Source organism: Geotrypetes seraphini, chromosome 1 (genome assembly GCF_902459505.1).
Source record: "Geotrypetes seraphini chromosome 1, aGeoSer1.1, whole genome shotgun sequence".
Lineage (NCBI taxonomy): Eukaryota > Metazoa > Chordata > Amphibia > Gymnophiona > Dermophiidae > Geotrypetes > Geotrypetes seraphini.
In genome coordinates this window covers 530,822,280-530,894,368 of record NC_047084.1, presented here as the reverse complement: position 1 = coordinate 530,894,368, position 72,089 = coordinate 530,822,280, and the positions used below count along the sequence as shown (strand labels likewise).

General features: G+C 41.3%; 1 protein-coding gene across 1 annotated transcript; it reads right to left on the bottom strand.

Annotated features, from left to right (window-relative positions):
- Window positions 1–13,294: 13,294 nt before the first annotated feature.
- LOC117352556 lies at window positions 13,295–48,728 on the bottom strand. The gene is made up of 2 exons (XM_033929041.1): window positions 45,199–48,728; window positions 13,295–13,403 (listed from the first exon to the last, which is right to left on the bottom strand). Exon 1 carries the CDS (start codon window positions 48,385–48,387, stop codon window positions 45,823–45,825), a length of 2,565 nt encoding a protein of 854 aa, XP_033784932.1. The 5' UTR covers window positions 48,388–48,728; the 3' UTR covers window positions 13,295–13,403; window positions 45,199–45,822.
- Window positions 48,729–72,089: the final 23,361 nt, after the last annotated feature.

The following is a 72,089-nucleotide window of genomic DNA, read 5'->3' as shown; positions in this document are numbered from 1 at the left end:
TTGTATGGTTGTTACTGAGGTGACAGTGCATAGAGTCATCTGCCTTGACCTCTTTGAAAAAAACCCAGAATAGGAATGATAATTAACATTTTCTCAGCGTACAGTGTGCTTTGTGTTTTTAAAAAAATTTTATTGTTGGTAGATCATTTTGACTTGGTCATTTTAAAAGTAGCTCGCAAGCCCCAAAAGTGTGGGCACCCCTGAGCTACAGCACTGAAGCTGCGTGTGGCTACCGTAAAGGTCATTTCTGACGCAACCGGAAGTTGCATCAGAGATGACCTTTACGGCAGCCATATGCAACTACAATGCTCTGGCTGCTATAAGAAGGCAGTTTAGACATTGCCGGCCACAGGGCAGGGAGGTTTGTTGGACCGGGCCTCTTGTCCAGGGGTGGGGGAGAAGAAAGCACCACGAAGGTAAGGGGCAGGGAGGGAGAAAGGGAAGAAAGGTGGGGTGGAGAAAAAAACAGGGTAAAACAGAAGGAGGGAGAAGGACGCTGAAAGCACATGGGGAAGACAGAGGGGGGAGAAGGACACTGAAAGCACATGGGGAAGACAGAGGGGGGGAAAAGGACACTGAAAGGACATGAGGAAGACAGAAGGGGGAGAAGATGCTTCAGGGAAATGGGGAAGAGAGAGTGGGGGGAAGACGCTGGCAGGGAAGAAGACAGAGATGCCAGACTATGGGGGGAGCGGAAGGAAGAAGATGGGTGCCAGACCAATTTGGAAGGGGGGAGAAAGGGAGAGGCACAGTAACAGAGCAAATGGAAGATGCAGAGAGAAGAGAGACAGTGGATGGAAGGAAGAGAGTAACAAGAAGATGAGGAAAGCAGAAACCAGAGAAGACAAAGGTAGAACAAAAATTATTTATTTATTTATTGCTTTAGGAGACATGTGTCACTGTTTATGCGGTGTTGCATTGTATGCAGAGTCTAGCTTCTTGCTGGTTCAATTTAACCTTTGTCTATATATTTCTATTTTATCCCCCTTTTACAAAACTGTGGAGCGTTTTTAGCGCTAGCCCGTGGTGGTAGCAGCTCTGATGCTCAGAATTTTATGAGCGTCAGAGCTGTTACCACCGTGGCTAAAATCCACACTACAGTTTTTTAAAAAGGGGAGGGGTTAGTTTGTGATGACATATTCCATACTAGGCGAAGGTGTTTTCTGTGTTCTGTGTGTTCGAAAGACATGGTTTTCTGTTAGTATTGACGGTGTAGGATTGATCTGTACTAGTCTGGCATGTTTAGTTTTACAGTGGGTGTATTGATGTACTGCTCACTGCAATATGTAAGATGCTGCCTTTTCCTAGGTGTGACGTGTGGCTTGTTACTAAAAATCATGTTTTTCGTACAGATGGAGGGGGGTGCCAAAAAATGATGGGCCCCGGGTGTCACACCGTTTTGGTGAGATGGGAGGGCCCTGTCTGAGGCTTTTTCCTTCACTTTTAGATTGAGTTAAGCCTATGCTGTTCTTGCTTTACTTTATTGGACATCTTCATATTTATTATTGAAAGTGTTTATCATATCATAAGATATGCTAGGCAGCCCAGGAGCATCAGGCCACAGCTTTGTTCGGCACCAATGCTCCTGGGTCACAGGAATAATGTTGCTTGTGAGGTGGCTCCTATATTCTTTATAAGATGGTATTCATCAACCTGCAATACTGGGATACCGCAGGCTGCCGAATCCCGTGGAGCATCAATGTGCAGTAAAGGATAGACCCTTATTGCACCTTGATGAATCCACTCCCTTAGTGCCTTTTTAAGTAATGCAAACATTAGCGCACAACCTAAAATTGAATAATACCTAACATGCTGCCGCAGAAATTGACATGAGTGTGTTGGAACATGCCTGGTTTTTAAAGATGCTAAGCCTATATTCTAATGAGGCTTAGTAAAAGTGTCCCTAAATTTTTTAAGACATTCTAACAAATTGAATGTGTACTAATGAATGCACATGCCTTTACTCTTACTATGAGTATTTATAAAAGTCACATGGAAATTTTCTATAAAACTGCTATATTATTTCATTGTGTGATTAAAGAAAAGCAAACACGATTAACAATTCACTGAGGAAAGCTGTCTTGAAGCATCAAAATCTTTCTAATCTTTTATTCCCTTATAACCTCATACTTGAAAGGTCCCTAAGTTACATTTGGCATCCCTCGTGATACACTTGGAAATAAGCTCTAGCTAAAATAAAAGTCCAATATTGTTTTCTCTTTCTCTTGTGAACAATGTCAAAATAAAAGCTAAAGAAGCTCACATGATATATAAAGACCTAGGCCCAAGAATATATATTTGGAGTGCAGTGGGGGATGGGTGGGATGGCAGGGCAGCAAGATATAAGGTGGAAGCAAAGAAAATGGATCTCAGAAACTTGATGGCTAAATCTGAGCAAATATCTTACATTTTGTACCAAGAACTCTCTATCTTTTTGTGTGAAAATCACCCGATTTTAGAATTTTGTGCTCAGTGCATCATTCTTTAATGGCCATTTGAAATAAAAACCGTCCAAGGGGAAAACGGACAGAAAAAGACCTGAATTGTCCATCCAGTCTGCCCTGTAATCACAATTTCATGATTGAATAAAAATGTCTTTCTTTTTCTTTGTTATTTCTGAGCCAATCCTGTCTGTTCATTCCACACTTTTTTGAATTCCATCACAAATTTCCTCTCCACCACCTCCATCAGGAGGGCATTCACCACCCTCTCCATGAAAAAGAATTTCCTAACATTACTCCTAAGTCTACCACCCCTCAACCTCAATTTATGTCATCTAGTTTTACCAATTTCCCTTCTCTGGAAAAGATTTGGTCCTATAATAATACTTTTCAAATATTTAAATATCTGTATCGTATCACACCTATCCTTCCTCTCCTTCATAGTATACATATTGAGGTATTCTAGTCTCTTCTTGTACTTCTTTTGGTACAAATCTCCTGCCATTTTTGTCACTTTTCTCCAGACCACTTCAAATCTTTTTATATTCTTGACTAGATACGGCCTCCAAAACTGAACACAATACTCCAAGTGGGGCCTCACCAATGACCTGTACCGTGACATCAACACCTCTTTTCTTTTGCTGGTTACTCTATAGAGCCTAGCATCCTCCTGGTTATAGCCACTACCTTGTCACACTGCCTTGTTGCCTTCAGATCCTTAGGCACTATCACCCCAAGGTCCTTTTCTCCATCTTTGCATATCATATTAATCTTTCACTTACTTATGAACAGTTGTAGCTAATACTCTACTCAGTATTCTCATTCATGTTTATTTTGCTCCCTGTAATTATTCATTTTAGTTTTATTTTTTATGTATGGTTATATTGTACCTTGCAATTATTTATTTATTAATTTAGGTCCTCTTTAACTAAGTTGCAGCTACCTCATGAGACTCAGCAGTCTCACAGGTTGCCATAGGAACTCATGGCAGCCATTTTCAACAGTGAGTCTGCATGGGGCTGGAGCGTAGGAGCATTTAATCTGCCTCGATACAACTCTGGACCACAAATGCATCAAAGGTAGGCTGTGGATGGGTCCGGGGGGAGGAGGGAAGTGGGGTGAAGCAGAGCAAGCTGGAACAGGCCGTGGGAGAGATCACTCCTGTTCCAACTCAGCGCTGGACCACCAGTGCTTAAGACAGGCCTGTGGGAAGCCTGCAGTCAGTCTGGAAGGGGGGCGGGATAGTGCAGAGCAGGAGAGGACTTAAATATAAACCAAGATCCCCATTTCTGGGCCCAAAAATCTCAGTTTATATTTGAGTATATATGGTATATTTATGTTTAGATATGGATATGTCACCCGATAGTATTTTGTTTATTTATATACTCATAATTGGTTTTATTTATTTGTTATACTATACCTTGTAATCATTCATTCATCTATTCATTAGCTTATTTATTTATCTAAGGATCTATGATATTTTTATGTTTAAAATTAGATATACCCCCTCTTTTACTAAGGTGCGCTAATCAAATTTGCGCACGCTAACGCATCCATGGACTAATCCGTTAGCACACCTTAGTATCCTGTTCATGGTTTTAATTTATCAACATATGATTTTTATCAATGGTTTTATTTACATATGTTATCATCTCAGTTTACTGCAGTCTGTCCTGTTTTAGTTTTTCTGTTTTTTTGTCAAGGTACATGTTGACTTCTGATGTGGACCGCTGTGCCAAAACACGGCTGTTTTGAGTCATCATTATTTGTCTTTGTGAAAAAGACTGGTTCTATAGCCACAATTTCACCATTTACTGAAGGTCTTTTGAACTTTTTAGCCTCGCTTTAAGTGATCTTTTGTACTAAAACATTAATCACAAGCCAGCTTATATTCCTCCAAATGGCGTCAGCCCTCATACACGCACACAAACACGCCATCAGCTTCAGCAGCATCCACACCATTTTAATATTATAGCTGGCCTTTCTTCCATCTCTAGTTCAGCCAAACAGCCAGAATTCCCCTTTTGTTTATCTACATGGTGCACTACCACCTCCCATCCCATGGAGGAACACTTTAACTTCAGGGGTTACAGAAGACTTAAATTATGGTCTTTTTGTCCCCCAGTGCCTATTCCCAGCCCCAATTGGTTGAATAAAAGACTGCATCAAGATCATTGGTCTTCTTGGTTTTGCTTCTCTGCTTTTCCTGTAGAAATCTTTGGTAGATGTTTTGGTTGTTTTGTTTTCTGCATAAAAATGGCCATAGCAAGACCTATGGTGCCCTTACTTGTGCAAAAGTTCATACGTCTGCTATGGAGACAAATAAGGAAGAAACCACTGCTTGCCCTTGGATCAGTAACATGGAATGTTCCTACTATATGGGTTTCTGCCATGTACTTGTGACCTGGTTTGGTCTCTGAGGCAGGATACTGGACTAGATAGACCATTGATCTGGCTATTCTTATGTTCTTATGTAACAACAAAAGCAATTGGAGGCTGAGAAAATATGGTAAAAAGTAAGTGGGTACTACTAGCCTATTTAATAACAATTTCCAGTTACATCATGATATGTTGCCTATACATGTTACATATTATAAACACCAGAAGGAGATACTCTTTAGAACAATGTGAGTGTGGGTTAAGAACGAGTTACGTTTTTAAAGCTGTTCTTAAGTCATATTTGTATGTAAATCAGAACTTATACATTTTAAGATTCTTGCTGCTTACCTCTGCTCATAGCTGACAAAAAGGCCAACTATCCCTAATAGTGTTCCCTCTAAAGCAGGGGTCTCAAAGTCCCTCCTCGAGGGCCGCAATCCAGTCGGGTTTTCAGGATTTCCCCAATGAATATGCATGAGATCTATGTGCACACATGGCATTCAATGCCTAGTCATTGGGGAAATCCTGAAAACCCTACTGGATTGTGGCCCTCGAGGAGCGACTTTGAGATCCCTGCTCTAAAGTAATTAATGTATTTCCTCTAATTGTACAATTATTCTTTTTTGTAAACCACATTGAACTTAATGGTATTGCAGTATAGAAATGGATTTTTATGATATGTCACACAACCACACACTGTTCTTAATGTGGCCATGTATCATTCCTGAACCTACTGTAGGAGAAGTATAGGAGTCTATGCCATTGGAAATAGTGCTTGATGAAATCAAATGAAGCCACAGCTGCATTCTTAAGTATGAGTTGTAATTAAGACAGGTGTCTGTAACTTGGAAACTGCCCGTACAACGTTAAAAAAGAATAAAAAGCACAGACCCAGTAGTTTTCACTTGTGAGCACCAATGCATGGAAGTGGAAATTTTACAAATTTTGGTATTTTGTGTCCATCTGTACCTGCCTTATTTTATATACTTAAATGTGCAATGCCACCAATTAAGTAGTGAGGCTATAAAGTTTAACTTGGTTTCAAATTTTAGAAGAGGAAATAAAATACATTGGGTTAAGGGAAGCAATTCTCTTAATCCCTTTGTTAAATCCCTGTCCAAAACTAGCTCTTTTTTTTTTTTTTTAAACCTATGCATGCTTTTGAACTGGTGCAAAACCTGATATAGAAAAATTTCACCATTCATATGTTTTCACTCTGTTAAATGGGGAATACACTTTAGATTTTAGTCCTGCCCAAGCTATGCCCAAACCACATCTCTTTGAAATGTGTCTTTCCAGACTAAAAAGCAGCTTTCTGAAACTGGTTCTTATGTGTATGTGATATACACTTTACAGTATAAATATCACTGTTAAACATATGGATAAGTTTCTAAAATAATGCATTTCATATACTAACCATGATTGCATTTAAATAAAGAAAGCAATGCTAACAATTTGAGCTCTAGTATCAACATTGGATAGATCTTTTGTACTGGTCTCAAAAATTAAAATCACTTTTTTAAGTCAAAATTTAAACAATTTTTTTTCCTTCAAATTGAATAAATCAGTTCAAATATTTCCATCTTCAACAGCTCACTGAGAAGTTATTATAAATCCATTTACATTTCCCAAATATTGAACAGCTGTAAATCCTTTGCATAATGTTCTATTGTCTACTTGCTCTCCAGAGGACCCAGTCTAATCCTCTCATGCAGAACTGGCATGGGCAATGAATGGCTAGTTCCTCACAGAATTGTTTTGCTAAAGAAGAAAATAATCCTTAACCCCAGGACATTTGCAAATATTTTCTACGTTTGCTTAGATAAATACCAAAGTTCAAATTAATTAAACTAAGCAGCAAAAAAAGTATAAATTACTTATCTATTTTTTAAAGGATTTGGAAGTTTAGCTGTTGTCAATTTTCAAAGGCATTTACAGCACAATTCTAGGTACACACATATTTCATTAGAATAGTGAAATATACACACATTTATGTACACATACACTTGTGTGTCTCCAAATTCTACCTAAGTGCTATTGTGTAAACACGTTTGTAGCTTACATACACTGGCATTTACAAAGTCAGCAAGGTAAAAAGGCCACATAGTTAATCTGCGTGGCCACTAACAGTGGGCGGCATCAAAGCCCATAATATAAAGTTTAAAAGGGGCTAGAATAGGGAGAGGGGAAGAAGAGTGAGTGGTGGTTAGCAACAAGGAGGATAATTTGATTGGAGGGTGGTAAGAGCAGGGGATTGGGGGGGGAAAGAAAAAAGGGTGGAGCTGGTGATGGGGAAAGAAAGTAAGAAATTGGCAGGCTAAATCACAGGTGAAAGAACTAGGGTGGAGGAAAAAGGGATTTGAGTTTCCCTCCCTGCCCCCCCCCCTTTTTTCAGATCTCGGGTGTGAGGAGGGAACGAGGGGGTGAGGTAGGGAATTTGTGTATGTGTTGGGGGGGGGGTCGGCCGCAGCTAGTTTCTTGGGGGGCCTAAGGGCAGAGGCAGATAGAATTGGAAGTACTATGCTGGGGAATAGTAAATATGTCCTCGTTGCGACACTGTCACGAGGTGAGGTGGCTTGACGACACCGTAAGTCACCGGGAGATAAGGAAAGTTTGGGATAAGGGAGCTAGCTAGTGTCGATACCAAATAGCTCTTTGAGGGAAATCATAAATGATTAAGTGTGAAGTTTGATGATGTTTGCAAAAGTTTTGAAAATTAATGTTTGGAAATAATATGAAATAAAGCTGAGGCCAATATTTGCCCAACTGAGAATGTCCTGGTGATTATTGGAAAAGGGTGATGTATTTCACAATGGCTGATGTATGAGTCCCAATGTTAATGCTCTGACACTCGTAGAATTCAGGTTGGTGCCATTTGGTGCCTCAACTTATGTGTCAGTAGGCGCCATGCTGAATTCCTCACGTAACTTCAATTAGAGTTCAATTAACTTTCTAAATTGACATTTAATGATGTTTTCAATTAAAATGCCAATCAAAAAATTTGCAGTTGCATGCAGAATTCAGCTAGGTGCTGCTAGGTGGCACATTGTTTATAGAATCAGTTCCCAACTGTATAATCCCTTATAGAATAAGCTCCTACTAAAAGCCCTCTGGTGACGGTTATAGAATTGCCTTTGTAAGGGTTATTCTATATGTAGGTGCTAATATTTATGCCTGAAAAGCTCTCTAACCCTACTTGTCCTATATGTGTGTTTGATTAGATTGTAAGCTCTATTGAGCAGGGACTGTCTATTGAATGTTTTAGGGCCCCATTTACAAAGCCGTGCTAGTGGTTTTAGCGCACACACCGGCTTAGCGCGCGCTAGCTGAAAATCTACTGCCTGCTCAAAAGGAAGCGGCAGCGACTAGTGCACGCAACAGTTTAGCCCTTTCTGTGTAAGGCTATGCAGTTTGAACCTGTCAGCTTAGGAAGAGTTTTTTCCTTTAAGGCTGAGCATTTCTCAGCACCCTGTTAATAATTGTAGAATTCTTTTGAATATGTTATAATATTAATTCAGAAATCAAATGTACTGTTCTAAACTTTTAAACATGGAAACATGGAGGGATTTATTTTCCTTTGTCAAAACTTTTAAGACCACCTCTTTGGTGAATTGTCATTCGTTGGTATACTGATGATGTCACTAAGCCAAAAGTTATATAATAGAATGACCAGAGATAGGGGTTCGAGACCGTTAGGAGAAGGCCAGTATTTTGGCACCTCTAACGATCTCCCATTAGCGCAATCGGTAAGCAATGATGCTGTACTTTTGATCTAATAATGGAAAAATAGAAACAATAATTCAATAAATCTTGGTTATAATTTTTAAAACCTTGCGCTGGTGTCATTTTGCATGTATAATTATTTTCAAACCTGAAGCTTTCACAAATGGCGTCAATGACCCTTGCTCAGCGCTATTCCGTGCGTTAAGGCCCTAGCGTGGCTTTGTAAAAGGAGCCCTTAATGTGCAGCGCTGCTTACATCTAGCAATGCTATTGAAATGATAAGTAGTGGTAATAGTATTGATGCACCAGCTACATATTAGAGGTCTGCACGGGAACAGGAATCGCAGGAATCCCGCGGGTCCCGCGGGAATCCCCCCCTAACCCATGGGACTCCCACGGGGCCCCCCCTCTGGCCCACGGGATTCCCATAGGGACCCCCCTCTAGCCAACGGGACTCCCATGGGGATGGAAGGCTTTGGAAGCAGGGTTCGTCCATATAATATAATGGACACGTCACCCTTAGTAAAAGAGGGAGTTTATAAGTTAATTACCTGAACAGAAAACAAAAAAAGGGTTCCACCAAAGAGATTCCACAAGGAAAACAGCAGCAAACACACAAAAGAAACTGTGGAATTGATGATCCGGTCAGAAGTAATTGCTGCTTTTTATGGGGACGGGCGGGGATGGAGGTAATTCCTTGCGGGGATGGGTGGGATTTCTGTCCCCGTGCAACTCTCTACATATATAAATGTTGAGAATGCTGGCATATAAGTCCATAAATGCACACCTACATGCATATATGCCTGATATGCATCTATCCTGTAAATGAACTTATATTCAATAGAAAGCAGAAGGAAAGCAAATATTCCATTACCCAAATAAACCTTTCTGTGATTCTCAACCAAAATTTTTTATATCAATGACCCCAGATTAACTTGTCATAGCATGTATTTTACAGATTGGCATACACATGGGTGGAATCTGAGCAGTGCTGAAAAGTTCTCAGCCCAACCAAGAAGGGAATGATGTAGAGCAGGGGTGTCAAAGTCCCTCCTCGAGGGCCGGAATCCAGTCGGGTTTTCTGGATTTCCCTAATGAATATGCATTGAAAGCAGTGCATGCAAATAGATCTCATGCAGATTCATTGGGGAAATCCTGAAAACCCGACTGGATTCTGGCCCTCGAGGACTGACTTTGACACCTGTGATGTAGAGCTATGAAACATATAAGATATTCCACATATTCGCCCCTAAGTTCGACACACTTGGCACATCGGCTTTGAAGATTCTCAAACTCTTCCAAAAAAATACTCTGATGTCTGGTCACTGAAATACTATTTTGCTGCTGCAATCACATCCAAATCATTTGAAAATCGTTGCCCTTTCAAACTCTTTTTAAGGTTTGGAAACAGAAAACATTTAGATGGAGCAAGAGCTGGTGAGCAGGGTGGATGGTCAATACAATAAGACGCCAACTGTATCAAAATATCCATTGTTTTGCCAAGCTTATGAGTAGGTGCAGTTTTGCAAAAAAGAGTTCCGACGCCTATGCCTTGACCTAAAAGTTATGATGCATAACCAGCATGAAGCATAATTCTACAAGTTGCACAGAACTTTTATAGAATCTTGGGATCTACAGACCTGGATCTTCATTGTTTTCCTTGAAGGAAACTTCCTTTCCTTAGCATCAATGCATTTTTGGCTGTGCAAACATTTCACATTGCAGATGTGCAGTCTTGCCAGAATTGACGCGTTTCTTGCCAATCCTAAATTGGCATGTTTGGAAATTTCCTAGAGCTGTGCCTGGATTTATATTTAAAAGTTTCATAAACTTAAATTTAGGAGCATGAAAAGGTAGTTGGCAACAGGGGAAGATCTAGGGCTCCTTTCACTAAGGTGCGCTAGCGTTTTTAGCGCACGCAGCAGATTAGCCTGCGCTAAGCCCGCCTACGCGGCTAGAACTAACATCAGCTCAATGCTGGCATTAACTTCTAGTGCACGTGGCACTGTAGCGTGCGCTACTCCGCCCTAACGCCCTAACGCAGCTTAATAAAAGGAGCCTCTAGGGTAGTGAAAAAGGTTATGAGCTTAGCACTGATTTTCATCAGTTGACTCATAAATCTAGGCACATGAATGTAGAGCTAACTCTTGTAAACTCCTAAATTACGATCAGTTCTCCGCTGAAAACTGGTCTCCTAAGCTTGGCTGGAAATAGAGAACAAATATAGGAGCATAACTTAGAAATTTAAATTTAGGAGCTCTAAGACTTTGAGGTCCTTTTCTAAGGTGCGCTAACTGATTTAGCGCACGCTAAATGCTAAGGCGCCCAAAGAATATAATGGATGCCTTAGCATTTAGCATGTGCTAAATTGGTTAGCATGCTTTAGTAAAAGGACCCCTTTGATCTTAGATTCTGTCCATTTGCATGTGATCCTAAAGCAGGGGTAGGGAACTCCGATCCTCGAGAGCTGTATTCCAGTTGGGTTTTCAGGATTTCCCCAATGAATCTGCATGAGATCTATTTGCATGCACTGCTTTCAATGCATATTCATTGGGGAAATCCTGAAAACCCGACTGGAATACGGCTCTCGAGGACCGGAATTCCCTACCCCTGTCTTAAAGTATGTACCTAAAATGTATAGTATATCTCATATTCACGTACCTTGTGCATGAATATAGGAGGCGTGGTTTATTAAATAAAGCTGAGCTAAGAACTATGACTGAATATTCAGACTGCAAATTCCTTTTGAGAATTTAAGTACTGCTAGTACTCTTCACTGTCATTTCAACAGACACTGAAGACATGAAATAGATCATAAGCCAGTAATCAAGAAGGAAAAGGGCAAAGGAAATTAAACAGCATTCAAAAGTTACAAGATATTTATTAATTCTGGGCAATTTATCCAGTGCCCAGATGAAAAACTTCCACGATCTTCACTGTTTGGGCTTTCTATATTTTCCCTTGAGGATTGAGGGGTGGGGGAAGGTGGTATCAGAGGGTGGAAATTTCACTGGACATGCTCACGATTCCCACAGTAGCTATTGTGCTAATGCATCTTCCCAGCGCCAAAACTCTGCTGTAAAAGTTATTAATAATGCAAGAAAATTTGATCACATCACTCCTCTCCTGTGATGGCTACCCATCGAGCATCGAATTACATATAAAATAATGCTGTTGACATATAAAACCATAGTTGCAGGTCAGCCGGAATTTATCAACAAGCTCCTGATTCCTCATTCCACTCAACGTTCGCTTTGATCCTCTAATCAAAACTTGCTCTCCATACCATCACTACGGCACATTAATACCATGAGAACAAATATATTCTCCGTTACTGCTCCCTCACTCTGGAACGCGGCACCAAGTCATTTAAGAGAGGCTAGTCTCTAGATATCTTTAAATCCAATTTAAAAAACATTTATTTTTAAAGACGCATTTGAAACTTGACTGTCCTTTTAAGGATGCATTAAGACATCATAAGGTCTGGCTCTTAAGCTGCCCTTCCTGGTTCCCCTCCTTTTTGTATGACCCTTACGTGTTTCTTGCTATCCAAATAATGTAGTTTTTTCCCCTTTTCCTCTCGTGCCAAATAGTCTTTGTTTTTATTCTGTCTATGTCTTATGTCTTTATGTCCGTTGAGTCAGTTTTATTGGTCCGTTTTTAATATATTGATTGCTTGAAACTTGCTTTTTTAATTGTATACAACCGCTTTGAATTTGGATAAGGCGGGATATCAAATTTTAATAAACCTTGAAACCATGTACTATTGATTGTGTCATAACTCATTACAGCATATATTCTGTATGCTAAATGAGGAAAAACTATTCTCTGTTTTCATATTCATTAACTTACCCCCTCTTTTACTAAGGCGCGATAAATATTAGTGTACACTAATCACACGCTAAATACTAATGCATGCATGTTATTCTATGAATGTGTTAGCGGTTAGCAAACGTGTTGATTTAGCATGAGCTTAACGCGCGCTAAAACGCTTAGCGCATCTTAGTAAAAGTGGGCCTTAGTACACTCATAGTAACATAATTTTTGTGATATTTGGCCCTACTCACTGCATTTCACAATATTTAGATCCATGTGTCATAGGCATTTAAAAGAAAAACTGGCAGGATTAAGATTTGATTTGGAAAAGTAGTCTGTCCTTTTTTTTTTTTTTTTTTAAACTAACTGAGCTATTGATTCTGTATCAATCTTTCATTTGGCATTAGGAATACTATCATGAACTCAGGAGTTTAAGCTGTGAGTAGGAGAAATGCTTTGGTTTTTGGTGGTGTCCTTTCCTGTCTCCCTATAAAATAAATAAATTGTTCTGTGATCTTCACAACCAAGCATAAGGTCAAAGAGGCCAGTGAGTTGTTTTGGGTTTTTTTAAATGAAATTAGCTGATTCTTAAAAGGCACACACACTTCAGTCTATTGTTGTTTAAATTCATATTGACAAGCAATGGAGATTTTTCCTTCACTTCAGAAAGAGAGTGCAAAATAAATTGTCAATCCTCTCTGATCCATTTCAGTAGATTAAATCTGAGTGGATGGTGAGGAACAGAATAGCTAAATAGAGGAAGACCTTTAATGTGCTTCCTGTGACCCTGGGCAAGTCACTTAGGGCTAGATTCACTTACCTCTACTGCAATCCGCTTCGAATCCGTGCATGCAAATGAGGTAAAACGCATGCAAAATAGGCAGGGACGCGATTCACAACACAATCAATCTGATCTGATTGGGCTGGCCGATCAACTGAAGAAGCAATTGCTGGGGACCAAAATGACTCTCCAGCCCTGCTCTCTGCACGCCCTGCTCTCTTCTCCTGCCCGCTCTGCCCCATGCTCGTCTCCTGCCTGCCGCCCTGATGAAAAAAGCAAAAAATAAAAAAAACAGTCACAGCCCCAAAAACCTCCTGCAGCCCCGACTCTCCCGGACTCTCCCACTGCCCCAAACGCCTGCCTGCCTGCCCCAAACAACAGTCTGCTTCGATCGCCTGCCTGCCTCGACTCCCACCCTTCCCCACAGTGCAAGCACGTGATTTTAACTCGCGGGCTTTTAAGCGGGTTAAAACCACGGTCTTCTAATGTTAAAAAAGAAGAAAAAAAAAAAATCTAAGCCTGGAGGCTACTCTTGATATCTTGGTATAAGCTTGCTAGTAAGTTTTAAGAAAATAACATTTTTTATTCTATTGACCTTAATAATTTGGAATCCTAAAACAAATTAAATGGGTGATTGACAAACACAAAGAGAACAAAAAAAAAAAGTTTCTCACACATTTCAATTAAATAAAAATGACAGGATATTGAGGAAATTCTTGTCAATTAATGCCCTGCATTAAGTTGAAGACTCTAGCCATGATCTAGTCAGCGCATTAAAAAACGAGAAGTACTTTAATTTCGAAGATATTATGATTAGCATAAACTCTCCAGGTTAGAAAAAATATATATTATGTTGATTTTTTTTTTTTAAGTTCAATATATTTTATTAATAATTTCAAATATAAACAAGTCATGACTCAAACAGTTCACAGAAATGATTGGCAAAACAGATTAATTACAATAATCAGTATACAAATAATGTTGACACTAAGGGCTCCTTTTACTAAGATACGCTAGCATTTTTAGCGCACGCAGGATTTTAGCGTGTGCTAAACCTGCATTACGCGGCTAGAACTAACGCCAGCTCAATGCTGGCGGTAGCGTCTAGCGCGTGCGGCATTCTAGCGCATGCTATTCCTCGTGTTAATGCCCTAACGCAGCTTAGTAAAAGGAGCCCTAAGATTAAACATACCTAAACATAAGAAAACTACCAGCATGGATGTACATTACCCCCCCCCCCACACACACACACACACAAAAATATATATTAATTTTAAATGTGATATGTCGTTATATTTTGTGAGGGGATTCCAAACTTTTTAAAAAATATGCAAACATCCCTTTCTTTCCGCAAACACTCTCTCGTACTTAGCAGTTAGACTTACTAAATTCCACCATTCCAAGTATTCAACTCTTGAAAAGTGTTTCCAGTGAGCAAGAATTATTTTAATTGTTAAGTTAAACAAAATTTGTACAAGTTTGGCCTGTTCATCTGTGATTGAAGTCGGCCCAACACAATGATATTTATGGTCAACCATTCTTTACCAGAGTGGCCTTTTCTTTTTCAAGTTCTACAGTGGTTTGGATTTTCACAATGTATAGTGTTTTTTTAATAATTTCAGTGGCTTCAAAAGTCGTTTTGTCAGACCGGTTTCAGGATGCTTATAGGTAACAATGATTTCCTAGCCATTAATGGTTGCTACTAAACAGTAAACTAATCAGAAACAAAGAGATTCCTGTCTCAACATTCCAGTTCCTCTACTCTTTGGTAATTGATTTTGTTACATAAGGCATAAAAGATAAAGTTGTTAGATTCTGTCACATAAGTGCTGTTCAGCATTAATGGTTTCAAGTTTATTAAAATTTTGATAAAATGCAAATCAGTGTTTTACAGTTTGTATTAAGAAGGGGGAAACAATGAATAAATAAGTACCTACTAGACCAGGGGTGCCCAAATGGTCGATCACGATTGACCAGTAGATTGCAAAGGCAATGCGAGTCGATCACATTCCCTTTGCGATATTGTTCTTCCTGCCTCCAAGCACATACAAGCGCCGGGCCCACAAGCCTTCACCTCTGACATCAGAATTGACGTCAGAGGTGAAGGCTTCTGGGTCCGGTGCTTTTACATGCCAGGCCTGGCTCAGGGAAGCAAGGAGAAATCGGCATGGTGGCTGGGGGGGGGGTGGGCAGGGGGAGAGAAAGAATCAGGGAAGTGGAGAAATCAGTACAAAGGCTTGGGGGGACAGGGGAAAAGAGAAAGACAGGCAGGCAGGCAAAGGGGAGAGAGAAAGAAAGAGAAACAGAAAGAAAAGGGGGGGGGGCAGAAAGAAAGAAATATTGGATTTACAGTCAGAAGAAGGAAGTGCAACCAGAGACTCATGAAATCACCAGACAAAAAGGTAGGAAAAATAATTTCATTTTCAATTTAGTGATCAAAATGTGTCCGTTTTGAGAATTTATATCTACTGTCTATATTTTCCACTATGGCCCCTTTTTACTAAACCATGATAGTGGTTTTTAGCGCAGGGAGCCTATGAGCATCGGGAGCTGCGATGGGCATTCAGTGCAGCTCCCTGCGCTAAAAACCGCTATCGAGGTTTAGTAAAAGGAGAGGGGGTATATTTGTCTATTTTTGTATAGTTGTTACTGAGGTGACATTGCATAATTTAACGTCATCTTCCTTGACCTCTGAAAAAACACCCGAATACAAATGATAATTAACATTTTCTCTGTGTACAGTGTACTTTGTGTTTTTTACAATTTTATTGTTGGTAGCTCAGTTTGACTTGGTCATTTTAAAAGTAGCTTGCAAGCCAAAAAAGTGTGGGCACCCCTGTACTAGACAATACTTCACAAACATAAGACAATAGGAAAGTGGGGAGAACTACAATTTAAAAGTAAAGAAAACATAAAAAGGTAAGCAACAATAGGGAAACTAGGTAATAAAGATTATTAAACAACCTTGGCTGTTTCCAAGTCTATTCAGTCATATGCATCTCGGAAGAGGTAGCACTTTAGATTACCCTTAAATTTTCCTAAATTTTTTTCCGCTCTGATATGAGGTGGTAGGGAATTCCATACTGTAGGGGCCCGACGTGTGAAAATGATTTCCAAGGATGATGTATAAAGAAAATGTTGAAAGGAGGATCATAGGAATCTTGAAGGTTTAAGTAACTATACTCATTTTGAAATAATTTTCTAGGTTCAGGGCTAGGGCTAAGTTCTTCTGGTAAGTAAAACAACCAACCAGCACAAAATTACTCAATGATGAAATCGGGATTATAATTAATACAGGGGAATGTCTTTTCTCCTAAGGTTAATAACCTACATTTTTAACCTCATTAATAAACAGAAAGCTCTTCTTCATTTTGAACCAATTAAACAAAATGATTTGCAGTCATTATTCATCGTTGTAAATTAGCTCAAATAAACATTACAGTGTCACAGTAACAAGGGCCTACGCCCCTTGTATAGCTGCCAACTCAGGCCCAACATACAATAGTCTCAAAATTAATTCTCAGCAAATGTTTGCTCTTGTCTTTGTCCCATCATAAAAGTAATGTGTAATTTGGAACAGTTAGTAATACTATTTCAGAGGAGAATAGGAGTAATTGTGAATAGCAGGATAGAAAGATGATTGGCTTCACTGTATTACCAGCACATCTGTAGTACTTGACAGATGAGATGAAAACTATTAACATGCTAACTATTAACACAGAAGTTTTTATTTCTATATCTGTATGAGTTCCAAACAGATTGCAAAGTCTAAAGCAAATTACAGAAATTTAAAGCTAAAGAATTTGAACCAACAGACAATTAGTTTTATAAATAGTAATAAAAAAAGGGAGATTTTAGCATCTTACAAAATTGTAGGTAATAAGGATTGGCTCAAATATACCCAGTTAAGTAATTCCGTATTTGAACTGCCTGATAATCTTGCCTGGCTACAAACATCACCTTAGAGCGTAAACCTTTTGGATTAGGAAACTGCAAATCAAATGAACCAATAAAGGGAATAAATCTAGATTTCAACAATGGGCCAAACAAAATAGATAAATATTCAGGAACTAACCCTACAATATATTAAAAATCATAGGGGCAAATATTCAGACTGCAGAAGGGAGGCTGACTGACTCCCATGGTCAGCACAGAGCCCAGAAATTCAATGCCGGGCTGTTTCCAGTGGCCAACAATGAATAACCAGTCTATTTTTGACTGGCTCAAGCATAGCTGGCAAAGTATTTTTTGTTTAACACGGGGTTTGCATGTGTTAATCTTCAGCGCGCACTAAAAACGCTAGCGCACCTTAGTAAAAGGAGCCCTTAGTAGAGAAAGAGAGATTGTTCACCCTCTCCAAGGTGGAGAGAACGAGAGGGCACTCTCTAAAGTTGAAAGGGGATAGATTCCGTACAAGTGTAAGGAAGTTCTTCTTCACCAAAAGAGTGGTAGAAATGTGGAACGCTCTTCCAGAGGCTGTTATAGGGGCAAGCACCCTCCAGGGATTCAAGACAAGTTCCTGCTGAACCAGAACTTACGCAGGTAAGGCTAAACTCAAATAGGGCACTGGTCTTTGACCTAAGGGCACGATGGACCACTGGTCTGACCCAGCAGCGGCAACTCTTATGTTCCAATCAGATATGTTAGTATTTGCCTTTTGTTCTTAATATCATTGTTTTATGTTCCCAAGTCATCATCTGCACAAAAAATTCTTTACATGTTTTCACATTTTGTTATACGAGGGTCATTTCATAAATAATGCACAGGTTGGCAACATTGGGGAGTAGATGATGCAGTTGCATTAAACATTGTTTCACTTTCACTTCAGTGCAGGACATGTGCTTAGGAGCTCTGTAGTGTACATAGTATGACTGTGACAAGTGTGGGAAATGGAGGCTGCAGGTGTCTTGGGTACTGTGTGTTGATGATCAGAGGTCGTACATTAAGATTGAAACTCTACATGGCAAAAATCCAACAGAAATCCACAGTGTGTTATATGAAGTTTGTGGTGAGTTAACAGTGGACCGTAGTACAGTTTCTCGGAGTAGTCGTGTGAGCATAGATGATGATGTAAGACCAGGAAGGCTGAAATCAACAACCGATGAATGATATGTGAAACTCGTGGCTGATGCTCTTGAACAAGAATTGTCACAGCAGTGTATTATCATGATTTTTTGCAAAAAATATGCAGAAAAATGCACAAAACCCAACCTCAGTTGCTCTTGGCTGGGCCACTCCTTCTTCACAATAATGCTTTCCCACACATAGGGAATGTCGTCATTGAAAAGCTACACGAATACGACTGGGAGGTGTTACCTCATGCTCCCTACAGTCCAGGCATGAGTCCACCAAACTTCAACCTGTTTCCAAAGTTGAAACAACCTATGCATGGACATTGTTTTGCAACTCTGAAAGAGCTTTCTTCCGCTGTTACCCGAGCCATTCAGCAACTGAACAAAAATGGTGTCTTGGATGCAATAATGAAGCTTCCTGTATGTTGGGATTTGGTCATTGCAAAGCAGATAGACTATATTGAAGGATTGTAAAGAAATACTTGAAAAAAAAAAATAAAACATTTAAAATAAAAAAAATAGTGTGCATTATTTATGAAATGACCCTGTATGTATTTAATATTTGAATTCTGCTTTTAGATATGGTTCTATACTGTATTTTAGTTTTATTATTTGAAATATCAAAGCATGTGGGAATTGTGTCTTCATCTTTCATCTATAACTATCCATGGAATCTAGATGCACCTATTACATTATCGATGGTTTTATTTTTAAATGTTTTAGCATTTATTTTTGTATTTTAGCTGTGTTTCTCTATGCTTTAATTTTTAGCAAATCTATTTGTCCCTGAAAAATGCAGTTTATGCTGCCGAAACTTGGATCCTTGTTGGGACTAAATGCCATTACTTTTAACAATAAAGACTTGTTTGATTGTATTGGACATCATTACATTACATTACATTAGTGATTTCTATTCCGTCAATACCTTGCAGTTCAAGGCGGATTACATAAAGGTTTTCAGAGATTACATAAAAAGTTTACATAAAAATTTACAGGAATAGCATAAGAGATGTCATAAGAGTTACATAAGAATTACCAAAGAGTTGTCGTTATCTTAAGGTGATAAATGTTGGGTAATAAGAATTACCAAAGAGTTATCGAGATCTTACGGTGGTAAATGATGGGTAAATAGAGGCATTTTAGCAATAGTTGGGTAATTAGAAGTGGGGTTTAGGTAGGAACTGGTCGTGTTAGATAGGTTTATGTATTTTTTGAAGAGTAGGGTTTATTATCTTTCTTAAAGGTTTTGTAGTCTGTGGTCGATGACAGCAGAATGGTGATTTGTCTGTCTAGTTTAGCTGCTTTGGTGACATTTTTGGATGGTGGGTGTGTGAAAAATGAGTGGGTTCTCCTGTGCCTGGATGAGGAGGATTGAGTTAGTCGGTTATTCCAGTAGGTTGGGCTTTCTCCGTTAATGGCTTTCAATAGTAGGCAGTAGAATTTGAAGTGTACTCTTGCCTGTATTGGGAGCCAGTGAGAGTCATGGTATGCTTCTGTGATGTGGTCATATTTTTTCAATGAGTAGATGAGTCTTAGGGCTGTATTTTGTATAGCTTGTAATTGTTTTATCATGGTCTCTGTACATAGGAGGTTAAGTATGTTGCAGTAGTCTATTAGTCTAAGGATAAGGGATTGTACCAACAGTAGGAATTGTTTCCTGTCGAAGAATTTTCAGATTTGTCTTAGATTTCTCATTGTCACGAATGAAGCTTTTATTACCTTGTTGATCTGTGGTTCCATGGTACAGCCTCTGTCAATTAGTACTCCCATAAGTTTTAGTATGGGTTGAATAGGGTATGAGATTGAGTTTATTACTAGATTTGTTAAGGTAGGAGTTTTATTGTTTTCTAGGAGGATGAAGTTTGTTTTGTCAGGGTTAAGTTTTAATTTGTGCTCTGTTATCCATGTTGCTACTGTTTTGAGAGTTCTGTGTATTGTGCTTGTCATGGCGGGTTCTGGGTGGTCGAAGGGGAGGAGGATAGTGATGTCTTCTGCATAGCTGTATGAGGTTATGCCATGTTTGTCTAGGTAGAAGCTGAGGGAGGCTATGTATATATTGAATAGTGTAGGTGACAGGGGTGATCCCTGGGGTACTCCGCAGGGGTTGAACCAGGGTTCTGATTTTTCTTGCTTCATTTTAACCCTGTAGGTTCTAGATTGTAGGAAGCCTTTGAACCATTAAAGTACCTTGTCTGAGATTCCAAAGGAGTCTAGAGTTTGTATGAGAATGCCGTGATCAACCAGGTCGAAGGCTGCAGAAAGGTCTAGTTGTATGAGCAGGATTTTCTTGCCTGTATAGAGGTATTGTCTGGCAGTGTCCATTAGTGTTCCTAGTAGAGTCTCTGTGCTGTGGTTGGCTCTGAAGCCTGACTGTGTAGGGTGGAGTAGATTGTGTTTTGGCTATGAGGCCTTCCATCAGCTTGACATACAGTGGGATTGACGCTACGGGTCTGTAGTTGGATGGTTGGTCTGTTGCTCCTTTGGGGTCTTTTAATATCGGAGTTATGATGATTTCGCTGAGTTCTTGTGGGAAATGACCCTCTAATAGTAAAGATTGTATCCACTGTAGAAGCAGGGAACGGAATAATGTACTTGAGGTTTTCAGTAGGTATGGGGGGCAATGACTGAGGTCACAGGCTGCGTGGCTGCATTTATTATATAGATAATTAAAGTCTGACCATTGTATGGGTGAGAAATGGGACCAAGTTCTATCTGCTGCGATTTGTTCTTTATCTGTGGGGGGAAATGAGGTCTCTATGTGTGAGGGGGTTCCGTTGAATGTGGTTCTGATGTTTGCGATCTTGTTTTTGAAGTATGTGGCTAAGAGGGTGGCTGAAGGAGGGGTGGGGTTGCTGTTGGCTATGTAGGGTGTGGTGTCTGTGAGAACTTTTAGTAGCTGGAATAGCTTTTTTGTGTCTTGGGGTCCTTCTCCTATTTGTTTTGAGTAGTATGTCTTTCTTTTTTCTTTCAGTTCTTGTTTATATTTTCGGTTTGTTGCTATCCATGCTGTTTTTGTGGATTCTTGGCTGTTTTTTCTCAATTTTCTTTCTAGTTGTCTGCATTGTCTTTTGAGTTGGAGTAGTTCGTTGTCGAACCACTTGTCTGATTTTCTGTGGATTTTGGTTTTGAGTTTTTCTGGGGCTAGTTCGTCCAGGGTTGCAGTACTTAGGTGGTTCCATTGTGAGATGAATCACACTTGCCTTTCTTGTATACTGCTTATGTTCTTATGATCATGTTCTCAGAGTGTAACTCCTCTTAAGACAATTTTGGGGCATTCCACTGACTTTATCCCCTACTTTAAAAAGCCGCGCTAGCATTTTTAGCACTGGCCGCCATGGTAACAGCTCCAAAGCTCATAGAATTCCTATGAGCGTCTGAGCTGTTACCTCCATGGACAGCGCTAAAAACGCTAGTGTGGCTTTGTAAAGGAGGGAGTTAATCTAAAGCCATCCAATGTAGAGCATACAAGTCAGAACCTCAATATTGGTTTATAGATAAACTTGTTCTCAGCTTACAAGGATAAAAACGGTAAAAAAAATCAAATAATTATTGCAATTCACATCCTTCTGGCATAATGATGTTTGAATCTTGGCTCCCCCTACTTGATTATCAAGATATCCAAAAATTCAATCAATGCCTGTTGACAGGATATTCAAAACCATACATTAGAATCCATTTGATTCAGCCAACTAACAAATTCTAATAACAATTCATTGGAAGCATTCCAAATGCAAACAAATATATATATATATATCAGCCATGAATCATTTCAAAATCAAAATGAGGGGGAACTAAGTACTGTAGAGTGATACAACATATTTTCTTCCAACATTGCAGGTATACAAAGCAGCAACTAATGGAGCCATAACACTCCCATAGCAATTTAATGTGTTTGAAGATTTTTTTTTTTCCCCATCACATCTAACACCATTTCAGCTAATGCAAGAGGAAATTCAATGAGATCCTTTGTTCACTATAATCCTCCTCTAATGTCTTTTATAACTTCAAAACAGTATCCTGTGGAATTCACATGTATAGGAATTTGCATTAAATGTGACATCATCAGGCAGATCGTGCAATTTATTCAAAATCTTCAGTGCTGTCTTTCAAAGAAAAAAAAATTAACAAAATTTTGTTGACGGTAGCTCCATTGTATTGGGAGTCTGGCAGGGTCACCTGTCCCAGTCTGGCACAGACAAAAATATCCTGTGCTGCATAGCTTATCAGTTTGGCCAAGAGAGCCTTTATGTCACGCAGAGCCAAATTGTGCCCTGTTCTAAGGTGTTCAAATTTAACAACTTCTTATTGTTTCAAAAAATATCCATAAAAATTGCCAAGGTCTGGAATCGAATCCTTCAGCAATATTATTGTTGTCTGTTGAGGAAGGGTTTACGACCCAAAGATTTAGGGCTCCTTTTATCAAGCCGCGCTAGCGGGGTTAACGCGCGTGACTTTTCATCACACGCTAACCCCCACGCTGGCCTAAAAGAGGAGGCGGTAGCGACTAGCGCTGCCGGCGGTTTAACGCACACTATTACGCGCGTTAAACCGCTAGCGCGGCTTGATAAAAGGAGCCCTTACTGTATGAACCTTTGTCAACATATATAAAACCAGTGCATAAGGGAACTGTACACACTTGTCAGGTTCCTTTGCAGTCAGCTGATGAGCTTTCAATTCCATCTACATATACTGTCTTATCTCAATCTGTCTCTGGAATTCTAGAGAACGACTCACCAGTAATTGTATGTAATACTGTTGTTCCAACAATTGGCATCCAACCTCCTTGTGTATTGCACCTTGGAAGTACCTATTTTTTCTGCCCTCTTAATTATGCATTTTGCAACTCTTTAAGTACCACTTTCTTACGTTTATGTTTTGATACTGCTGCTGAGGTTGTCACCTCTTCATTAATTTTACACCTATCATGGAAAACAGTGTTATGAAATGTAGCAGTCTGAGGATCTAACACATCTATAAACCAGGCCAAATCGGCACTTGAACGACCTAAAAGACAGGTCACCCAAATGCCAATAATCAAACCAACTTTCTGAATGAGCTGCAGGACCTTTTATGTCTCTGAATGCCGCTATGCGCTCAGAGCAGAAAGGGTATATCTGGAGGAGTGGTTGGAGCAATATGTGGGTTGGATGGGGGCTGACCTAGACTTACCCCTTTTTTTACTTACCGATTAGCATGCGCAAATTGAATTAGCACACACTAAACACTAACACATCCATAGACTAACATGCATGCTTTAGCATATAGCATGCTCTAATCGGTTAGTGCACCTTAGTAAAAGAGGGCCTAAGTAGTCCTGCAGGGTTAATCTGCTATTTTACTAGACATCTTGGATGAAACTTAAGTTAGATGATGTAAAAACAGGTATAAGTACCAAAAAAGTTATTCAACCACTGCAGATACAAAGTAAAGACCCACACACACTTCCCCAGTGTTCACTGACTCCCTCATGCCCCACACAAAGATCAGAATAAGGAAGTACACACGTGTCTCCAGAACATCATCACCTGGTATAGGAAAGCCTAGTAGAGTTGCACACAGGCGTCTTAAATAGCCTGACGGATGGGCTAGTGAACCATAGAGAGGAGGACCCAGGCCAATAAGCAAATCTAATCACTACATTTATGGTGGAACATGTGCGCCCACCAAAACCCTACTCTACTGCCATATAGGTGCTATCTGCAGCCATAAGGGCTATTGTGGTTGTAGACAGGTAGGTTTAATGGGTTGGGGGGCTCACCATAACCTATAAGGGAGTTCTGGTGAGATGTTTATCTGGCACCCTTTTTGTGAAGTTCACAGCAGTGACCTGTAAGGTGCTCTATTGCTCTGTTGCCATGTCTGAGTGGCCAGTCCATTACAAGATTGGCCCTCTTGTTCTAGGCATTTGGGACGGATGAAATTTTAGTCGAAAATGTGATATAAAGATAGAGGTCCTGGTGATCTGGATGAACAATAGCCTGGACGTCCAGATAGATGAATTTTGAAAATGAGTTATTGACCTCTTTTACACATTTTTCTTAGAGGACTACTACTATCCATTCAGTCATGCCGACCCTTGGATACTGTATAGGCCAGACCTCTTCATGCTTTCCTGTTTTCTACAGCTTCTTTCAATTGCTTGATGTTCATTCCCATGCCATTCTTGATGATATCCAGCCAACGGGCCTTTTGTCTCCCCTGCTTCCTTTTACCACTAACCATTCTGAGTAGCACCTCCTTTTCTTGTAAATTCACCCTTATCACATGTCCAAAATAGATCAGTTTCTATTTGTTATCTTGCCTTTCAGGCACAACTCTGGATTTATATGATCAAGAACATCTTTGTTGGTGATCCTAGCTGTCCATGGGATTCGAAGAAGTCTTCTCCAACTCTATAACTCATAGGCGTCAATTTATCTTCTATCTGCTTTCATGAGTGTCCATGTCTTGCAGCGATATGTCGCGATTGGGAACACAATGGCAGTGATCAGTCTTTGTTTGATGGTAACTGAGACATCCTTCCACTTCCATATTTGCTCCAAGCTCAACATGGCTGGACGCCCCAATGCTAATCGACGCTTGGTCTCTGCTGTCAAACCACCACTGTGATCAATGATGCGCAGGTAGTCTTCTCCTCGATTCTCCCAGTGAGGGGCAAGGGCAGAGCCAGAGAGGATCGAATACAGAGGGTGAACGACTGGCTGCGAGGATGGTGCAAGGAGATGAACTTCGGGTTTCTGCACCATGGAGAAGCATTGCAAGGACTACAGGGACACGACGGACTACACCTAACCAGAAGAGGGAAGAATGTCCTTGGACACCGCCTAGCCCGCCTACTCCACAGGGCTTTAAACTAGGTAAGTCGGGGGAGGGTACAGGCACAAACAACATACCAGGCGAACTAAAATGCCAATACATTTTTGAGGCTGAGGAAAGTAGTCACCGAAATTCTGGGTCAGGGGTGAGTGCACACACTTTTGAGTCGGGAGTAGGGTCACATCATATTTATGGGTCACATTGTAATTCCGGGTCTAGGGGGAGTACACACTGTAGTTCTGGGTATATGGGGAGTACACATTGTGGTTCTGAGCCTCAGGAAAGCACAAATAACACAAACAATGTTAAAGGTGTTCAAATAACTCAAGCAGGAATATCCCCACTGAGACGTAACAAAAATATAACATGGAGGGCTATGTACGTCAACGCACACAGTTTAGGAAACAAGATCCTGGAATTGGAAACAGAAATAAGGAATGCCGACCTGGATGTGGTGGCGATATCCGAAACCTGGCTCACAGACTCCCACGGGTGGGACATGGTCATACCGGGTTACAACTTGCTTCGCCGGGACAGAAAGGGTAGGATGGGAGGGGGTGTAGCATTATATACTAAAGATGACATTAAGGTCACGAGAATCTCAGATGTCCAGTATACTGGGGAATCCCTTTGGGTTAATTTGGCCAGAGGGAAGGACAAATGCTTGTATCTTGGAGTAATTTACAGACCCCCAAGACAACAGGATGACCTGGATATGGAAATAATCGAAGATATAGAAAATATCACCTTGCGTGGGGACACAGTATTGCTAGGTGACTTCAACATGCCTGATGTGGATTGGGTTACACTTACCTCTGCTTCCGGCAGCAGCAGGAGGCTATTAAACTCTATGAAAGGAGCAAGCCTCAGGCAACTGGTGTTGGAACCGACAAGGGATCAGGCAATACTGGACCTGATACTTACCAATGGAGAAAGTGTCACAGAGGTCTCGGTGGGTGACACATTGGCCTCCAGTGACCACAACATGGTATGGTTCAATATCAGGAAAGGTTTCACTAAATCTACTACACTAACCAAAGTCCTCAAATTCAAGGACACAAATTTCAAAGAAATGGGAGACTTCGTTCACCAGGCGCTACAAAGCCAAGAAGAAACCGATAACGTGGAAGACATGTGGTCGACTTTGAAAGCAACCATACAAGAAGCAACAAACCGCTATGTAAAATCAGTAAGTAAACGGAGAAGGAACAATAAGCCACAGTGGTTTACTGCGGAGATCTCAGACCTGATCAAGGAGAAGAAAAAAGCATTCATCTCTTACAAACAATCAGGGAAGCAGGACTCTAGAGCAGACTACCTGACCAAATCAAAAGCCGTCAAAACAGCAGTCAGGGAGGCTAAATTCCTCATGGAGGAGTCTCTAGCAAAGAACATCCAGAAGGGAGATAAATCCTTCTTCAGGTATATCAGTGATAGAAGAAAAAACTCAGGCGGGATTGTACGTCTTAGGAATCCAGATGGAGACTATGTGGAAAAGGATTCGGAAAAAGCCCAACTATTAAATGAATACTTCTGCTCAGTCTTCACCCGAGAAGCGCCAGGGCTCGGCCCTCAGCTACAGACAAGGGTTGGCTCAGTTGACCCGTTTAGTAACTTTGAGTTTACGCCCAGCAGTGTCTATGGTGAGCTGTCAAAGCTCAAGGTTAACAAAGCAATGGGGCCGGACAACCTGCACCCCAGGGTGCTTAGGGAGCTGAGTGATGTCTTGGCGGAGCCACTGTCCACGCTCTTCAACCTCTCCCTTAGTACAGGCAGCGTCCCGTTGGACTGGAGGACGGCTAACGTCATTCCACTGCACAAGAAAGGCTCAAAGATGGAGACAGCAAACTACAGACCAGTGAGTCTAACATCGATAGTGAGCAAACTAATGGAAACTCTAATCAAACACCAATTAGATAAGATCCTGGATGAGGAGAATCTACGGGATCCCCGACAACATGGATTTACTAAGGGGAGATCCTGCCAATCCAACCTGATCAGCTTCTTTGATTGGGTGACAGGGAAGCTGGATATTGGGGAGTCCCTGGACATCGTGTACCTGGACTTTAGCAAAGCATTCGATAGCGTACCACACCGCAGGTTACTGAGCAAGATGAGTTCTATAGGATTAGGTAACACATTGACGAAATGGATTGGGAGCTGGCTTGGAGGTAGGCTCCAAAGGGTGGTGGTGAACGGCACCCCCTCCGAAATGACGGAGGTGATTAGTGGAGTACCACAGGGCTCAGTCTTGGGCCCAATCCTATTCAACATCTTTATAAGAGACTTGGCAGAAGGGCTTCGAGGTAAAATAACATTATTCGCCGATGATGCCAAACTGAGTAATGTAGTGGGCAAATGCACAACAGACGAAGATTCAATGCCCGACAACATGATGCACGACCTACTCCTACTGGAGCGATGGTCTAGGACATGGCAACTCAACTTCAATGCCAAAAAATGCAAAGTTATGCACCTGGGCAGCCAGAATCCATGCAAGTCTTATACCCTTAATGGCGAGATCCTAGCAAAAACGGTAGCAGAACGAGACTTGGGGGTAATCGTCAGTGAGGACATGAAGTCTGCCAATCAAGTGGAGCAGGCTTCGTCCAAGGCAAGACAAATCATGGGCTGCATACGAAGGGGTTTCGTCAGTCGTAAGGCGGAAGTCATTATGCCATTGTATAGATCCATGGTGAGGCCCCACCTGGAATACTGTGTGCAATTCTGGAGGCCGCATTATCGCAAGGATGTGCTGAGACTGGAGTCGGTGCAAAGAATGGCCACCCGGATGGTCTCGGGACTCAAGGATCTACCATACGAAAAACGGCTTGACAAATTACAGCTATACTCGCTCGAGGAGCGCAGAGAGAGGGGAGACATGATTGAGACGTTCAAGTATCTTACGGGCCGCATCGAGGCGGAGGAAGATATCTTCTTTTTCAAGGGTCCCACGACAACAAGAGGGCATCCGTTGAAAATCAGGGGCGGGAAACTACGAGGTGACACCAGGAAATTCTTTTTCACTGAAAGAGTGGTTGATCGTTGGAATAGTCTTCCACTACAGGTGATTGAGGCCAGCAGCGTGCCTGATTTTAAGGCCAAATGGGATCGGCACATGGGATCTATTCACAGGGCAAAGGTAGGGGAGGGACATTAAAGTGGGCAGACTAGATGGGCCGTGGGCCCTTATCTGCCGTCTATTTCTATGTTTCTATGTTTCTATGACTCAAGGAAAATGAAGCTGTCAACCACTTTTGTTTCTTCATTGTTGATATTTATGTGGACTTTCTTGTTGGCAGTAGCCATGATTTTGGTCTTCTTGATGTTCAGGTAAAGTTCTATCTTCTCATTTTCTTCTTGAGGTCCTTCTCACTCTCTGCCAGCAGGGTAGTATCAGCTGCATATCTCAGATTGCTGATGGTTCTTCTGCCTATTTTCACCCCAACGCTTGAATCAACTATGTTATCTTAGAGTAGGAAGCACAGAATCCTATTAAAGTCTTTCATTTAAAGATAAAAATGTAGTGTCAGCTGGCAGGCAATTATGGATATGTTACAGTTTATTCAATTTGTCTGCTACTTTGCTGAAAACAGAGTGAGTCCTTACTGCAGGAATGGACATCCACTGTTTTCTTCATGCTATGCCACACTGGAATTTTAAATGTTACATTATAAAGAGAGATAGCAGGAATCTTGTTTTGACAAGTCAATTCAACAACAGATAGCTATTTTAATGCAAGTGTTTTACCCTTAAATTTCCAGCAGATGGAAAATGAGGCTTATGGTTATAAAACACAATGTCTCTTTTGTTCATGAACAACCACCTGGGAATGTGTATGAACATTAACATATCTAGGCCTGTAAAAGAATACAGGAACCTTTTATCATTCCTGTAGGGCCTCCTTAACTGTGCTCAACATGTTATGGTAGGAATCATTTGTGGATTAAGATATAAATCTCTTATGGGTTACTGGGATTGAAAAAGTAATTTGGTGCAAAGATCTGCAGTGCAGCTGAATGTTAATAGTATTGTCTAAACAGTTAAAGCAGAAAAAAATTAATTTCTTTATCTGTTTTGGTCTTGGCACTATTTCACAGTGGTAAAGCAGACAAAAAGTATGTAAAGAAAATCTCATTCAGTTAAAACATATCTGTCTTAAAGGTATTATCTATTATAAATCCCCCCAATATGTTTTAAAAAGCATCCTAGTTTTTGGTCTACCATAAAGATATTTTAAGAAAATAAATTTGTGATCAAAGGTTAATGGAATAATTCAAGATCAATGTCATGGTTTAATAACATATTTAAAATTAATAACTCATGGAGAGAGATTGAAACCTAGGGCCCACCTTGGAGAAAAAGGAGAGTCCAAACCAGACCCTTTATGGTTATGCGGTAATGGTCTGATGTTTAAAAAATTATTTAAAACTTATTTCTTTGTGCAGGCAGCATGTGGTCAGAGATGTTTATGTAGACTCAGAGAAAAGAGTTGTTGCTACTATTATATATATAATTTTATGGAATTGTGGATGTTTTTATTATAAACTGCCTAGGTGTTAGGGGAGTAACAAGTGCTTGAAATAAATAAATAGAGAAAACCAAACACTCCCATGAAGTACAATAAAGAAACAAGAAGTGGTGGGAAAGCCTAACGGATGATTCAGATACTATATATATATATATATATATATATATATATTTAATTCTTTATTGATTTTTAATCAAAAACAGTGTCATACAAATGAAAGAACAAAAGATATTCCACATATTACAGGTAACATAAATATCATTCAATAATTTTCCTGCATATAATAATATCATAATATATCCTAATATACAATACAAATAAAGAATAAAGTTACCCAAATATCACTATCAATATTTATTCCCCTCCCTCCAACCCCCCACCCCCCTGGATGTGTAAAGATAAATAAACCAAGAAAAGAAGAGATATGATGAAATACATTATTATGTTTTTACAAATTTAGTCAGTGGGCTCCAAATTTTATTAAATACCTCACTACATTCTGCGTTAATTCGTTGTATCTGTATGTACTACACACATTCACCCACCAAATTGTATAATTAATTCTATCATGTTTTTTTCCAATTTAGATACAATATTAATAGAATCCTTTATTGATCAGACATTTAGGCCCTCTTTTACTAAGGTGCGCTAACCGATTAGCACACGCTAATCGATTTAGCGTGCGCTAAACGCAAATGCGTGCATGTTAGTCTATGGATGCATTAGTGTTTAGTGCGTGCTAATTCAATTAGTGCCCGGTAATCGGTTAGCGCACCTTAGTAAAAGAGGGAGTTAATCCCAAAGACATACATAAACTTGATTGGAGAAAGACCCTACATGGGCTTTGTTTTGGCTAATTAGCATTCTTCAGGGGTCTATAAAACAATGCCTAAGATTGTGCATTAAATTGAAATAGAAATAGGAAAAACGCAGTATATTTAGGACATTTACCTGCGGGTTACACATTCCTGACACCAGCGACAAAAGGAGAATACCACAAATTCAGAAATGTTCCCAAGTGTGCTTCCCTTTCTGTCAGCATAATAGAGTAAAGACTTTAGATCTAGTTTGAGAGTTTCTAAGAAGCGAGGAGTGGCCTAGTGGCAGAACTATTACCTCAACACCCTGAGGTTGAGGGATCAAATACCAGCACTGCTCCTTGTGACCCTGGGCAAATCACTTAATCCTCCATTGCCCACTGCTTTGAATGTGTAACCACCAAAAGGCAGTAAAGAAGTCTCTTTCCCTTAATGAGATCATTTTAGCACCATGATAAAACCCTAAGCAAACTGCATTATGTGGTCTATTATTTGCATTGTTTCAAAGGGGCATGCCTAAAGGGAATCATAATTATAGGGCCCCTTTGAGATACTGATGAGGAACAAAGGAAGCATCCACAGTATTTCTTTTAAGAGACTATTGGACTTTTTGGGGCTTATCATGGGGAAGCTGTTGTCTTAACTTTTCTAGATATTTTTGCCTGCTAGGGCCCTGAATGTTTTTGTGATTGTGTTAGTTTTCTAAGTTGTGAAAGCAGATAGTTCTCTATAGTTTCTGTTTCTACTGCTTTCAATGGAAGTACAACCCACATGGCTCAGTCTGTACTATTTCTGGAGCCATATAGTAACCCTACCTAGAGCCCACTCGTGCTGTTACAGTGGCAATAAAATGATCAACAATCTTCACCTTTCTCGCCACGTGTGGGACACTGACCATACAAGTCCATTGAGCTTCCGCCTCTGTTCCTCCATTCTGAATTTGGACACTTTTCTTTGTATCTCACCACTTGTGGGACATGACAGCAGAAAAAGGCCAAATGGCCCATCTAGCCTGCCCATCTGCAGTTACCATTATGTCTTTCTCTCTCCAAGAGATACCACGTGCCTATCCCAGGCCCTCTTGAATTCAGACACAGTTTCTGTTTCCACACCTTTTCCAGGACACTGTTCCACGCATCTACCTCCCTTTCCGTAAAAAAGTATTTCCTCAGATTACACTGGAACCTCTTAACTTCATCCTAGGCCCTCTCATTGCAAAGTTTTCTTTCAAATGAAAGAGACTCGGCTCATGCACATTTATATTACGTAGGTATTTAAATGTCTCTATCTCTCCCCTCTCCCGCCTTTCCTCCATAGTATACAGATTGAGATCTTCCCCATACACCTTATCATGAAGACCACACACCATTTCAGTAGCCTTCCTCTAGCCTGACTCCATCCTTTTTATATCTTTTTGAAGGTGCGGTCTCCACAATTGTATACAATATTCTAAATGAGGTCTCACCAGCGTCTTATACAGAGACATCAATACCTCCTTTTTCCAACTGGCCATACCTTTCCCTATGCAGCCTAGTATCCTAGCTTTCGCCATCACCTTTTCAACCTATTTGGCCACCTTAAGATCATCACATACAATCACACCCAAATCCCGCTTTTCCGTCATGTACATAAGTTCTTCACCCCAAAACTGTACCATTCCCTCAGATTTTTGCAGCCCAAATGCATGACCTAGCATTTCTTAGCATTAAATTTTAGCTGCCAAATTTCAGACCATTCTTCAAGTTTCGCCAGGTCTTTCTTCATGTTATTCACACCATCTGGCATGTCTACTCTAGTGCAGATTTTGGTATATTCCGCAAAGAGGTAAGTCTTACCCGACAAACCTTCAGCAATATCATTCATAAAAATGTTAAAAAGAACAGGCCCAATAACAGAACGTTGAGGCACACCACTGGTAACATCCCTTTCCTCAGAGCGATTTCCATTGATCACTACCCTCTGTCACCTTCCACTCAACCAGCCTGTCACTTTGGGACCCATCCCTAAAACACTCAGTTTATTTATTAGACATGGGTTTAGGTGGGCTCACATATTTCACCATAAGTGTAGTAGTTAGAGTGAGATATGGGCCTGAATCCCCATCTCTACACCACCCACTAGGCTACTTCAGGAACCTGCTTGCTGCTCTACTAGGAATGCCCATAATATCTGAAGTTATTATACATGCAGGTATGTACTGTTTCATTCTCATCTTTGGGGTTGGGTAGGAGTCAGTGACAGCTGAGGTAGTGTTGGGGGGGTGGGTCTTGTAAACATTCCTTCAGTGGTTATCTGGTCATTTGGGGTACCTTTTTTGCATGTATTTGTTATTAAAACAGTGTGACAGAGGTGGGCAGTGTGTTCCGGAGAAGGGTTGCATAGATGGATAGACAGACCACACTCTGGGCATTCAAGAAAAAAACTATTTAAGAACATAAGAACATAAGAATTGCCGCTTCTGGGTCAGACCAGTGGTCCATCATGCCCAGCAGTCCGCTCACGTGGTGGCCCTCTGGTCAAAGGCCAGCGCCTTAACTGAGACTGAGACTAGCCCTACCAGCGTACGTCCTTGTTCAGCAGGAACTTGTCTAACTTTGTCTTGAATCCCTGGAGGGTGATTTCCCCTATGACAGACTCCGGAAGAGCGTTCCAGTTTTCCACCACTTTCTCGGTGAAGAAGGACTTCCTTATGTTTGTACGGAATCTATCCCCTTTCAACTTTAGAGAGTGTCCTCTCGTTCTCCCTACCTTGGAGAGAGTGAACAACCTGTCCTTATCTACTAAGTCTATCCCCTTCAGTACCTTGAATGTTTTGATCATGTCCCTTCTCAATCTCCTCTGTTCGAGGGAGAAGAGGCCCAGTTTCTCTAATCTTTCTCTGTATGGCAGCTCCTCCAACCCCTTAACCATCTTAGTCGTTCTTCTCTGGACCCTTTCGAGTAGTACCGTGTCCTTCTTCATGTAAAGCGACCATTGCTATACGCAGTACTCCAGGTGAGGGCGCACCATGGCCCGGTACAGCGGCATGATAACCTTCTCCGATCTGTTCATGATCCCCTTAATTAAACAGTAGTGCAGAGCCTGTTTCTTCACAGGCTCCTATAAGTTTGCGTTCTTCCAAGAAAACAAGTAGGCTTTTCTGTAGTCTTTCCCAATCACAAGTCCCATTCTTCATAGGTCTTGACACACCCTAAACAGTCTTTATTTAGGTGCAGGAAGTAGTTAGGCAGCATTTGGTCCAAGGTCTTAGCAGGCACTGAACAAAGGCATGTTTTTAAATGCAGTAGTGTCTTACCTCCTACAAACTCTGTCAGTGCCAAGCCCTTCCAAGCAGCTTCTCCAGCTCCTAGGTTCCCTCTAGCACACCTCTCCTCCTGGGTCTGGCTTGGCCTTTTAAGTTCCCCTGAGTTACTTCCTGGTTTCTTATTTTTCTCTCCTCTCTCCTTCCTGAGGAAACCTCTTTCAATTCTCACTGCTGCTGTGGTTGTGAGACAATTTAGCCAGGAGGGGGAGTGCCGGGTTTTCCTGAAGTTTATTCTGAGTCTGAGCAGTAGTGTCAATCAGGGGAAGTGGCAGGGTTTCATATACTCTGTCACAAACAGGTCTAGCCACAAACATACAAATTATGTCCTGGACATATTCCTAAACTTATAGCAGAAGAAATGATGTAAAATTTTATAACTATTAGTTCTCCGGAACAATCACCAATATATATCTTGAATCATCCACATATTCCGGATTATATAAATCTTTAGATATTTTACAGCCTCAGCCCCACCATTCCACTACTAATACAAATTTATAGGGTGAAGAATTATGTGGACTTTCATTATCAGCCATACATTCATATTCTAATTCATTCTGTCATCTCAGTTAATATTTATTTATTCTTTATAAATATATAAATTAGTTTCTTTCAATAATAGTGTTTAAAAACTTTCCAGCCACTTATCTTAATAGCTGACATGACCCAGGAGAAGTAGACCCAACATGTTTTGCACCCCGTGCTTTGTCAAGGGTCCCCCTGCAATAAAAGTAAAACATAGAGCTCAACTCATTCTCCATGCTAAACTTATTATTTTAATTTGAAATATACAAATACTTACTCTTTCCGTGGCCGGTACTATCATCTGATTTACAAGCAGATTTAGCCAGCAAGATGGTGCCTGCGCCTTTTTTTCTAATTATATAGAAAGTTAACAGCTGATTTTCCCTGCAAACTATTGGAGGAGAACCTAACCAATAAGTGATGTTCACTCTATTTCAGCATTCAAGCCCTTCGGTTCAACGGTATCAAGTTGAAAAATATACCGTTGTTCTTTTTCATTAAGGATTTTCTCCACATTACCACCCACCCACCCTTGATCTACCATATCTATCACGTGCCTTCGTAGCTCTTCAATACTATAGTTTTTCAGGATCCAGTGTTGCACCATAGGGACTTGTAAGATCTGATTAGTCAACCATGATTTATGTTTATGTAATTGAATTTTCACAGCTCTATTTGTGCGACCCACGTATTCTAGAGGACATGGGCACACTATAGCAAAAATCACATGACTACTATTACAATCTGTGCTCTGATCCGATTTTAATACTAAGGGCTCCTTTTACTAAGCTGTGATAGAGGTTTTAGCGCGCGCTTAGCGTGCGCTGAATTGCCGCGCATGCTGGACCTTAATGTCAGCATTGAGCTGACGTTAGTTCTAGCTGCGTAGCATGGGTTTAGCACACGCTAAAATCCTGCGTGCGCTAAAAACGCTATCGCAGCTTAGTAAAAGGAGCCCTAAGTTCTTACCTGGGACCCTCCGTTGGGCTCCCTCAGTAGTTTTACTGCACTATTGACACCTATCACACTTTTTGTGTTTACTCCCTTCTGTTGTTTTTCTAGTCCCAAATTTCTGAAAATTGAATTTTTGCCCAATCGTAATACCCCGCCTGTAAGCGATTCTCGGAAATTCTTGTAAAGGGGAATAAATCTGTACTACATGCCATAATTGTTTCATCACCACTATCACTTTATTCACTATTTGTGAGTAGGGGAGCACACAGATCAACTGCCCCCTCTTCTTCCTCAACTACTTTTTCCACTAACAACAGCTCCCTTTGTGCATATTTCGCCCGCAAATATGCTTGCTTTATGGCTTTTTTAGGGTACCCCCTACTCTCAAATCTCCGCTTAAGAGTCTGAGCATGTTCCTTAAACTCAGCTAATGATGAACATATCCGTCGTGCTCTAAGAAACTGACTAATGGGCAAATTAAATTTCAACTTATAAGTATGAAAACTAGTACAATGTAAGAGGATATTACGGGCCACTGGTTTTCGATATAGGGATGTACTTATTATCCCATCCATTAATCTTATTCTAATGTCTAAAAAATCAATGATGTTTTGATGACATGTCATAGTAAATTTTATAAACTCATCCACAGAATTTAAATACCCCACAAAACTTTATTAACTGGTCAATGGATCCTTGCCATATAAAAAATGTCATCCAGAAAACGGACCCAAAAAGGGATCATGTTATAGTCCACTGAGCTATACACCAACTGTTCTTCAAATCTAGCCATATAGAGTGTGGCCACAGAAGGGGCCAAACTGGCACCCATGGCCACGCCCTGTGTCTGCTCATAAAAATGTCCAAGCCATAAGCCTTCCCTAGCCCTAACTACACCACACCTCTAACATGCCCCCTTGAGATTTAGACGAAGTACTTTCTAGAAAATAGGTTTCAAAAATAGTGAATTGGAAGGGTTTGGTGAGAAAAATGTCCATCTGCCTTTTTATGCCACTTTTTGGGCATTTTTCTCTTTTGAAAATGATCCCCTTTGTATACTAGGTTAAATGCCCACTGTTAGAAGTCTTTTTTGAAATATAAATAGTTTCATGTTAATACATTTTATTCTAATACTTTCAGGGATCAAAATGTGTAAAAAGGGTTATCTGAATTCCCTTTGTCAGAGTGAAAATGGCTAGCAGATCCTGTTATGGACCACACCATTTTCATCCTGATCAGGCAGGCTAACAAATATTACATAGTCTAGCATAAACTATTGAATGAAACTGTCTCAAGGCAACAAAAGATAATCAATATTTACAGTTTTGTATTATTAAAATGTCACAATTTCAAAAGTAATAGTTCCTGTTTCTGGAAATGAGCATTTCACACTTATTCCTTAGAAATCTATAGCACATCCCTTCTGCTTTTTTTGAATCTGCCATAAAGTATCAGGATAATCCATAAACAGCTATGCTTACATTTCTCCAAAGATTAACACATGCATATTTGATATTAATATTCTTAAGAGCTACCGTTGTAGTGTGGGTGATCCTATTTAAGTGATAATTTGTATATTAACCTTTAAAAATATTTAAATTATTTTAATCCTGCAGTGATTTTAAGTCTGTATTCTAAGGCATTGCTCTCATTTACTGCCCCTACCATAAATATTATATGAAACAAACATCAGGTGCAACATACAGTGTTATATTTTGAAAACATTTTTTCTTTATAGAGGATGTGAGAAGGCATATATTATATAATGATGCTCTTGTGACTTTCATTTCACCTCAGCCAACTTTCTTTGTATCTTGTTCCAACTCTATAGTCCTTCACTTTTTCGTGCCTATCATTTGTCCTTCTGCATATGCTTGTAAGTCTTTTACTAGCACCTCCTTATCCAACTACCCTCTATCTAATTTGACTTTCACTTTAAGGATGCAAGCTTATAAGCAACCTTAGGAAATAATTTTTTTGTGGAAATGGTGGTGGATGCCTGGGACAGCCTCCAGTGGAGCTAGGAAGTAAAAAAACTGACAGAATTTTTTTTTAAAAGAGGTATGGGATAAACATAGAAAATCCCTACAAAGGGCCGCAGAAAATCTCAGCCCCGCTACCAAAGTTAGGGCTTCATCGAGGGCTATACACTTGAACCATCAATTTTCCACTTTTTTTGTTTCACATTTTTTGACAGAATGAAAAAAATGGAAAATCACTAGACTCAGGGCTTCTTTTACAAAGCCGCGCTAGTGGTTTTAGCGCACGCACCGGATTAGCACACGCTAGCCGAAAATCTACTGCCTGCTCATAAGGAGGCGGTAGCGGCTAGCACGTGCGGCAATTTAGCACGCGCTATTCTACAAGTTAAGGCCCTGGCGCGGCTTTGTAAAAGGAGCCCTCAGTGTATAACCTTCGATGGAGACTGCTCCAACTTTGTTGGTTGGGTTGAGAACTTTCCAGTGGCTCCTCGTATATTAAAGATCATGGGATCAAATCAAAACAAATGATTTCCATGCTTCAAAAAGACAGAGCGATGTAATCTGCATGGAGAAAATGACCTGAATATTCTGCATGTGGTAGGTATGACTTTAGCCACCTGCTGGGTAGACTAGATAGAATATGTTGGCCTGAATCTGCAGAGTATACACGTATATGAAATCAGCACTGGAGTATTTATAAATGAGATAAGTGATTACCTGATATTTTTTTTTTAAATGGTTTTGGTAATATTTTCAGTCCCAGGCACTGGCATTAAATTTCCAGCCACGCCCAGGTATCTGCTGCCTGCAGGTACATATGTAGGTGCTATCTGAATATCAGAAGGTCTGTCAGTTGCCCCTTGCCCTACTCCCTCCGGTCCTCTAATCCACCAGATTCCAGAAACTTCACCATTCTCTGTTTTAAAAGCTTTTCCATTAATTTGCTTATCACAGAAGTCAGGCTTACTGGCCTGTAATTCCCTAGTTCTTCCTTACTTCCACTTTTGTGTAGAGGGACCACATCCACTTTTCTCCAGTCCTCCAGTTCCACTCCTGACTCTAGAGAAGCATTGAAAAGGTCAGTCAGTGGAGCCACCAGAACTTCTCTAAGCTCCTTCAGTACTTCACGAACACAACCCTCAAAATCCATCATGGTCTATCACTCCTCCATCCTTTTTTGCATTTGTCTTCTGCGATCCTGCTCCCGGCACTTCAGCGGTGAACAAAGAACAAAAATATTTGGTACCGTATATACTCGAATATATGTTGATCTGAGTATAAGATGAGGTACCCTTTTCCCCCCCCCAAAAAGAGGAAAAAAGGTTGACCTGAATATAAGATTTGGGGTGTGTGTGTGCATAATATTCATTTGTCCTGCCAGGATTTGTGATCTGCCCTCCCTCACTCCCTCCCTTGCCTGGCTCTGAACTCATCTCCCCTCACTCCCTGCCAGACTCTGTACCCAGCCTCCCCCCCTCACTCACTGCCGTGCCAGTCTCTCCATCCTGTCTCTCCTCCCTCCTTCCCAAGCTCTGCCCAGTGCCCCCCTCCCTCCCTGCCAGGCTCTGCACCCAGCCTCCTCCCTGCCCTGTACTCTGTCCTCCCTATATCCCAGTATCATACAGGCCTCCACCGGGCCTGCCGTATGACCTAGTAGGCTGGAACAGGAGGGATCCCTTCTGTCTCCTGTCCTGGACAAATCTGTCAAAATTTTTACCTCCCTCCCATCTCCTCCCATGTATGTTTTTGAATCCCTAGTGGTTCAGCAGTGTACCGAGCATGATCAAGCTTTCACACTCCTTTCCCATGCTGAGCTCCTCCCTGAATGGCTGGCTCGAGTTCTCATGGTCCAGCAGTGTACTTGGCATGAGCGAGCTTTTTGCAATCCTATCCAGCCCTAAGCCACTCCCTGAATGACTGCTTCCAGTCCCGTGAGAACTGGTGGCAACCATTCAGGGAGTGGCTTAGGGCTGGGCAGAAGCGCAAAAAGCTTGCTCAAGCCCAGTACACCACTGGACCACCAGGGGGAGAGGTAGGAGGGAGGTAAAAATTAGGTCAGTGGTAAAAGGAAGCAGGGGAGACCAAAGGCCCGTTGCCTGAATAACATCAAGAATGATATGGGAATGAATATCAAGCAATTGAAAGAATCCATGGAAAACCAGGAAGCATGGTGAGGACTGGCCTACAGATTATCCAAGGGTTGGATACGACTGAATGGATAGTAGTAGTATAGTGGCTCTGGTGATTGGAAATTTTAGGAAAAATTTTGATCTTCTTAATGTTCAAGTAAAGCCACTACATTCTTCCAAAAAAAACTACACACAACACGAGGTGGAGAAAAAGCCTCAGCTTAAAAAAGCTCTTAAACCATAAACCACCACTCGGTGCATACAATGAATAGGCTCACATTCTTTCAAAGGCAAGAAACTCCACCAAGGTCAAAAATTCAAAATTTGTGTTAATATTAATCAACTGTAAGGGCTCTTAACATCAAAAAAAGAAAATAGAAAAAATTTTAAAAACTAGAAAACACTGGGGGACTCATAATTTTAAAAAAAATCCATCTATAAAGTGGCCTAAATGGATACTTGGATGATCAAAAAACCTGATCGTCCAAGTATCCTTAATCAAAGCTGGTTTTAGATGTATCTAAAACCAGCTTAGGCCTTTCCCCTGCCTCTAAACGCATAGAGCAAAAAGAAGCGTTTTTAGAGGAGGGGAAAGAGCGGGCGGTGGGCGGGAGGTGGGTCAACCTACACCTAGGCATTCAGCAGGTATAACCAAAACTTTAGGTAGGTTGCCCAGTCGGCACTTATACGTTTTGACATAGACCAAGTCAAAACAGGTATAAGTGCCGAAAAGGGGCCGCTGAGCTGATCGCTGCAGCTCAGCAGCCCCAGCAACTTGCCTACCCCCTACTGCAACGTTCGCTGCAGGTGGGGGAAGGAAGGACGCTGCAAGTGGGTTTTTACTGTCAGTGGATGAGTTTTGACTGTCAGAGAGCAGGGTTTAATTGTCTCAGGAGATCAGACCATCAAGAGGGCCTTAAGGGCTCCTGGGGGGGGGGGGAGGATCTGATTCTCATGGATGAACCAAAAGAATTGGATGTGAGTGGGGGGGGAGGGGGTTGATTGACTTTTTAGCAGTAAGGATAGGGGCTTTGAAACACATGATCAGAGATCGATCAGGTTTGATCAAGGGGGACTTAAAATGTTGCAGACACCCCAGGCAGTTGTCATGTTGATAGTTAATGCCAATATTCATGGTGCACATGTTCTGTGTACTAAATGCTGAGCTAATTCATGGCATGTGACTTGCTTTTACAGCACAGGCTTTGCACTTAACGCACATTAAATTTTGCTGTTCACATTGTGCTAAGAAGGTCCCTTAACAGGACTCTGTTTTGTTTGTTAAATAGGAAGTTAACTCTTCCCTATGGTCAAAGATAATTAGACCTTCTACAATCACCTAGTATTGTCTAAAAAAAAAAAATGAAAACAACTCTTAGATCAATGAAATGCAGAATCAAGATTCCCTGATCGTATTTTGTGAAATCAGTTTATCAGTCAGTCTCTGTCAGTCACACATCATTTGGATGAGTACAGCTGCTTCAGCTTGATACAGAGGCACTGACATAAAGAATAAATGTTCTATGGATGATAGACAGTAATATATTAAGCAGGAAAATGTGTTTCTCAAGATACTCTACCAAGAAATTATAAATGACAAGGAGTAATATGTTTAAACCTTAAGGGCATTTACAGCAATAGCTATAATAATAATTGCAGGGATGTTATCAATATATGATGAAGTTCAGCTAACTACACTTCTAAAGCATGTAAATAATACTGAGTGGCAAGAGGTGCCAAAGGTTGATGACAATTAGACCTTATGAAAAAACTGCAAAACCGAACCTCCATCAATCATTATAACATTAATCATTTTCAATAGTGCAATCTCCATACTAGTCAACATTCCAAACTAAGTTCATTGCAGAAACATGTTTAAAAGAGGTCCTTGAAAGCATTTATGTATTTTAGTTCATGCTAAAATAATTTGTCACTTGTTAAATGTTAATCTCTCATGGGACAACAAAAAGACGTACAGCAACTTGCTTTCAAATCAGATAAAGAACAGCTTCTGGCCGCCAGATGATGAAACTTCTACATATACTGGCAGTGCCCTGATCTGTGTCAGCTACAGAGGTCTGCTCCATTTGATCAATTGAGCAGCCATGACAGGAAACCCCCCCCCCCCACAAAGTCAGCTGGCAGGAAGGATGCCCACTCCTCCTGCACCCCCCCCCCCCCCGAGGCAAGACCAGCAGGAGGGTTGCCTACTCCCTCCTGCCACCATCCCATGTAAACTCGAACCCACTTGACACTCACCCAAGACTCAGGCCTCCCACCCTGCACCCCTAACTCTACCCAAACTCCCCCATTCCTTTCAGTTGAATGTCCGGCAAGAAGAATACTCACACTATCCAGCCAGGTGGTCCACCACTCCAAAATGGTGGGCCTTCCCTTTACCAGTGTATTCTGGGATGGACTGTGAGAGGCCTAAGGTTCTGATTGACTCAGATGCCTGAGGACCCTCCCATATGCACTAGGAAAGAGGCCTAAGACTCCGGTTGGCCCAGGTGCCTAAGGTCTCAGAGCCCTAGGCCTCTCCCCGGTGCATCCTAGAATGCACCGGGAAGAGGAAAGTGCTGCCAGGGAAGGGGCATTTTGTATCTGGCCAATCGGAATCTTAGGCCATGCCCAGTGCATCCCCCAGTACTCTGGAAAGGAGGTCTAAGACTCCTGTTGGCCCAGGTCTAAGACTCCAGTTGGCCCTCCTGCCCTTCCTATGGGAGGATCCTTAGGTGCCTGAGCCAATCATTGCCTTAGGCCCCTCCCCAGTGCATCCCAGAATGCACCAGGAAGGGGAAGGCCTGCTATTTTGGAAGAGGGAGTGGGAATCCCTATTGCTGACCATCTCCTAAAGGTACGGGAGGGGGTTTGGGAGGTGTCAGGGTATGTTGGGGAGTATTGGGGAATGTTGAGTGGGTGTCAGGGTAGATTGGGGGAGTGTGGGGGAATGTTGGGTTAGTGTTGGGGGGGTGTCAGGGTATGTTGGGGAATGTCGGGTGAGTATCAGGTTGGTGTTGGGGGAGTTTCAGGGGTTCTAGGGATCGATGAGGCCAGCAGCAGGAGGAAGTATGCATCCCTCCTTTCAAGGGACTTTGAAGGGGGTTAAGGGTTGGTGGCGGGAGGGATTAGGCATCCCTCCTGCTGCAGACAGTGTCAGGTGGGGGTTTGGGGTCGTGGCAGGATGAATTGGACGTCCCTCCTGCTGGCCAAGTTCAAGGGGGGGTTTCGGGGATTCCCTACCACAGCCTCTCAGCTGATCATAGCATGGGGGTTCCCTTGCCACGATCAGCTGATGGGACGGGATCAGACACAATTCTCTAACCAGCGCCTGTGACATGGGTGTCAGAGAATCAAACTGGTTAGGTGGGGTTGGGTGTCTGTCCTTTAGGGCAGATGTGATTCTTATAGGATGCCGGTGTATGATTCTCAGCCACTTCTTAGGCGGTTGCAGAAAAAGGCGCTCTATACAGAATTTCCCCCTAAATGATAGAAAGTTTAAGCCTAACTTATGAAAACTTGATGTAGATCTGTACACAGGAAATAACATAAGTTGTACAACATTTTCTGAATTCAAACCATAGAAATTCTTATAAACTATACAAGCTGGGGCGCTAGTGAGCGCGTTTCATGGCGGTCGTGTAGCGACGCTGCTCCCGCGGAATCGCTGAAAAAATCAACCCCCTCTGCTCTAAACGCGGTCCAAAATAATTAAAAACTGTGCGGGCAGAAACGCAAGATAAAATGACCTCAACTAAGTCGGGTAAGAGAAGAAACACCGACCCAGTTTCGCCGCAGAAGGCGTCCACATCCAAGCCCGATGAGGCCTCATCTCAGACCATCCTCGAAGAACTACGAGCCATGCGGGCGGAAGTGAAAGCAGACAATGAAGAGATTAAAGAAGAAATCGCCGCCTTTAAAAGTGACCTGGAGGCACTAAAATTAAAAACGCAGGCAACAGACAACAGGATGACTGTTGCTGAAAACAACATTAAAGAGCTGCAGCGTCAATCAAAACGCATTGCGCAATTGGAAGTGCAGCTGGAAGATTTCAGTAATCGCTCGAGGAGGAACAACTTCAGAATCCTTGGGATCCCAGAATCTCGTGAAGGGCGTAACATGCCCGAATTTCTCCTTGCCACGCTACCTAAAATACTTGATCTGAACTTTGATTTACCACTCGAAATTGATAGAGCGCACAGAGTTCCATCCAATGCGCTGCCCAATCAATCCGGGCAATTTCCGCGCCCTACAGTAGTGCGTCTCCTAAGATATCCTCAAGTAATGGCGATTATGCAACAAGCACGTGCTAAAGCGCCAGTCAAATTTGAAGGTAGCACTCTCCTATTTGTACCAGACCTGGGGAAACAAACAGCTAAACTCAGAAAACAACTACTGGAATACCGTCCCAAATTAAAGCAACTGGGAGCACGCTTTGGCATGATGTATCCGGCCCGCCTACGGGTAACGTATAACAACAACACAAAAGATTTTACCAATCCAATTGAACTGGCTGAATATCTTGAAACTCTGAGCCCGAGTACAATTGATTGTACCTGAATGCTTATGTCTGCCTGTATGCATGACTCTATACTTGAATAGTACCTGTTCTGCCCCTGAGTACATTACTGTATTTCATATTGCTCTCTATGTTCAAATCAATAATTCTATTTCTGCCTGTTTGTTTTCTGCAGAGGTTTATATTGAATGTTATACATGATCCTGCTGGATGGCAATGCTATAGGTTGCCATCAGCCTCACTGACCCGAGGTTACTGTTTTTCTCCACAAGGTTACATAGCTTTTTTCCTTTTATTTTCTCTTTCCTAATGACTGCTTGGTTCTTTCCTTTCCTATTGTCAGGATGTGAGATATTGCTGGACGCTGGTATATATACTTCTGTTATTCCTATGCATATTATACTTATTACTGTACAATGCCCTTTACTTGTGCCACTTTGAATGTTAAAGGTCTAAATAATCCTATCAAATCTAAAAAAATTATAAATTATATATCCTCCCTATCTGCTGATGTAATATTTCTCCAAGAAACTCACCTAGATGCCGCTTCTTCTGCTAAACTGACTCTCCCTGGTGCATACTGTGGTCGAGCCGGCGCCTGTGGATAAGGTAGGCTCCGGTCCAAGCACACAAATACTCACACTTGACGTGCTTCCATAAAGTTGGAAGTCCTGCTGGGCTCAATGTTCATTGGTAAAGCATGAAAACAAAAATTCAAAAGAGTCAGTTTTATAGTTCATGCTACAAGTCACTTTTATTGTGGGCTTATATTGGGAGCCAACTTCCATTCAGTCTGGACTCCAAGTCACCAATACAAGTTCCCCAAAACAAAACCAGAGTTGATGAAAAACAGTATGTCTCAGCTCTCATCTCCATACAGGTAAGCAACCAAAACACTTTACAAAAACGTTTGTCATCAGTGGCCAAGATAAATCTTCAAAACAATATTGTTATCTTCAAAATAGGGCAGTTAGCAAAGTTGCTATTGTCACTGCCTGTAGTGCTGTGTCCAAGCCTGAGAGTAAAATAGGCTTGGCCCCAGCCAGCTCCAAAGGAGTTGGTGGGGAAGGGGAGTAAGCGAATCCACCAAAATATCTGTTAACACAGAATGCCCAAATGGCCCCACAAACCCATCCAGTTGTACAGTGGATTCTCCCCACACTTACTTCCTCATTCTTCAGCATTCAAACACAAAAGTAAACTTAACAGAGCAGATTTCTGCAATTAAAGAAAACGTTTTTTTCTTTTCCAAAAGTTCCCCTAAAGGGAGAAGTGCAGCACTGCTCTCTTTCTTCCCTCAACTGCCAACAGCTGCAGAGAAGCAGTTCAAACAATTTGCTCACCTGAGCTGGAAGAAAAGACCAAAAGTTTCACAAACATGTATCCTATTATTCTTCCATAGGCATACCTTCAGGACAAACTGCAGATTCCTGGCAATCCATAAATTCAAGCTCTGCTGGCTGGTTAGTCTCAGGGTCAGTATCAAACTCTAGCATTTCCACATCAACAGAGCTGTGAGGATCAGGAGCATTGTCCTGGATACCTCCTTCCTGAGCAAGCTCAGGGCAGACTGACTTCCTTCCCCTCAGAGCAGCTTCTATTACGTTCAGCCGGGCACGCCCAGTTCTCTGAGGGGGAGGGCCAGCCTGCAGCTTTTGCCTAACTCTCCCAGGAGCAGCAATCAGCTTTTGCAGCTGAGAGTTGGCAGCAGAGGAGGGAGTGTTCTCAGGCTGTTCCAGGCTGTTACATTCAGCATCTTTCACTCCCTGGAGCTCAGCTACCTGAGAATTAAAGGGAAATGCACCATCTTCCCTATTCTTTCCCTCTGCCTTGCTACATTGATCAGCTCTTCTGACAGTTGTAATAGGGTTAGACAAACCCCTGCCTGGCACAAACCGAGCTTTAAGGCTTAGGGGAGTGACATACCCTCACCCTAAAAATGATGACCGTCCTTTGATTTAAGGAAAAGAGGGTCATCATCCTACATTGTCCTTAAGTCTGGCCATGTCCTCTGGGCAAACAGGACCTAACGTTAGTAACGTCTCCTTGGTTTATTACCTTTTTTTGCTAGCTCTAAGGTTGGTGGATCGGGGTCTTCAAAGTCCTCGGGCCATCTCAAGATCGGTGGCTGATATGGTTTTCCTAAAGCCTCATCAACCTGACTCTTGGCCCCTTCCAAACCATCCACCCTCTGAGCCAATGCAGCTATCACCTGGGTTATACCACCCAATTCTCCTTTCTGCATGTTTTCCAACTGCTGTCTCACTTCCTCAAGGTCCTGGTCTATATCTTTAAATGTATCCAGAACCTTTTCAAAATGTTGAGCGTGCTGTTCTATTTGCTCTTCCTGCAGCTTCTGTTTCGCTAACCAACCTTCTGTTGTGTCAGTTCTGGTGGTTAGCTCACCGCAAGTATCCTTAATTTCCCTGACACTATTTTGTATCACTTGTTGTTGAGTCTGACTTTCCCTAACTTGCTCTTGGACCACCTTGAGCTGGGAATTCACCTGTTCTATGAGGTTAGTCAGTTTCTCCGCTTCCCTCTGGAATTGGGCAGTGCTTTCATCCCTAGCCTGCTGCCTATTCCTGTCCACCTGATCCGCCCAAGCTTGATCCTTGGTTACTGCTTGAGCTTTCCCTTTGGCCTCCCAATCCTTCCTGGCTGCTGTCAACTCATCTCTTAATTTAAGTATTTCAGCATCCAGGAAGGCCAGCTTAGCGGTCTCAATCCCTTCTTTCGGGTGGAGACTTAAGTCTGAGGGTGTTCCTATTTCCAGTGTCTTCACCCCTGTGGACCCAAATCCCTGTTCTCCCCTTTCTGTATCTGGGAGCCTCACCCGTTGCTCCAACCTGGCGTGCCAAATTCGCTCGCACACCATCTGAGCGATGGGGTCCCCGGGTTGGACCCTGTATTCGGTATCCCCCTGGTTAACCAGTACCACTGCCAAGTTCCCTCTAAAGTCAGGGTCGATTACTCCCGCAGCCACATCTATGGAGTGTTTTAATGCTAACCCTGATCTTGGCGCCACCCTAAGGTAAGCACCTGGCGGGGGCGACACTTGAATGTCGGTATTTATCAGGGCCCTTCCCCTAGCCGGGACAACTTGGTCATGAGCCGCATATAGGTCATAACCTGCAGCTCTAAGGTATGCCCGTGTGGGAGCCCTGGCCTGTTCCGACAGTGGGGCCCACCTAATCGTAGGCTTCCACTGCTTTGGTTTCTGCGCTCGTGATTCACGTGCTTGGGCAGTTCCTACCACCCTTCCTCGATCCTCTGAAGTTCCCCACACATATCCTCCCTGTCTTTCACAGCCCTTGAACCCCCCTGTCTGAGCCTGTACAAGCCAGTCCCGACCCAATATCAATGAGTAGGGTACCGCTTCTACCACGGCCACAGGCAACTCCATTTTTTTTCCCTTATACTGGAGGTTCAACTGTTTGAGAGGGTATTCATGGGACTTCCCATGGACACATGTTATGGGAACCTTCTCCACTCCTGGGCTTGGGCTTCCCCCTAACTGTTTCCATAACTGTTCTGATACCACCGATTGCTCGGCCCCTGTATCCACCAGTGCTGTTATCTGTTTGTTCGCTACTAAGACCTTTACCCTGTACTCTTTAGGAATCCTAGCAGCCTGTCCCCGGGTTATCATCAGATCCCTGGTAACCCTACAGGTCCTTTGGATATGGCCTGCTTTCCCGCAGCGATAACACCTAAGTGTTTCTTTCTGCTGGGGTTCCTTGGCCTTAGGGAGTTCTGTGGTTCTACTTTGGAAGCCTTGTTCCCTGTCAACCTTCCCCTTTCCACGCATCAGAGGCATAGTAATACGTTCTTCCTCATAGGCACCCTGAGCATCAATATAGGCCTCTGCCACCTCAAGGGTTTGGCCTAGAGTTTTACAGCCCTGTCTTTGCACCCACCCTCGCAGGTTCTTCGGGGCGGACTGCAGAAACTGCTCACGTATCACCTCCAACACTAATGCTCTGGGGTTCCCCAACCATGGGCCAAGCCACCTCTCGGCCAGTTTGGTTAATTTCTGTACAAGCGCTTTGGGCCTCTCCTTATCCTGCATTACCGTCGCCCTAAAACGCTGACGGTAATGTTCAGGCGTATACCCCAGATATTCTAATATATGATTTTTTACTGCCAGGTAGTCATTCGCCAATTCAGGGGCTAATGTCTGAAAAGCAGACAGAGTTTCTCCCGCTAAACAGGGTAGCAGCCTAACAGCCCACTGACCCTGAGGCCAACCAGCAGCAGTAGCTACCCTCTCGAATGCGACCAGGAATTCATCGGGCGCATCGGCTGGAGTTATCTTACACAGATTTACCAACGAGAGGGGGGTAGCTGCTCCTGTGGTTTGATGAATGGCACTCAGTCCTGAGTCACTACCCGTAGCTGGCGGGGGTCTTTGCAAAATTTGCGAAAGTACCTTGGTTTGCTCCCCCATGGCCAGTACCATCTCATCATGTTGACGGCGAGACAGCTCCTGGGATCTGTACCAAAGTTCTTGATTGGTTTTCAAGACAGCCTGCAAGTCCTCGCTTTGTTTCTGTCTCTCCGCTGTCAGGAACGCCATCAGTTGTTGCTGGTCCATCTTCTCCCCGGCCTGAAGCAGAAACAAAGAGAAAGACCAACCCAAGTGCGATACTTTTTACTGAGGTAGCCAATCTCCCTCACCCCCCCTGGTCAAGTACCTTACCAGAGAGAAAGGTGAGTCTACGCCTTTTGTTTTTAGGCCTCCTTGGCCCCCAGTCGCCTACTGCGTTTTTGTCCTCTTATCAGTGCTGAGGTCCTCCTCCGACTCAGGTTCACCACCGGTACACTTGGATCCTTCTGGTCGCGTGTTCCCTCTGTACTCCCCGTCGTACGACTCTGGATACTGGGCACACCCGAACAGGAACCAAAACAATAAACTAAAACAACAAGCTAACACAACAAATTAGCCAAAGTCCAAAACTTTTTTTTTTTTTTTTTTTTTTCCTCCAAAAACCTTATTTTTTTTTTTTTTTTCAACAATTCTCCAAATGTCCAGCAGGAGGCGCTCTATCCCACTCCTGATACCAATTGTGGTCGAGCCGGCGCCTGTGGATAAGGTAGGCTCCGGTCCAAGCACACAAATACTCACACTTGACGTGCTTCCATAAAGTTGGAAGTCCTGCTGGGCTCAATGTTCATTGGTAAAGCATGAAAACAAAAATTCAAAAGAGTCAGTTTTATAGTTCATGCTACAAGTCACTTTTATTGTGGGCTTATATTGGGAGCCAACTTCCATTCAGTCTGGACTCCAAGTCACCAATACAAGTTCCCCAAAACAAAACCAGAGTTGATGAAAAACAGTATGTCTCAGCTCTCATCTCCATACAGGTAAGCAACCAAAACACTTTACAAAAACGTTTGTCATCAGTGGCCAAGATAAATCTTCAAAACAATATTGTTATCTTCAAAATAGGGCAGTTAGCAAAGTTGCTATTGTCACTGCCTGTAGTGCTGTGTCCAAGCCTGAGAGTAAAATAGGCTTGGCCCCAGCCAGCTCCAAAGGAGTTGGTGGGGAAGGGGAGTAAGCGAATCCACCAAAATATCTGTTAACACAGAATGCCCAAATGGCCCCACAAACCCATCCAGTTGTACAGTGGATTCTCCCCACACTTACTTCCTCATTCTTCAGCATTCAAACACAAAAGTAAACTTAACAGAGCAGATTTCTGCAATTAAAGAAAACGTTTTTTCTTTTCCAAAAGTTCCCCTAAAGGGAGAAGTGCAGCACTGCTCTCTTTCTTCCCTCAACTGCCAACAGCTGCAGAGAAGCAGTTCAAACAATTTGCTCACCTGAGCTGGAAGAAAAGACCAAAAGTTTCACAAACATGTATCCTATTATTCTTCCATAGGCATACCTTCAGGACAAACTGCAGATTCCTGGCAATCCATAAATTCAAGCTCTGCTGGCTGGTTAGTCTCAGGGTCAGTATCAAACTCTAGCATTTCCACATCAACAGAGCTGTGAGGATCAGGAGCATTGTCCTGGATACCTCCTTCCTGAGCAAGCTCAGGGCAGACTGACTTCCTTCCCCTCAGAGCAGCTTCTATTACGTTCAGCCGGGCACGCCCAGTTCTCTGAGGGGGAGGGCCAGCCTGCAGCTTTTGCCTAACTCTCCCAGGAGCAGCAATCAGCTTTTGCAGCTGAGAGTTGGCAGCAGAGGAGGGAGTGTTCTCAGGCTGTTCCAGGCTGTTACATTCAGCATCTTTCACTCCCTGGAGCTCAGCTACCTGAGAATTAAAGGGAAATGCACCATCTTCCCTATTCTTTCCCTCTGCCTTGCTACATTGATCAGCTCTTCTGACAGTTGTAATAGGGTTAGACAAACCCCTGCCTGGCACAAACCGAGCTTTAAGGCTTAGGGGAGTGACAATACCCTCCTATATACTCCCCGGCTATAGACAAAAAGAATGGGGTACTTACATTTGTTAAAAATCTTGCTTACATAAAGGTTATATCACAGACCAATGACAATCAAGGCAGATGGCTATCCACAAAATTGAATATAAATAATCAAGAATACTTTTTCTTAAATATCTATGGTCCGAACACAGATGATAGCTCCTTTTTCGCCTCAATAGCGGAGCTACTTAATAGTTACCATACTATTCCCTACATTATTGGTGGTGACTTTAATATGATTGTTGACCCCACCAAAGACAGAAAGTCCATATATAAACATAAACAATCAAAATCGTGGCTACTTCTGCAGGATATACTAGCACAATTTCATTTAACTGACCCATGGCGCTTAACGCATATGGAGGACAGAGACTACACTTTCTTCTCTGCTCCCCATTCCTCCTACTCGAGGATTGACTATTTTCTAATACCCCCATCTGTAGTCAAATCCATCTTGCACACTGACATTAAATCGATTTGTGTATCGGATCATGCTGCTGTCATTCTTACTTTAAACAATGTACTTCCCCCATCCCCACACAGAGCTTGGAGACTGAATACTTCTCTGCTACAAGATAAGGACTTCTGTGAACATATTTCAACCGCAATTCAAGACTATTTTGCACTGAACTCATCCCAAGACTGTAATTGGATTTCCACTTGGGATGCTTTCAAAGCATATATTAGAGGAGTTATAATCTCATACACTGCTTACTTGAATAAGAAATCCAAACAAGAAATTGATAAGTATGAATCCGAATTGAAAAGTCTAGAAACACTTCATCAAACTAATCCTAGTGATATACACACTTTAAAAAAATTACAACATACTAAATTTCAATATAATACATGTCTTAGCAAAAAAGCAGCCTCACAAGTTTTTATGAGCACAGCCAAATATTATTCGGACGGAAATAAATGTGGCCAATTGCTTGCTTCTTATCTGAAAGGTAAGCGCAATAAAACTAACATCCCTGCAATATCCACTAAGGATGACTCTCTAATCACTGATTCTACTGAAATTCTTATGCACTTTCATGAATATTACTCAGTCTTATATACATCTGAACTCCAACAAGAATGCACTTCTATCCCTTTTCTTAAAGATCTTGAGCACAATACACTGCCCACATCAGACTACACAGGTTTAGAAACTGATATTACTATTGAAGAAATTAGTGAGGCACTAAATCATATGTCTGCTAAAAAAGCACCTGGCCCTGATGGACTACCATCTGAATTCTTTCAGATATTTAAAAAGTGGCTCTCTCCATACTTACTGGAATTCTTCCAATATTTACTTACCACTAGAGATATAAGAGGATCTTTCACAGAAGCGACAACTATAGTACTCCCCAAACCAAATAAAGACCCACTTAAAGTACACAATTACAGGCCGCTATCTTTAATAAATTCGGATGCCAAGATATACGCCAAAATATTGGCTAATAGATTACAAAATGTTTTACCCAATTTAATAAATTCTGATCAAACCGGTTTTATGACTAATAGATTTTCCAGCGACAATACAAGAACTTTTACTCATGTAATATCCCTTGCTAATTCTCTAGAATACCCCTTAGTTGCTGTAGGTCTGGATGCAGAAAAAGCATTTGACCGTGTTGAATGGTCATATCTTTTTCAGGTTATGTTATGGTTTGGCATATCACCTAAATTTATTGAAATGGTAAAGATATTGTATACAGCACCAACTAATAGGATATATGCTAATCAATACTTCTCTTCACCCTTCAAACCTAGCAGAGGAACAAGACAAGGTTGCCCGTTATCCCCATTGCTCTTTAACATAGCTCTAGAACCTCTATTGATTGCAATCCGTACTTCACCTCACATACATGGCTTCACCTATGAAGGAGTTAACATCAAGCTTTCAGCATATGCGGACGACATCCTACTGTACATCACACCAGAGTCTATCTCTCCTCTGCTTCAAGTGCTGTCATCTTACTCCACCCACTCAGGATACAAACTGAATTTATCCAAATCGGAAGTACTACCACTGAACTGCCCTGAGGTAGGCCGCTCCATTACTGACCTTGGATTGCTTTGGGCGCCTAACAAATTGAAATACCTTGGACTATATTTCACGTGTGATTTAGAAACAACATTAGACCTCAATGCAACTCATATTCTTGATTCAGTCCGTCTCCTAACCTCTAAATGGTCACCGCTCAATATGTCGTGGTGGGGTAGATTGGACACAATTAAAATGATGATTTCTCCTGTTATAAACTACACCTTAAGTATGATGCCTGTTCTGATGAAAACGGCTTTCTACCAAAAGATTGACAAAATTCTTACAGCTTTCCTATGGAATAATAAACCACCGCGAATAAGTCTAAACAAACTCAGGAACGCTAAGGAGGAAGGAGGAGTCAACTTTCCCAACTTCAAAAACTATCATCTTGCTTTCTTGCTTCGGCAAGGTTCCCGTTGGATTTGTACTAACTCTGATACTCCAGAACCTCTTTGGCTGCAACTGGAACGATCAATAGCAAATACCATAGCTTTGGAGGACTTGCCTTTCCTTGGTCACGTTAATCTTTTGTCAACTCATCCCATCATTGCTTCCACATGCTCTGCTCTTCGACATATAGATGGTATACTGACCCCGAGATGGCACGAAACCACACACCTTCCGCTATGGGATAATCAAAAAGTTTGTATTCAAAATGCCCCGATCCATAATCCATTGTGGAAAACCAAAGGAATAACTCGATTGTGTCATCTCTATTCAAATTCACAGTGGATACCTTTCCAACAAATTGCTGACTCACATAAGATCCCAACATCGCATTTCTTTAAATGGATCCAATTGAAGTCGGTAGTTAAAGCACACTTCAAACAACAACCAATAATTGAACAGGCTCCTCAACTCCTAATCCTATGTGATCTATTTTCCCATAACAGGCATGAATCCTCACAATGGTACAAAATCATGAGAAAGCATGATACTTTTTCTCTTACTACACTCTATTCCTTATGGAGTAGGGACACAGGTCTGGAATTGGAAATACCCGAATGGAACATGGTTTGGAAAACATCTCATTCTGCACTAGCTTCTTCAGCAATCTCTCAATCTCTTTTCTTCCTTCTTCACAAAGCATTTTGGACCCCAATAAAACTAGCCAAGATTGCACACCAGACAGACTCGATGAATGGCAAATGCTGGTCCTGTCATGCCTCGCCTGGGACTCTGGAACATATGATCTTTCGGTGCACCATTATTCAACATTTTTGGTCTCGAATTTGGCTAACTATCAGTGCTATACTACACATATCGGAACCTATCACATTGGCTATTGTTATGTATGGCCCTTATGGACTTAAGACTCCCTTATTTGAACCCCAAGCCAAATTACTAAAAGCTCTACTAGCTATTACCATCAAACAAATTCTAGCTAATTGGAAAAATTCGCCAGCACTGTCTTACTCGGCATGGTGGAACCAGATATGCCTTACTGCTAAATTTGAACTGGCAGCTGCTGAACGCAGAGGATCACTGTACAAAACTCAAATTACATGGCAACCACTATTGGACTATTGTTCTGATTGATATGATGATGCTTCATATAGGATATATGTCATTTGTCTCAAAATTATATTCTCTTACCAAGCAGTCATTCTTTCTTCCCCTCTTTCTTCTCTTTCTCTTATCTTCCTATTTACTACTGATTTAATATTTATGTTGTTTTCCTTTCATATTACTCTTCTCAGTTGTAATGCAATGTCTGAACTCAGAATTTATACATATAATAACTCATGTCTAGATGCATTACCTTATGTAAGCCTGATCTTATTGTTACTATTTTGATTGTCATTTATTGAAATACAATAAAAATTATTTGAACTTAATAAACTATACAAGCTATTTTAAAGATAAGGTACAAATCCACTTTAAGACAGTACAATTTATTTAAGAGTGGGATAGCTTTGCTAAATTTCCTGTAAAAGATTAGCTGAGCAGATGCAGTACTCCCTTGAAATTTGCAGGGGTTCCATTCCAGGAACATCCGTGAATTTTGAAAAACTACGAATACGGTTTAGGAGCTGATCGAAGGCAGGAGATGGCAGCTGGGGTGCCAGCAGATAATGAAAATCATTCTCAGTATTTTCTGACCGCCTCTTCCTGGTACTAAAGTCAAGCTACACCAATCAGGAGCTGCTTTGACACACCAGATAGAGTGGTTGCAAAATACAGCAAATTACTGAGTTTGTGATTTGCGAACCACGATGTCACGGATTTTACTGTATTAGGTAGCAACTGTAATGTCCTACTTGATTTCAACAGTAAAGAACAGTACAAGGAATTACAATAATCCAACTGAGGGACTAAAATAGTCTGAGCAAGGGATCTAAAACCCTTCAGAATAAAAGATTTTATTTTATTTTATTTTTAATTCTTTATTGATTTTTAATCAAAAACAGTGTCATACAAATGAAAGAACAAAATATATTCCATATATTTCACTATTATCTATATAGGTAACATAAATATCATTCAATAATTTAATTTTCCTACATATAATAATATCATAATATATCCTAATATACAATACAAATAAAGAATAAATTTACCCAAATATCACTATCAATATTTATTCCCCTCCCTCGAATCCCCCACCCCCTGGATGTGTAAAGATAAATAAACCAAAGAAATATGATGAAAATACATTATTACGTTTTTACAAATTTAGTCAATGGGCTCCAAATTTTATTAAATACCTCACTAAAACCCCTACATTCTGCGTTAATTCGTTCGTATATGTATGTAGTACACACATTCACCCACAAAAATGTATAATCAATTGAATGGCTATATCTGTTAGGATCATAAATAGACGACTCTTATATTTATCTAGAGTGAGAACATAAGAATTTGCCTCCATCGAGCCCAGCAGTTCGTTCCCGCGGCGGCCCATCAGGTCCATGACCTGTAAGTGATCTTTTGTCTAACCCTTGGATTCCTACTTTCTTATATCCTGATAACCCTCTTCTTCCCTCTTATCTTTGCCCTTTTTGCTCCTGTGTCCTCCTTTATCTGTAGCCCTCAATCCCCTTATCTTTCAGGAATTTATCTAGTCCCTCTTTGAAACCCCTTAATGTAGTCTGTCCTATTACATCTTCCGGGAGCGCATTCCAGGTATCCACCACCCTCTGAGTGAAGAAGAATTTTCTGGCATTGGTTCTAAATCTGTCCCCTTTCAATTTCTCTGAGTGCCCTCTTGTTTTTCTAGTTCCTAGTACGCTGAAGAACCTGTCCCTCTCCACCCTCTCTATACCTTTCATAATCTTGTAAGTCACTATCATGTCACCTCTGAGTCTCTGCTTCTCCAGGGTGAAGAGCCCCAGCCTCTCTAACCTCTCAGCGTATGAAAGGTTCTTCATATTCTTAATCATTCGTGTCGCTCTCCTCTGGACCCTCTCAAGTATCGCCATATCCTTCTTAAGGTATGGCGACCAATATTGGACACAGTACTCCAGGTGTGGGTGCACCATCACCCGATACAGCGGTAGGATGACTTCCTTTGTTCTTGTTGCAATACCCTTCTTGATAATACCCAACATTCTGTTTGCTTTCTTCGAGGCTGCCACGCATTGCGCCGTTGGTTTCATGGTTGTATCCACCAACACTCCCAAGTCCTTTTCAAGGTTACTTTCCCCCAGTACCAGCCCCCCCATTTTGTAGCTGAACATCGGGTTCTTTTTCCCTATATGCATGACCTTGCATTTCTCTATATTGAAGCTCATCTGCCATTTGTTCGCCCACTCCTCCAATGTTGTCAGGTCTCTTTGTAGTTCATCACATTCCCATATAGTTTTAACCCTGCTACAGAGTTTAGTGTCATCTGTGAATTTTATAACTTCACACTTTGTCCCCGCTTCCAGGTCATTTATAAATACATTGAACAGCAGTGGCCCGAGCACAGACCCCTGTGGGACACCACTCGTTACCCTTCTCCAGCCCGAGTAGTGGCTCTTCACTGCAACCCTCTGGGTTTCATATGTAAAATTGTTCCACAAATTATAGCCTCATATGACATTGGAACATTTGAATCTAGTACTAAATTTATTTGTCCCCAAATTGACTTCCAATATATTAATATAAATGGACAAAAATACAACAGATGATCCAAAGTCCCTATACCAGTATGACAATGCCAGCATCTATTAGACTTAGAACTATCTATTTTATTTAATCGAACTGGGGTCCAAAAAATCCTATGTAACAAAAATAACCATGTTTGTCTCATAGATGCTGACGCTGTACATTTCAATCTCCAAATCCAAATTCATGGCCAACGAGACACAGAAATATACTGTTTTATCTCGATGCTCCAGATGTTTCTAAGTCTATTTTTTGGCTTTTTATTCAAAAATCCAGAAATCAATTTGTACCACTGAGCAGCCTGATGACCTACTAAAACATGCTTGAAAACCGCATCAAATTCAACAGAGTACAGAAAACATCTCAAAACAGCAGGGAAGATAGAAACTGTGAGTCTTTAAGAGTATAATTTTATAAAAATTCTTCTGTGTATAAAAGTTTTACATTCAGAAAAAGCTTTTTATAAAATTATGCAGTAGTATACGATGATAAGATGCTATACATATATTCACCTGCCATTTAAGCCCCTGAGAGATGGAGTTGCAGTGTCCATGCAAATTTTATTTAATATGTGGCTCCACATAGAGAGAGTATATGTATGTTCAAACTAACTTCAGAACAGGTGTAAAAGTGCACTTGCTATTTGTGCACTTAGAGAAGCTGATTCTGGATTAGAGAATGACACGGGGACAAATCTGTCCCCATCCCCCACAGGAACTTAATTTCCCCATCCCATCCCTGTGAATTTTGTCTCTGTCCCTGTCCCTGCCTTATTCCTGTAAGCTCTGCCTTAAACACACAAGCATCGAACATTTATGATTTTAATGTGTTTGAAGCTTGTGCAGATGAGGACAGAGCTTGCAGTAATGGGACAGAGACAGGAAAAGTATTCACGAGGATGGACGAGAAAATTAGTTCCCATTGGAATGGGGAAATATTTGTCCCTGTGTATTTCTCTAAATCTGGATGTCAATTTTATAAAGGCAAACAGGCACCTATGTTGCCTTTTTGGACTTCTTATATAGACATCCTGCTATAAAATCTCTTAATAAAGGTGGTTAATAAATCCCAATAAATAATAAAATCAGGTATTAAAAAGGTAGTTTTAATGCATGTCACCTACAGTAGGCTGTGGAGGCATATAGGCCTATATAGAAAGACATTTTAGAAAGGATATCCAACTTAGAAGGATTTTATGTGTACAGTGGACCACTAGAAGAACTAACAAATCAATGATGGAAAAGAACAAACCAGTTATGTCACTCAAAGCCCAAATGATTAAGTTACAACTGTCTTATTTGGTCATACTGTCAGAAGAGAAAGACTATTAGAGAAGGACATTATGTTTGGGAAGATCAAAAGGTGAAGAGGGCAACCTGCAATCAGATGGCTGGACTTGTTAAAAATAACTATGGGGATGACTGGAGGATCTTACCGGACTAGTAGATCTCTTTTTAGATCTGTAATTCATTATGTCGCTAGGATTCGAGCACAAGTCGATGGCTCCTAACTAACTATCTAACTCAGAATAAGGATATCCAGGTTAGTATCTGCTGACATATAGTCTGCTCCTTTTTTCCTTTCCCTCCCTCCATGGACTTGGCATCTCTGGTTCTTCTCCCTTGTTTTCCTTCTCCCTCCTTCCCTCTCTCTCCCCAATTGGGTGCTGCTGCAGCAGCAGCATTTCTCTCCCCCTTTCCTGTGCAGCAGCAGCATTTCTCCCCCTTCCCTGTGCATCAGCAGCATTTCTCCCCCCCCCCTTGCCTGTGCAGCATTTCTCCCCCCTTCCCTGTACAGCAGCAGCATTTCTCCCCTTCCCTGTACAGCAGCAACATTTCTACACCCCCCTTCCCTGTGCAGCAACAACATTTCTCTTCCCTGCCCAGCATTTCTGTCTGTTTTCCCTGCTCAAAGCCGCGGGCGTCTACACCTCACGCAATCCGCAGCTACATCGGAAGCCTACTCTCTGACATCATGAGGTCAGAGGGAACGCTTCTGATGCAGCTGCGGATCGTGCAAGGAGCTGACACCCGCAACTTTGAGTAGGGGAGACAGCCAGAAGTTGAAGAACCACCGGAGTGAGCACCCGCGGACACCCCTGTTTACTGCCGCTGCTACTGGTTAAGGAGAGCAGCAGCGGCAGAATAGGGAGGGTGGCCGGCTGTGCATCCCCTTGGGGCGTGCACCCGGGGTGGACCACCCCTCCCTTGGTACGCCACTGCCTGGCAGAAACCCAAAATAGTAACAACATTCCATGCTACTGGTTCTCGGGCAAACATGACTGAAGAATCATGAATGTCATTCTCATATGTTATAAAATGGCCACATAAACATCCATATTACATCATATTAAAATACATTTCTACACTGCAATACCTTCCAGATTGATGCAGTTTACATCATCAAGAGACTGTACACCACAGTGAAATACAAAAGAAATATCATATTCCTTATTTTCCTAAGAATCTTAAAAAAAGGGAAGTCTTCAATAGTTTTCAGAAATGCATATATGAGATCGAAGAAGCAAACAAAGTGCGCAGTTCTGAATCCAAACTAGCAGCCTGATATGCAATTGCTCGATGCATATGGAGCAGAGAAAGAGCCTAATGGTTAGAGCAGTAGGCTAAAATCCAGGGGACTGAAGAACCTTGCTTTAAATCTCACTGTGGCTCTTTGGGACAGAAAAATGCCTACTATAGCTGAATATACACCACTTCAATAGTAGTTGTAAAGTAAGAAACTGATTTAAAATTTTAGTACCATGAACATTCATAGTTCCTGAAACTATTACTCCTGCCATTTTCACATGGGGAAGGGGAGAAGCAACCCCCTTGGGATTAAGGGGGTGACTTTCCTTAATCCCTCCAGCAGAGCACTGTTTAATCAAAGCACCTTTCTGTAATTTGGACATGCTGGGTACCAGGTCTAAATAGCAATGTCCATCTTTTTGATCACAGGTGCCCCATCCCTTTCTAAAATCAGAGTTGGACATATGTATTAAATCAGTTCTTTATACCTTGTTTAAATGTATAATCAACTTGTTTTGAGTTTAGCCTCCTATCTGTTTATCCCAATACACTCTGTACCACTTATCTTGTCCCCATCTAATATCTACATTTGACCTCTCGGCTATAGGATGTTGTATTCTAGAAAAGTTATCTCCACTAGAAATTACCAGATATCTTCTTCATGTAATACGTTTTTTGTAATTCTTGTGTAATCCGCCTTGAACCTCAAGGCAGTGGTGGAATAGAAATCTCTAATGTAATGTAATATCTCTGTTATTTTAATGTCATGAAGCATCTAATAAGCACACATCAGAAGTATTAAGTCTCCCTTTTAGCATGTATTATACTGTATTTCTCTCATTTGAATTTCAGTGCTGTTAGTAAGGACTCCTTTTACGAAGCCGCGTTAGCGGCTTTACAAGCATAATAGCGCTCGCTAATGTGCCGGCTGTGTTAGCCGCTACTGCCTCCTCGAGCAGGCAGTAGTTTTTCGGCTAGCACAGGGATTAGCGTGTGATAAAAAGTCACCGTGCAAAAAAGCCGCTAACGCGGTTTCATAAAAGGAGTCCTAAATATATTTTTGAAACTGTTTCAAGGTAGTCCTATTATAAAGTTTCAATTTACTGATTTTAATTCTATCTCATTCATTGAATATATGTTTATATTTGGTCTTTTTACTACTGTTATGCTGTTAACAAAATTGTAAGTTTTTTGTGGAATTAATGTACACCGCCTTGGGTGAATGTCTTCATAAAAGTGGCTAATAAATCTCAATAAGAACATAAATAAATAACCTTTTTACAAAACCGTGGCGTGTTTTTTAGCGTAAGCCAGACGGTAACAGCTCCGATACTCTTAGGAATTCTGAGTGTCGGAACTGTTACCGGTACAGATGGCGCTAAAAAAAAAACACGTTACAGTTTTGTAAAAGAAGGAGGGTAAATATTCTGTCTGTTCCCTAGCCCCCCCCCCCCAAAAAAAAAAACAAAACAAAACATATTCAGACCTTAAGGACATATTGCAGCTTTAGACATTCATATCCTGGCTTTATAAAATAGGGTTTTAGTCTTCATCTCCACAACCTCTACCGGGAGGCCATTCCACATATTCACCACCCTTTCCAAGAAAAAAGATTTTCTGACGTTACTTCTGAGTCTATCCCCTTTTACCTTTATCCTATGCCCCTCATTCCAGAGCTCTCGTTTAATTAAAAGATTTGCTTCGTGTGCATGTATGCCATGTAATAATAATAATAATAATAATAACAGTTTATATACCGCAGGACCGTGAAGTTCTATGCAGTTTACATTGATTAAAAATGTTACAGACTGAGTAGAACTAACAAAGTTAAAGTCTAGAGATCAGTTATTTTGGGAAAGATTGTGCAAATCAGCTACCTAAGTACTTTAGGAACAGATATGTTTTTAGGTATCTCCTAAATTCCCCATAAGTATTAGCAAGCAGAGTAATTGTTTCAGATCTTTACCCCATAATGCTGCCTAATATGAGAAAAGATGTTGATGATGTCTTTTAAATTTGCATCCTCTAACCGGTGGAGAAACAAAATTCAAGTTTGAGCTTCTCTTGTGTCTACTGGTTGAAAAAGAGAAAAGGTCAGTTATATATTTGGGAGCTAGACCAAATAGTGCATCTCTATCACATCTCAATCATATCTCTCCTCTCCTGTCTTTCCTTCAATGTAGATCTAAAATAATTGCATCTAAAATAGCTCCTCCTCGTGCTGATTTCTGAATCAGTTGCTCTATGAAGCAATTATGTATTTCATCTGGAAACCTTTCCTCCCTTGAATTTCCTGACGTGACATTTATCCAATCAGTAATGGGGTAGTTGAAATCCTTGAGTCTAGAACCAAAATGAACTATCCCATATTTCAAATATATTTTTATTGATATGCTTTCCTATGTTCTCCATGCTGTTTAAATATTATATCTTATCCATCAGCCCAGTACAATGGACACATGATACATTTTATATGGAGCATGGTGGCTTCTATAATTAGACAAATTTTTTGCTTTGTGATATTCTTTTGAATATAAAGATAAACCATATTATTCATCTGTCCTTTTGGAAAGATGCAAACTTTTACTTAAGTGATTAAATGTTTTTGACAAGAATATAAGAATTGCCGCTGCTGGGTAAGACCAGTGGTCCATCGTGCCCAGCAGTCCACTCACGTGGCAGCCCTTAGGTCAAAGACCAGTGCCCTAACTGAGACTAGCCTTACCTGTGTACGTTCTGTCTAACTTTGTTTTGAATCCCTGGAGGGTGTTTCCCCCTATAACAGCCTCCGGAAGAGCATTCCAGTTTTCTACCACTCTCTGGGTGAAGAAGAACTTCCTTACATTTGTACAGAATCTATCCCCTTTTAACTTTAGAGAGTGTCCTCTCGTTCTCTCTACCTTGGAGAGGGTGAACAACCTGTCTTTACCTACTAAGTCTATTCCCTTCATTATCTTGAATGTTTAGATCAGGGCTGCCCAAGTCCGGTCCTTGAGATCTACTGGCAGGCCAGGTTTTCAGGATATCCACAATGAATATGCATGAGAGAGATATTTGCATACGAAGAAGGCAGTGCAGGCAAATCTCTCTCATGCATATTCATTGAGGATATCCTGAAAACCTGGCCTGCCAGTAGATCTCGAGGCCCGGACTTGGGCAGCCCTCGTTTAGATCATGTCCCCTCTCAGTCTCCTCATTTCAAGGGAGAAGAGGCCCAGTTTCTCTAATCTCTCACTGTACGGCAACTCCTCCAACCCCTTAACCATTTTAGTCGCTCTTCTCTGGACCCTTTCGAGTAGTACCATCTCCTTCTTCATGTACGGCAACCAGTGCTGGACGCAGTATAAAAGGTGAGGGCGAAGCATGGCCTGGTACAGCGGCATGATAACCTTTTCCGATCTGTTTGTGATCCCCTTCTTAATCATTTCTAGCATTCTGTTCACCCTTTCATTCGCCGCACATTGCGTGGACGGTTTCATCAACTTGTTGAACAGTACTCCCAAGTCTCTTTCCTGGGGCATCTCTCCAAGTATTGCACCGGACATCCTGTATTGCCTAAATAGTTCCACCATTTTATAACTTACTCTGTTTGTAAATTATAGCTAATGCTGCCAATGTCCCTGCCATCAAGCAGCTTCAAAACATCATAAATAAACTACCCGCCACAACCATCGAAAAAAGAAAATCAAATGCCATGCGAGCTATTATACATCAAATTTTTCTTTTAAGACAAAAACAATACATGAGACCATAGATGATCCTCCAATTAAAGTTGCTTGTAGTTTTCTAATTTCCTATGGATTTGTAATTGCAGTCATACATTTTCAAACCAGATAATAAAAATATATTTCTGTATCTCAGAAATATGAATAATGCATGGATATTTTTAGAAAGACTGACTGGCAAATGTGAAGGCCCACAGTTTTTATATAACTTCCTCCCAGATGATCTGCTTCTTTTACTTTCACCTCCTGTCTCACAGGAAGATGACAAGAGACAAGCAATAGATGGACATCCCATTTCCCAAGGCCTGCCAGTACAAATGGGGACCATGATAAAAGGAATTTAGCGCAGCAGAAACCACACTGAAAGAAAACATGTCAGCTGCAAAGATTGAGTGACACATTGCTCCATTCCTACATATTTTTTTCATTTATTTTATATAAGCACTCTGACAGATTCATCCATTCCTTTCTAACTTTGACAACTGCAGTTGTCCAAGCAACAATATTATCCCACCTGGACTACTGTAACAGCTTGTTGACAGGCCTTCTGGCCAAATCTATCCACAAGGTCTAGCTAATGCAGAACAGTGCAGTTAGAAAGTTTTACGAGGGGCAGTCTATAAGACTCCTAATAAACATAAACATTACCAGAGTCAAATTGTAAGGACCAAATTACCCCTGTGAATCCATTTTAAAAATAATATGTTGGGATCCAGAGTTCTTTATAAGGATGGTCCACCATATTTCCAGTCTTTCCTCATCTTTATTCCCTCCTAAACATGAGGGGTGTTTCTATAAAGTTGGTACCAATATTTAGGTACAAAATATGCACATAAAGGACCAGAATAACAGAATATATATGAAGTGAGGTGTTCCACAAGGGTCAGCGCTTTCAGCCCTTCTTTTCAATGTTTATATGGCATCCATAGGTGTAATTTTTGTGAAATTAAATGTTCAATTTTTCTTTCTTGTAGATGGTTGGGGCAAGAAATTTTACATGAGGTTAAATGATTGTATAAATGAAGTTGGTAAATGGATGAAGAACAAATTGGTTCTGAATGTTGTGAAAACACAAATTATGTTGGTGTAAAAGAAAGATGAATAAGTTTAGCCTCTGGATATGAGCTTAAGGCTCAGATTCACTAAGGCCACGGATCAGTCACCTTCCACTCAACCTGTTCTTGATCCAGCCTGTCACTTTGTGACCCATCCCGTAGGCACTCAGTTTATTTATTAGACATCTGTGTGGAACACTGTCAAAGGCTTTGCTAAAATCTAAATACGCCACATCTAGCGCACATCGTCTATCCAATTCTTTGGTCACCCAGGCAAAGAAACTGATCAGATTTGTCTGACAAGACCTACCTCTAGTGAATCCATGTTGCCTTTGGTTCTGTAATCCACAGACAGTTCCATTGCTTTACCACTAGACATGTTTTATATTTAATATCTCTAGGATATAAACTTCAGATGATCATTAATCAACTTATAGTTCTTAACAGATGGTAAGTCACCTAAATTCATTTTATAGTCTGGGATTTCTCCATGGAAGATAAAGAAAACCAATGTACATAATTTAACCAACCAGACCACCCTCCCTAGCCCACCCGAACCCCCCCTACCTTTAGTAGTTGGCCGGCCAGCCGGATGCTTCCTCCATCTGTCCAGCAGGCCCACCTTCATCTGAAAGTTGGGCCTGCCCCTTCCCTGTGCATTGTGGGTTGCACCATGGAGGAGCCTAAGGGCCTGATTGGCCCAGGCTCAGGGCCTTAGTCGGTTGGGCCAATCAGAATCTTAGGCCTGGCTCTCAGTGAATTGTGGGTGGGTGCCCTACACTGAATCCAGGCCTAAAAGCAAGAAGGTCATACTTTATGCTCTTTTTAAAAATATAAATATATATTTATTATTTTCAAATATACACTTCCAATACATACAATACAGTATTAACAATAAACACACACATTATTACAACTTAATAAGGACTATGTCTATTATACAAAATAACAACCTAGAATAAAATAAAATTAAACACAGAATAAAATAAATTTCTCATAAGCTGCACATATCCATTTCAGATGTGAGGGAGTTAGCAATATTATTTTGTTTAATGGCTATTATTTCCTCATACTTTATGCTTTAGACTAGCTGATGCCCCGGCATTGCACGGGTATTTAATTATAGCAATAACACTGTAAATGGATTCAAATAAAGATACTTTATAGTGGTGAATGAAAATATTTTTTACAGCTTTATAAAAAGTACAATAATCAAATTATAATGTGAAATATTTGACAAAATGAATACAATACAACTAACACAAAACTTGATTATAAACAACATTTTTAGTTTCACCTCCAGGAGCAAGAACATATATATTCTTGGGTGAACCCACCCTTCCCACGTGTGCAGGTGGGCCGCGAGACCCCCAGAACATATCACCCCAGGTAGTGAGGGATCTGCATACCAAGTTTCGTTCAAATCGGTCCCACAGCTTCTTACATTTTTTCCATTGACTTGAATGGGTGAAATCTGATTTTCTGTTTGTAGCTCCGCCCATGTGTGCAGGTGGGCCGCGAGACCCCCAGAACATATCACCCCAGGTAGTGAGGGATCTGCATACCAAGTTTCGTTCAAATCGGTCAAGCCGTTTATGAATTACTGTGAGAATGGCAGCTTTTTACATTTTTTCCATTGACATGAATGGGTGAAATCCGATTTTCTGTTTGTAGCTCCGCCCACGTGTGCAGGGGGGTCGCGAGACCCCAAGAACATATCACCCCAGGTAGTGAGGGATCTGCATACCAAGTTTCGTTCAAATTGGTCAAGACGTTTTTGAATTACTGTGAGAATGGCAGCTTTTTACATTTTTTCCATTGACATGAATGGGTGAAATGTGATTTTCTGTTTGTAGCTCCGCCCACGTGTGCAGGTGGGCCGCGAGACCCCCAGAACATATCACCCCAGGTAGTGAGGGATCTGAATACCAAGTTTCGTCCAAATCGGTCCCTCAGCTTATTACATTTTTTCCATTGACTTGAATGGGTAAAATCTGATTTTCTGTTTGTAGCTCCGCCCACGTGTGCAGGTGGGCCGCAAGACCCCCAGAACATATCACCCCAGGTAGTGAGGGATCTGCATACCAAGTTTCGTTCAAATCGGTCAAGCCGTTTTTGAATTACTGTGAGAATGGCAGCTTTTTACATTTTTTCCATTGACATGAATGGGTGAAATCTGATTTTCTGTTTGTAGCTCCGCCCACGTGTGCAGGTGGGCCGCGAGACCCCCAGTACATATCATCCCAGGTAGTGAGGGATCTGCATACCAAGCTTCGTTCAAATCGGTCAAGCCGTTTTTGGGTGATCGCGGCACATACACACATACATACACACATACCTCCGATTTTATATATATAGATTAATCTATAAGTAATGAGGAGGAAGGTATAGATGCATTGATTGCTGTATTTTAGACAGAGGATGTAGATAGAAATGCACTGGTGTTTGAGGCTGAATAAGACACCGGTATAAGACACATGGGAAATCAATAGAACGTATTGGTTCAACAACTCATTCCAACAGGTGATCCCAGGAGGATAAAGGGAAACAGTATTACATAATTCTTCTTCCCCTTTTGAAGTCTGTCAATTTGTACCTTTGCTTAATCTTTTGTAAACCGCATAGAACTTCACGGTATTGCGGTATATAAGCTGTTATTATTATTATTATTATAATTCTTTCATGAGCCACATTGATTTGACATGCATTTTTAGTCATTTACAAGTAAAATCGCCTTTTTTTTTTTTCAACTCTGGATTAACCAACTACATCTTTGTTTTTATCAAAGTCCAGGTTGGTTTCCCCTGGACTTCCTTGGGACTTTATACTCGAGCATAGGGAAAGCTTCCAGGAGCTCCTTTCACACTATTTTATGATAAAATAAAATTTCTAAAAAAAGAATAACTGGCTCAGTAGAGCAGAACTGGTCAGAGAGCCTCAAAATGTACCGACAGCACATTGCTGTTTAGAACAGCTTTGAGGCATATTGGTGATGTCATGTGAGCAAAGTTGAATTGTAGCACTCTGTCCACACTGTATTTGCAGTACTTTTTAAATTAAAGAAATAGTTTAGGTTCCCTAGGCCAGTGGTTCCCAACCCTGTCCTGGAGGACCACCAGGCCAGTCAGGTTTTCAGGCTAGCCCTAATGAATATGCATGAGAGAGATCTGCATATAATGGAGGTGTCAGGCATGCAAATCTGCTCCATGCATATTCATTAGGGCGATCCTGAAAACCCGACTGGCCTGGTGGTCCTCCAGGATAGGGTTGGGAACCACTGCCCTAGGCTGTCATTCTGCCATGTTTTACAGACTCTGAAAAAGGTAAGGGAACAAAATGAACAAAATTAAATGCAAGTTGATGGAAGGGGTAGAAATAACTCTGGCACACTATGTTCTTTAGCATTCATATTTTCAAAACTGAACCTAGCTCTTCAGAGATTGTATAATCGGGTTAAGAGCATCATAATTTTCTTTCCAAAATCAAAGCTGTATAGAAACTGCATTCAAGAAGCAAGGGGGTGGGGGTGGGGGAGCTAAAACCATGTAGAAGAAATCAAAGCAGAAATCATTGAATAACACATCCAAATCAAAGAAATATAAATTTAAAGTGTAGACTGCTGGACTGTATAGTGTAGCAAAGCATTTAAGATGAGAACCTAGTAATTTTAAGTCAATTTCTCTTCTAACCCTTAATATTTTAACTTAACCACTTGCACTTCAGGTAGTAGCATAAATTCAGTTCCAGGACCCCAAGTACAAATTGCAGAGAAGTCCCCCCCCAAAAAAACAAACAAAAAAAAAGTGAAATATCTGAAAGTGCACAGAGAAGTTCAGATCAAAGGGAACTTTTCAGAAGCTGGAAGAGGGGATATATGATAGAGACTTTTAAATGCAATAAAACAAAATAACATTACTCGTCAGAGGTGGAGTATACCACAGAGATAACCATTTAAATCAAAAGTGGAAAAAAAGCCTCAATGTATTTATTATAAGCAGTAATCAATATAGATTTTAAGCTGCACATTCTGTTCTCAATAGCAAAAATCTCCACATAAAAAATGTAATTATCAACTGGGCATAAAATCCACCACTGTGCACATAGGTAAAAAATGTTTTTAAACTTAGCTTAGTCGCATGACTTGATCCGACGCCGGTACTGCCGCACTCCACTGTCTTCTTGCGCGGCGTGTTGATTCAAACCCCCATTGTGGACCTGATCTCACACACCACACTCACAGAACATGCAGCTTAAAATCTATATTGATTGCTGCGTTATAATAAACACATTGAGGCTTTTTTTTCCCGCTTTTGATTTAAATGGTTATATCTGTGGTATACTCCACCTCTAGCGAGTAATGTTATTTTGGTGCTGATTTTTTGCATTGATTGTTACTCTGAAGTATTTTTCATGGGAGACGTTTAAATACCAGTATGGAATAAATAGGCATGAGGCCAGTCTCTTTCAGTTGAAAGGAAGTTCCAGAGTGAGAGGGTATAGGTTGAAGTTAAGAGGTGATAGGCTCAGGAGTAATCTACGGAATCTACTTTTTTATGGAATGGGTAGTAGATGCATGGAATAGACTCCCAGTAGAGATGGTGGAGACAAAGACTGTCTGAATTCAAGAAAGCGAGGGATCTATTAGGGAGTGGAGGAGATAGTGGATGCTTTGCATGAGCAGAATGGATGGGCCATTTGACCTTTATCTTCCATTGTGTTCCTATGTTTCTATGAAAAGCTAGGAAGGTTGACCATTCCTGTGTCTTCTTTCTCTCTTCCTCCCTCTCCCCCTAATATCTATTTACAGGGCATCCTTCCTTCCCGCTATAGGAGGGGCCTTAGGCACTTGGGCCAATCAGGCCCTAGGATCCTGTGGGTTGGGCAGGGGAGGGGCAGGCACACCTCATTTGGACAGAGACAGGCCTGCTGGCCGGACGGTGCAAAGGCCCATCCAGCCATCTTGGAGGTAAGCCCAAGGGGGGTTCCAGGTTGGGGGTTTCATTGAGGACTGTCCGGCAGGAGGGGTTGGGCACCCTCCTACTGCGATCATTGGGGGGGGGGAGAGGAGAGGAGACTGGCAGCCGTAGCCGTGGCCGTTATACTGATCATGGCAGGGAGATCCCGTGCCGCAATTAAGTATAGCAGCCGCGTCTAAACAAACCCAATTTTGTAACCGACGTCTTCAACATGGACGTCGGTTACAGAATCGAGTTTACTTTGGGCGGGTTTTATTCCGATTCTGTATAGGATGCCCGGGATGGGCATCGTATACAGAATCCTGGTCTTACTGTCTATCCCATCTTTCAGGGAGATGTTTTTGGATATACACAGAGACTCTAGTTTCTCTGTAATGCACCAACACTTTGGAACTAAACCTCATGCTTTAATCCAATTAGTCAATTTCTTTTCTGCTTCACTAATCGAACCAGCACACTCCACAAAATAACAGGAAAACAGTTAAGACGCTAACAATCTTTCCGTGCAGCGTTTGGATTGAATCTTTTAGTGCAGTATCACAAGCCTGAGTCATTTATTCACATAAACCTTATCAGCGCTATCTACTGGATCACCAGTCTACACTTCACAGTCTACCCCTGAGGAAGGCTTTCTAATGGAAGCCGAAACACGAAACGTGTTGGGTCCAAAGATATGAGTGAAAGGACTCTATTTAAGGCTTGGTGCCTTACATATTTTATATATGTGATATCTTTTTTATGATTATTTTCAATAAATTATAATTGCCCAAAGGTTGATTTGCACAGTCCCTTCCCTTTTTTCTTCTGTTTCACTAATCAAACTGCCACTCTGTATCCAATTCAAAAACAATTTTGAAGAAACAGGTTCCAATCAATGTTCAAACTGAATTCAAATGATTCTGATTAAGTCTTCCTATAGTAGTTGTAGGCTTCAATTACTTCCTCTCATGGGTGTTTTGACTTGATCAAGTATCCAAATTTATTTTTTCATTTGACATACTACACATTGACAGAGCCATCTGAACGGTTTACAATATAATAATATAAACAAAATTACAATTAAATAAACAACATAAATGTATTAAAAAATAATAACTAAACACATTAGTGAAGTGAAAACATGTTACTGTTCTCAACAATTACTAGCCATTGGAGCCTTATTTTATAGGTGCTTAGAAAAGCTTTTATGTTCAGTTATTCTATAGTGTAAACCTCTTCTTTCTTCCACATGTAGAAGGGCATTTTCAATATGACAATCAAATGTAAAGAAAAAAAGTTTATTGGAAACGAACAAAAAACTAAGTCCAGAATGAAAGAGTGCCCAGAGCTGAAATGTCTAAAGTGCCCTATAAACATGTGCATCTTAGGATTTTCAAACCTCCAAATCCCACACTTGTAATGGCATCCCCCCCAAAATGTACCTAGTAGGAAGGACAGCTTCAGCAATACTGAAGTTGAGCTTCTAGTGAATGATATAGGCCCTCTTTTACTAAGGTACGCTAACCGATTAGCATGCATGCATGTTAGTCTATGGACGTGTTAGCATTTAGTGCACGCTAATTGTTTTGCAGGGGGTTAGTGGCTTTCTATGTCGATCATTTTACTCCAAAAGGGCAAACACTCAGCGCTTATACCAAGCAAAGAGAATGGGCATTAATATACCACAAGCTAAATGTGGTCCACCACGCTAATCCAGACGTGTAGGACTGCAAAAGGAAATGGAGGCAGCTGAAGAAGGATATCAAACGCAAGGATAGAGACACTTCACCTGCTGTGGACCCTGTGAATCCCATTCCTATGGAGTACATGATGCACAGGTTCCTTCCCAAGGGGAGCATCCATAGCCTGGGAACCCAGGACACCTCCTCATAGGAAGTCGGGTAAGGTTGAGGGAATAAAGATGTACTGCTGCTCTCTCTATTTAACCCCTTCTCCACCAAGCTGGGACAGTGTTGGAGACTGATAGAAAATCCAACTGTACTAAAGGTTATCAGATTGGTGGAGGGAAGGGGTAGAAAGGAGCATCAGACTACAGGGTAAAAATCTAGTTATCAAAGCCTATCAATTCAGTAGTTGTTCATGCCTAGGTCTTGGAACACCCAAGCTCTCTGTTTGAGGCCTACTGTGTCTATTATTTTTAGGTGTTTACACCCCCCCCTACACACACACACACACCCTCCTCTCCTCCTGCCTTAGTCCATTACCAACCAGTGGCTATCTTTTAATTTCTGTTCCAGACTTACTTTTCCGTGGAACTTTGTGTGCAGATGTGTGGGAATTCCTACATCTACTCGGCACAAGACAATGCCACTGACTCACATTGGAGCCTGAACCTGGGTTTGAGTTCCCTAGGCATCAGGATTCAATGCCTTGCACTCAGGGACACCTTATGGGACTAGCTACTCCCCATGTTTCTACCAGCAGCTCATTAGTGTACATTTGGGAAATAATGACCTCTGCACTGTGAAAGGAGTTGACTTCATATGTCTAATCAAAAGAGATTTCTTCCCAGTTGCCTGTTATTTCCCTTAAATTAGATTTGAGTGGTCCTATATAATTCCTAGGCTGGTATGGAGAGATATGCAAAAGATCAAGGCAGTGGAAAGGTTGTGTAGAAAATGAATGATAATGTTTCTAGGTTTATGATAGATTTATGAGGATGGTGCTATCTCATGAGCTATTGACTCATGATTGCCCAGGGCTTTATTGTCTTGATGGGATGTCTCTTTCCAATATGGAGATGGATATATTTTTGAGTGCAGTGTAAGATCTACTGGAAGATTGTTTTGGTGGCAAACGGGCCACAGCTGTAAGTATGGGGAGAGGTGACAAGTTCAGAGCTGCCACCACTTGTGGTAGAAGAGCTAATTTGACTGGAATCTGGCTTTGAAATTTGAGGAAGAAAGCAGGAATGAGAGGAGCAGTATAATTGTTGGTAGCTCATGTGTATCACTTCCATTAGCAGAAGCATGACCCTGTAGTACCTCAGGTCTCATTGATGTGCTAGGCCAGTGGTTCTTAACCCTGTCCTGGGGACCCCCCCAGCCAGTTGGGTTTTCAAGATATCCCTAATAAATATGCATGAGAGAGATTTGCATATAATGGAAGTGACAGGTATGCAAATCTCTCTCATGCATATTCATTAGAGAACTACTGTGTTAGGCTATATGATATACCTTGATGCTTCAATACCAATTAACCAATTGGCGGTATGGGAAAGAGACTGCTTAGAACAGGCGGGCAAGCATGTTGGGAGTAATGTTGAAGAATGGAAAAGATACATTTATGTGTGGTGCTAATATTAATAAAACTGCAGCCAATGTCTTACCAAATTTATCAAGCTGGTGTTGGGTTGTTAATTGTGTACATAACATTAACACTTGCACCACTACCTCATAACTAGCTCACCACTACCTCATAACTATAATGCATTTGTGTACTTGCAA

Excerpts from the sequence above, each read along its gene's own strand:
- LOC117352556 (XM_033929041.1), bottom strand. The coding sequence starts at position 48,387 with ATGGACCAGCAACAACTGATGGCGTTCCTGACAGCGGAGAGACAGAAA.